Source organism: Helianthus annuus, chromosome 17 (assembly GCF_002127325.2).
Source record: "Helianthus annuus cultivar XRQ/B chromosome 17, HanXRQr2.0-SUNRISE, whole genome shotgun sequence".
NCBI lineage: Eukaryota > Viridiplantae > Streptophyta > Magnoliopsida > Asterales > Asteraceae > Helianthus > Helianthus annuus.
In genome coordinates, this window is record NC_035449.2 from 125414344 (window position 1) to 125486432 (window position 72089).

At 35.1% G+C, this 72089-nt stretch overlaps 1 protein-coding gene and 5 long non-coding RNA genes across 36 annotated transcripts; 5 read left to right on the forward strand and 1 right to left on the reverse strand.

The window, feature by feature from the left end:
- Window positions 1–584: 584 nt before the first annotated feature.
- On the reverse strand, window positions 585–27375 carry LOC110924656 (cardosin-F). Its single transcript, XM_022168648.2, has 14 exons — window positions 27307–27375; window positions 24431–24826; window positions 24162–24222; window positions 18222–18316; window positions 18014–18126; window positions 17713–17881; window positions 3432–3471; window positions 3283–3347; window positions 2994–3107; window positions 2839–2903; window positions 1921–2089; window positions 1727–1840; window positions 922–1010; window positions 585–817 (listed from the first exon to the last, which is right to left on the reverse strand). Exons 2-14 carry the CDS (start codon window positions 24803–24805, stop codon window positions 733–735), a joined length of 1554 nt encoding a protein of 517 aa, XP_022024340.1. The 5' UTR covers window positions 24806–24826; window positions 27307–27375; the 3' UTR covers window positions 585–732.
- On the forward strand, window positions 12534–15451 carry LOC110921575. Its single transcript, XR_002582465.2, has 5 exons — window positions 12534–12989; window positions 14190–14446; window positions 14538–14929; window positions 15001–15093; window positions 15254–15451. It is a non-coding gene; the product is annotated as an uncharacterized LOC110921575 (long non-coding RNA).
- Window positions 27376–28080: 705 nt separating the features above from the next.
- On the forward strand, window positions 28081–43191 carry LOC110921745. Of its 25 annotated transcripts, none has more exons than XR_004885914.1 (16): window positions 28081–28433; window positions 28563–28609; window positions 28829–28945; window positions 29078–29167; window positions 29481–29546; window positions 38409–38486; window positions 38570–38966; window positions 39053–39140; window positions 39292–39368; window positions 39485–39781; window positions 39876–39995; window positions 40208–40612; window positions 40991–41044; window positions 42214–42278; window positions 42476–42569; window positions 42920–43191. It is a non-coding gene; the product is annotated as an uncharacterized LOC110921745 (long non-coding RNA). The 25 variants fall into 25 exon arrangements; XR_004885916.1 differs by having other exon boundaries at window positions 39053–39092; XR_004885907.1 differs by having other exon boundaries at window positions 38570–38653; window positions 38847–38966; window positions 39053–39368.
- LOC110921825 lies at window positions 30426–32051 on the forward strand. The gene is made up of 3 exons (XR_002582675.2): window positions 30426–30560; window positions 31075–31128; window positions 31763–32051. It is a non-coding gene; the product is annotated as an uncharacterized LOC110921825 (long non-coding RNA).
- Window positions 36702–38328, forward strand: LOC110921824. The gene is made up of 3 exons (XR_002582674.2): window positions 36702–36836; window positions 37351–37404; window positions 38040–38328. It is a non-coding gene; the product is annotated as an uncharacterized LOC110921824 (long non-coding RNA).
- Window positions 43192–45098: 1907 nt separating the features above from the next.
- Window positions 45099–48387, forward strand: LOC110920916. Of its 7 annotated transcripts, XR_004885931.1 has the most exons (8): window positions 45099–45187; window positions 46201–46531; window positions 46596–46862; window positions 46942–47039; window positions 47203–47212; window positions 47380–47515; window positions 47607–47788; window positions 47865–48387. It is a non-coding gene; the product is annotated as an uncharacterized LOC110920916 (long non-coding RNA). The 7 variants fall into 7 exon arrangements; XR_004885930.1 differs by having other exon boundaries at window positions 46942–47212; XR_004885929.1 differs by having other exon boundaries at window positions 47203–47515.
- The last annotated feature ends 23702 nt before the right edge of the window (window positions 48388–72089 follow it).

Here is a 72089-nt window from a genome sequence, read left to right on the forward strand (position 1 = left end):
ATTTTTTAAAGGTGATGTTTCTCTCAAAGCTTTAACCCTTGAGCTTTAAAGGTAGCTACACTTTAACTTCAAAGATTTTGCTATTTGACCAAACGATATTTAGGTTCTGAATGATAATGATTGACCTAAACGAACCAATATTAAGGGGGAATGGTTTTAATTGACCAAGAATGACTAATGTTAGCCATGATTGACCAATGTTGACAAATCGTGATCAAGTATAGATGAGTAACAACCGACCAAGTATAGTTATGATTCCCAAAGTTTAGTTGCAACTAACCTACATTTTATAACCCGTTGACGATCCTTCCAAACCACTGACCATAGTTCGCCTACGGATTGCGGGTGGCAAAGTTAAATATCACTTGCAGTTCGTTGGTAATTATGGTCGGATTACGGATGAGCTTTAAAAATTTTACTTTTTCTTATAGGTCCATTTAACGAATCGGATCTACGAATCCACTACATGTACTATGTGCAGTGCTTGTATGTGCGGTGCTTGTATGTGCGGAATCCATACAAACACAAACGACGAATACACACATTATTGTACGTTTAACATGGAGGAGGCAGGGAGAAAGAGATAACGAAACCCACATTTAAACCCATAGTCTCGTTATTAATTCTTTTTAGCACAAAATATTAAACATATCAACTTGTTTTTTAAGTACGAACAAAGAAGCATGGTTCACACAATCTAATGCTCTTAAGGGTAAGATATAAACTTCTCATTTACGCAGCTTCTGCAAATCCAACTCTAAGATTGTCATAATCAAATACAGTGTGATAACGACGCATAAAAACATCACCCATTTTCCTGCATCAAGAAATAAATGTTAAACTTGAGTTCGAAAGGGTTTAGATTATCCAAAATTAGAAGTGGAATCCTCCATTTGGATGGATCACAAAATGCACACGTACCAAAGTGGGCCATCGGGTTGAGGAATATCCAAAGGAACGAAACCACTAAAACATTGTACATCAGCGCCCTTGCCAGTCTTAACTATGTACTGCAAAACAATTGCGAGCGTGTTTAAGAAGTTTAAATAATAGCCAAAGTAATACAAAAAAACTGTCTTCTACCGAGTTCCAGCAAGTGACAGATATATAGGGATATTCATGGTTCGGTGTGAAAGAATGAGATCATTCATCGGTTTGGTTTTCAAGTCAGTTGTTTAAAATATTTTACTAACGATTGCTTTATGGTTTATACTAATTCGGCCTTTATTTATGTTATGTTGAACTCTACACATGATTGAGTTTTGCTGAACAACACAAAGGGAGTTGCTCTTCTACGTTTTAACGGTTTTAGTATTTTGGCTTCTGTTTAATTATCGTATTTTATGAAACGTTTCTAGGGGCAAATTCATGATATACCCCTCTAAATCTTGAATAATTAAATATTTTCCAAATGAAGGTTGAAGAACAACTACGTTTTGAGAAAATGTGTAATTGTTCAACTTTAGAGGGCATTAGAAATTCTCCCATAGTCCCATTTTTTATTTTTGTAAAGTCAAAACAAACCCCACACTATGAAATCAACCCATAAGGACAAACCGTTGGTAAAAGTTTTGTATGGTTCGGTGTTTGGTTTTAGCGGTTTTGTTTTTGTTTATGATGGTGACAGACCATTGTTAATGGTTCAACTTACGGTTTAAACTAAAAACCGTCAAAACCAGATTGTGAGCACCCCTACTCAGAGATAACAAATAAAGGTAGAAATTACATCATCAGGAGAAAGCTTAAATTCTTTGCCACCAATAATGAACGAAATGGTAGGCATTGAAGGAAGTCTTGCGCAGTCGACCGCAGGCTCTTCCATTGGCAGCAAGGTACATATCTACAACATTGGACCCCTCATAAAATCAACAGAATGATTTAAGCCAAATTGTATTAAAAGTAATGAAAATAGAAACTCACGGTGGTTGCAAATTTTGTAACGATTTGTTTTGTCTGGTTTATCGGCACTGTGTCATGAAGAAACCCAAGAATCAACTTACAGATAGTACACGTTGGAGGGGTAAGTTGACTAATTTCTAATGCAGCTGATCCATCATCACTCCTATCTACAACACTTGCAATGCCAGTGCTGCATATCGCGTAATTAAGATCAACAGAATAACACATCAAGTTGTTAAAAGTGTACATGGTATGGAACTGTTGATGTACTATTCCAATAGTGATACCCTATTTAGATATAGATCTTATATAATAATACAACTTGGGTTTTTCAACAGACACCCAAGTTCAATCCTAACTTGTATGACTTTGGTGAATTAGGCAATGATGGATAGAGTCTAACCTCCTTACAAAGGTGCCAAACTCTATCCTGAGCCCACACGGGTTTCATCCCATCGTGTGTTACGCAGAACTGTGTTACGCCAGAGAGTTCTGCTCTTGTGGTGGCATAACGACTGTGAATGGCAGCCGGTGGTATGGTTTCCCGAGGGAAAACCCAGGCCAAACTTTGAAGCCATGGTGGGCCCAATTAAGACAACATAGCCGCATTCGTGGGCATTTGTGGGATTATGCATCGTGGGTGCACAGTCCGGAAGCTCAAGAACCCGGCCCTCTCTCTTCCTTATTTCTCAATTGCGGCTATCAAGAGCCTCCTCAAGTAAGAACTATCTCTCTCTCTCTCTCCCTCTCTAATGGCATTGGACAACCTAGGGTCAATGACGCACCCTAGACAAGTATAAGCAAGCCCGAGTTGTATGATTTTATGAAAAGTTAAGTATGTTAATCAGGCTCAAAATGAAGTAAATTAAGAAAGAGAAAAGGAAAAGATTGTCATCATGCATAAGTTAATCAAACAAAAGAAGGAGATACGAATCTAACCTAACTTGAAGATCTTCATTCCTAGGACAAAGTGCAATAATGGGGCATATCATCTTTGGATCAATCTATTTTCATGAAAAATAAGAGAGGATGTAAGTAGATCAACTAATAGAATCCCAACCTACTTAAATCCTAGTGTATAGAAAGTTGTTTACCCCAAATGCAAGCATATCAAATATCATGTTAGTAGTTGCTTCTACCACACTCTTGCAATACACATTGATAAGTCCAGTTGCCCCAATGGCACGATTTATTAGTGTGATCACACTCTGAAATTAAAGACAACCAGCACACTTAACCAAGTGTTATACGATCACCACCTACTTTCAAGAATTTTTGAATACTAACTAATGGATCATCAACATCATTCCAATCAACATTTGATAAACAATCAAATTTACTCTTTTAGTAAAATAGAATACAAAGAAAATGAATTGTACAAACCGTTGGGCCTGCTATGAATGAAGTTCCCGAATCTGCAATTGCCGAACATCCACTCTTACAAACCCCTACAAGAAAACATGGCAAATCATTCAAGTTTGAAGAACGAAGATTCAACTTATAGTTGATTCTAACACCTTACAATTGCATACCTGTAGGTTTTCCACCAATAAGTACTCCATCGATATCAAACTAGCAAGGAATGAAACAACAAAGAGAATTAGAATAGATATGTATATTTTTTATTGCTAATGTATGTAGTGTAAACCAATATCTAATATATATAATGTAATCCATATACACACATAGAGAGATATTTTATGATTTCATTTACATCTAACAATGGGTAGAGTAATATGTTTTTAACGTAGCACCACAATTACACATGTAATAAGTTAAAAGTTTAACTTATTACACATGTAATAAGTTAAATATAATAAGTTAAAAAATCCAAGTTATAGTTCTCAAATTTTATATGTAGTAATATATTTATATATTTCTAATTGCAATCTATGTTTATTTAACAATGCTAAAGAACATTTAATGAGCTTATTACATTTTGACGAATTAGCATTTTTCCAAAATAGAACTTTTTCAATTCATGATCTGCTCTACGAAGGGAAAAGTGAAGTCTCATTTGATTGCTATTTAAGATAGACACTTTCTAATTTTCATGTCCGTCTATCAATCAAGGAAACAGTTTAATTGTCATTTTTCAACTGTATGATACTTTCGAATTTGAATATTCTTCTTAGCCGATCGATTGGCTTGAATCTCTCTTTCTTTTGAATCGTAACCTACTATTAGTGCATGCCTAAAACTAAACTAAGGGACATCCTTGAGGACTAGGATGATCATATAGGTAAATCCCCGCTAACTTACAAATCTAACTACCTGAAAGGGTCTTAAATGTGATTCAGTAGAATTGGGTGGCTTATCTGAAAAACTCAACGACTTCCAGGCCTCCAAGATTTGCCGAAGGAGACATGATGACAATATAATGACTGATTTATGACTTTGCGATCTCAGAGCAGCATAAGACAATTATAGCTCTTTTTTCGCCTTCTCAATCTCATCTCAAGTCAGGGTTCAGTTGCACTAAGATAGAAAGATTTGTCTTTTTTTTCATGTCTTTATCCAGTCGAGCTTGTCTCAAGACTAAATCGAATCTAACTAACTAACATTCTTCATCAAGCTGTCAGTTTCCTTCCTCGCCTAAAGTAGCCTAAAGTATATGATGCGGTTGTAATGGGACTCAAGTTGTAAAACACACTTAGTCTTCTATGTTCGATAGATTGGTCAAGAAGTCAAGATGAATATAGCTTCTTACGGATTCATTTATATCCGTAAAGGTTATCTAAATTGAAAAGAAAAAAAAGAATAGTCTAACTTCACCTATGTCCTAAATATCAAAGTTGGATGATTAGTGACATTTATCAGTTTCTTGTCATTTCTAGCCTTCATCAAGATAGAAAGAAAGGATCCCTCCTTACTACCATCCATTTTTCTAAGACTACGATCGATAGACGAATGCGCCCCGTGATAAAGAGAAACTTCCTAGTCCTAGAGTCTTGTAACTCGCTTTGTCTTGAAACTCAGTGCTGAAAGCCAAATCAGCTAAGGAAGCTCAATCAGTTGAAAGATATAACAGTAGTTGCTCTCCTAGCTGCACATTCATCTTGCTCTCTTGCTCCACTTTCACTACCCTTGACTATAGCATCAAAGCTTGGAGATTCCTGAATAGCCTTCTACTTTCCTTCATTTTCATAAGAATGGTGATGCATTTGTTTCACCTTATCTATATTTTCTTGGCATGGCACTGCATTTGATTCTTTGGGAAGAATGACATCAAGTACGTATAGCTCTTCATTAGAAAGCATTTTCAATCTATTTACTATAGATTTTGCTGACCCAATAATGTGACTGGCATTTTTATATCATTTTAGATCTCTGTTTCAAACATGAAGGTCTCTGCACAACTTTCTGTTCAGTAGGTTGAGTAAGGGTTTGGCTATGATTCGGGCACTTGACAGTTGAATACCTCAATTCTTTGCCAGCTAAATCATTTCAAAGGTTTCCATTCCAAGGTTAATCCACCTTTCTAGCTAGAAAGTAGTCAAGAATAAAGTAAACCTCTACGCAATCTACCACCCTAACTAAACTACTAAGAGCGGATAAGGCTACAGGGTGTCAGCACCCACTCCTGGCCAAAAGCATGCTAAGAACGATGCTTACTCCTTCAATAGCAGATTCAATAGCAAATAAAAGAAGCGCTACCACGAAGACTAGTCGCACTGGTCGACAGGAAGAGCTCAAATTAGTAAACGGAAAAGAAGATGCAAAAGCTTGTACTTACTCGCAAAAACACTTTCTTTTCTGTTTTGGTACTTGTACTCTACGTAAGTCTCATTAGTTAATAGTAGAGCTCAGCTGGACTAAGCGAGGCAGTACTCTGAGTCATATCCAACACTAGTAGCATTAGTTCCCCTCTCACCAAACCTTTCGAACTTGTGCGGGTCAATTGTGACAACTTTTGGCAATTGATACCCAATTGAAACAAAAAAAAAACTTTTAAAAATTAATGTAACAGAATTTATATATGTCACGTTAAAGTTCATTTATAGGACATACCTTGACGACTGTATGTGTTAGTAGATTATAGTGTATTTTGTTCAACTAGTCTAATACGCGTGTCTATTCAAGTACATTAGATGAGTTTTTTTAAGAACACATTTTTTATTACTAAGTATATAACATTATATTTAGTTAGCTTCTCTATACACAGAATTCTAACATATTTTATGCAGAACACTATATATTGCGAAAAACTGCCGAACAAAATGGATCGCTCATTTTTATCAAAGCTAAGAACTAAAAAGGTGTTATAAAGTTAAGAACTAAAAATGTGTTATAAATGTAATGTTTGTTGTTTCTCACTTTGGAACTCAAAAAAGTGAGATGTTTTCGCTAATTATATAACCTATACACATACAGGTTAACTTATCTAGACAAATGTAAGCTATGTGTAAATAAATATACAAATGTAAAAACATATGAAAAAAATAGTTTGATAGTTTTTTATTTACATAATATACACATATTAATGCAAGACCAGTGAATTTGAAAATATATGAACAATTAATAAAATATAACTGATTTAAAGTTTCTTTTTGTTCTCTCAAAAGTTTAGTTTAGTGTAAAAGTTTAGTTTAGTGTTCTGTAATGATTTTCGTCAGGTGTGTGAGTGTGTGTGTATATATATATATATAGGGTAGAGATTCCTGTAAAAAATACCTTTTTCATGAGAAGTGTGACATGTATACATCATGTCCTTGGGCATGAATGTATGTATAAAGACTAGTCAATCAAACAGGGGCGGATGTATCATATGAGAAGGGGTAGCCTCCGCTACCCTTTGGCACTCCGGTGGTAGTGTAAATTTTGGAAAAATTTGACCTTTTTTTAACGTTTTTTCGATTTTGTTACCCCTTTCGTTTAAGACGTTACCCCGATGAAGGTTTTCTAGATCTGCCACTGCAATCAAACCTGCCAATAACCCTTTTGTGTGACTGGAACGTAACACTAGTACACAAGTAACCATTAGACGGGGTTCAATTTTGTTTTTAGACGCGGTAATGCACATAACCCCGTCTAAAAATCAGGATCCTAACAAAATATCCTTTAAACACTAATAAAATTGAGTCTTTTGATACGAACCCCGACTTAAAATATGCTTACATAGCTTTAGACGGTGTTTTACAAACCCTGACTTAAAATATAATTTAACACTAATAAAAATCACGTCTTTTGACACGAACCCCGACTTAAAATATGCTTACATAGCTTTAGACGGTGTTTACAAACCCCTGACTTAAAATATAATTAAAAAACCCATTAGAGATATATATTATTTGATTTTTTTAAGTATATGGATAGAGATAAAAAACCATGTTTCCTAGTTGTAGTAAGTTTGTAATTAATTAGGATAGTAGCTTAGGTTTATAAATATGCAAGGTTGAGTTTTGAATAAGAAAAAAAGTTTGTTTCCTTTTGGTGCTATAACGTTTATTCTCTTTGTTCAAAGGCTGTAAGCAAGAGTATAATTGGAGTTGTGCGTCACTTGTGTAAACGACCTCAGGTTTAACAATCATCTCCATCAAAATTCTACATTTTTTAACCCATCATTGATAACCATCAAGAGTTAAAAGGTTAGTAATTTTGTAATGATATTAATATCCTGTTTAATTGTAGAATCATAGTAATATATTTTTTCTTGCTTTTACAAAATTATTATACATGTGTTTTATGTGGTGGATGATGGATCTACATTGATGTGATATAACTGTTTTATTGACATCTGTTATGATTTTACTTCAATTCCTATTGTCAAATGCACAATAGCCATACGTAACAAAATATCAATAATATTGATAACAATAATACTTATTATTATTATTTTTACAGAAAGGCCTGATAATAAATAACTATAACACGTGATAAAATTTCTATTTGTCACAGCCGACATTTTCCCATTAAAAATACGACCTCATCTTTGTATTTAACTGTAGACCCTTATATGCTAGAGGACAAAAAAAAATACAACCTCAAAAGAATATTATAAATTATAAATAATCTTTTGTTCACACAGTTTGTAACCAATTTGACTTTGCTACCATATATGAATTGGGTACCCTCCTGGGTTTTCGTGATCCAACTGTCATTTTGTTATCTACCAACATCAGATGTCGGTGTCAATGTTAATCTATATTTATTTATTTATTTATTATTATTATTATTATTATTATTATTATTATTATTATTATTATTATTATTATTATTATTATTATTATTATTAGTATCATCATCATCAATGTAGATAAGCCCAAACTTTTATTTATTTTATCTAAAAACGACATTATCTTTTAGTGGTAGGATAAGACTTAGAGACCATTAGGTCTTGGATTCGATCAAATTTCATAGACAATTCATAAAATCGAAAAATATGCAAGTTATTTATTAGTTTTTGGTCGAAACATATATAAACTTTTGTTTCTACTAGTCGTTTATTTGTATGTATGTATGTGTTTGTTTTTATATTTTGGATGGACACATGTTTTAAAAAGTAGCAACAACTGAAATTTTAATTTCCGAACTAAAATCACTTAGTCACTGCTAATTTAATAAAAATTTAAAACTAAAAGTGGTTGAAACAAAAATTGGCCACTCGATTTATTTGTAAATTTTAATTTCAGATGGATCGTGACGATTGGATGTACAAACAAAGTCCTGTTAGTGCAAATTATATAATGGGTGTTCAAAGTTTTCTTAAGGCCGCCGAAGCTCATCGGGTTCGGGTGAATGCCGAAGATCAGCTCATTTTTTGTCCTTGTGCATCGTGTAAAAATTTTCAGAAACATGATATTAAAGAAATAAAGTTTCATTTGTTGAGAGATGGTTTTGTGCCTGGATATACTTGTTGGTCAAAGCATGGGGAATCGCTTTCAAATCGTGGCACGTCGTCGTTCAATGAAGACAACGATCAAACATATAACAACGAACAAGATACTGATCAAGAAAATGACACTTTAAATGAAGACAATGACAACTTCAATGAAATGTATGATGATTTAGAGACTAATGTTGGTGATAATGGGCAAGAAAAATTAAGGAAATTACTTGAAGATGAGTTAAAACCATTATATGTGGGTTGTAATAAATATTCCAAACTTCGTGCGGTTTTAAGGTTGTCTATCTTGAAGTCAACACATGGGTGGAGCGATAAGAGTTTCACAGATCTATTAGTGCTATTAAATGACATGCTTCCGGAAGGTAACGAGTTACCACTTTCGTCATACCAAGCAAAAAAAATGATGTGCCCAATGGGATTGGAAGTTGAAAGAATACATGCATGTCCAAATGACTGTATGTTATATAGAAATGAGTTCAAAAATCATCATAAATGTCTTAAGTGTAATGCATCTAGGTATAAGCGTAAAAGTGAAACAGATGAAGTTGACGATGATGTGACGAAAAATGGACCACCGGCTAAAATGTTGTGGTATCTCCCGATTATACCGAGACTGAAACGGTTATTTGCAAACGAAAAAGAAGCAAAATTGTTACGTTGGCATTCAGATGACCGTATAAATGATGGAAAATTAAGACATGTGGCAGATTCACCCCAATGGAGAACTATTAATAATAGGTATCCAGAATTTGGCAAAGAGATTAGAAACATACGATTTGGACTTAGCTCAGACGGGATCAACCCTTTCGGAAACATGAGCAGTCGCCACAGTACATGGCCGGTTCTTCTTTGCATCTACAACCTTCCACCGTGGTTATGCATGAAAAAAAAATACATAATGATGTCGTTGTTGATTCAGGGTCCGAAACAACCTGGTAATGACATTGATGTTTATTTGGCTCCATTGATAGATGACCTTAAAACCCTATGGAGTCCAGGTGTCAACGTGTATGATTCTTATAAGAAAGAATATTTTGATTTGCATGCCATGATTTTTTGCACCATAAGTGATTTTCCAGCATACGGTAATTTGTCAGGATATAGTACCAAAGGTAAACTTGCTTGTCCTGTTTGTGAAGATGACACGAGTTCAATGTGGTTAAATAACTGCAAAAAAACCGTATACATGGGCCATCGAAGATTCCTTCCAATCAATCACCTTTACCGGAACAAAGCTCTAGAGTTTGATGGAAAACCAGAGCACGGAAAAGTAAGGAAACAATTTGATGCGTTCTCAAAAGTCAGAAATTTAAACGTCGAGTTGGGGAAAAAATCTCGTTTGGAGCCAGGCATTTGGAAAAAAAAGTCTATCTTTTGGGATTTGCCTTACTGGAAGCATTTACAAGTTAGACATTGCTTAGATGTTATGCATATCGAGAAAAATGTATGTGAGAGTTTGCTTGGCTTGTTGTTAAACATTCCCGGGAAAACTAAAGACGGGATCAATATCCGTAAAGATATGCAAGAAATGGGAATACGTGAAGGGCTCCATCCTGTTGCGCAACCTAAGGGTTTTTTTCTGCCACCGGCATGCTATACAATGTCAACAAAGGAAAAAAAAATGTTTTGTGAATGTTTACACGGTATTAAAGTTCCATCCAACTATTCTGCAAACATAAAAAGGTTGGTGTCATTGAAAGACTATAAATTGCTTGGTATGAAGTCTCATGATTGTCATGTTTTGATGACACATATGATTCCTATTGCAATCCGTGGATCGTTACCGGAAAAGATCCGACATACAATCACAAAACTTTGTCTGTTCTTCAACACGATTCATTCGAAAATAATAAATCCTCAGTCACTAGAAAGTTTGCAAACAGAAATTATCGTCACACTCTGTGAACTTGAGATGTATTTTCCACCATCCTTTTTTGATGTGATGGTTCACCTGGTGATCCATATCGTAAGAGAAATTCAGTCTTGCGGTCCTGTGTTTCTACGCTACATGTACCCCTTTGAAAGATACATGGGTTTCTTAAAAGGTTATGTAAAAAATCGTAATCGGCCCGAGGGTAGTATTGTTGAAGGATATACTTCTGAAGAAGTGAATGAGTTTTGCACAGGTATGATATCATAACGTTTACAATATTTTAGTTTTGTTAAAATTAATTATAATGCAATGCTTAACTTATTCACAGGTTATTTGGATGGTGTCAAAAGTATTGGTGTTCCTCAATCTCGTCACTCAGGTAGACTTCAAGGGAAAGGGGTTATTGGTATGAAAACAATAACCCCAAGTTACGATTCTTTACAACTTGCGCATTTTGTTGTCTTACAACACATGACATGTATTGCTCCTTACGTTAATGAACACAAGGAAATATTACAATCGACATACCGGGGCAGGACAACATATTGGTATGATAAAAAGCATAATGAAGAGTTTGCTAGCTGGTTGAAGAGTAAGGTAACGGAAAATGGCCAAGATAATCTTGATATGACTGTGAAGAAGTTGGGCAAGGGTCCAAATTTTAAAGTAACATCTTATCAAGGGTACGACATTAACGGTTATACGTTTTATACCAAAGATCAAGATGAGAAAAGTACAATGCAGAATAGTGGAGTTACAGTAGTAGCCACATCGACCCAATACGAAAGGACGAATCGTGACATACTCATAAATATCGCTAAAGACTCTTATTACGGTGTCATACAAGAAATTTGGGAATTGGATTATGGTTTCACCGCTGAAACCATACCTCTGTTCAAATGTAAGTGGGTGAATAATCAAAGAGGCGTAACAGTGGACAAATATGGTTTTACACTTGTGGATCGTAACACAAATGGCTATGCATCTGAACCATTTGTTCTAGCAAAACTAGTAACACAAGTATTTTTTGTCAATGATCCGAGCAAACCAAAATGGGATATCGTACTGCAGGGTAAACGACGTATACTAGGTGTAGATAATGTCATCGACGAGGAAGAATACAACCAGTTTGACGACCTACCACCATTTTCTGTCGGTATTCAACCAGTGAATGATGCAGTTAATGATTCTGCTACATATAAAAGAACAGACCACTACGAAGGGATGTACGTTGACGAACCACTCTTAAACAAAAGAAAAAGGTTGATTTAAATTATTACATATTTTTTCTAATTTAAACTTATGATATATATCAACTTATTAATACTTTTATTTTTGCAGGACTTCCCGATCACGATAATTATTCGGTTGTGGAAACTATTTTCGTATTTCCTTTTTATTTAATATATTTATGTTTTGTTTGATTAAGTGACATGTAAATTTCTTTTAATTAAGCTATCTTTTAATATATTTATGTAGATAATTCAGGAGTCGGTCAAACTATTATAGCAATCTTTTAATATATTTAATATTTTATTTTTCTTAGTTATAATTTTGCTTTTTTTAAATAAAAAAGATGGTTATTTGTATCTTAAATCAAACAACTACTCATAATTATTAATATATTATACATAAAAAAATAAAATTTTGTATGGACTCGTTTAGGCTCACGAGCCTAAACAAGCTTTGTATTTCAGGCTCGAGCTTGGGCTCGATAAAAAACGAGCTCTATTTCAGGCTCGAGCTCGGGCTCGGGCTCGGGCGCGGGCTCGGGCGCGGGCTCGTTAAGGCTCGGCTCGTTCAAGCTTTTAACCGAGCCGTTCACGAGTAGCTCTCGAGCCTCTGGGCTTGTTTACACCCCTACTAATAATCATATGCATAAAAAAATAAAAAAAAATTAAACTTTTTTTAACGGAACATGTTCTACGTTTTAGTTGAAGAAAGACCTTTAACTTATAAACTTAATAATAACATAAAAAACTTTTATAATCATAAAAATAATTCAGATGTTCCTTCAACTTCTCCAACTTTTAGATAACAAAAAATCCAAAGCCCTTTCAAAAACCAAAACCCCTTTGCCTCCATTCAAAACCTAAATCCGCTTTGCAGAAGAAACCGTCGCTCATCTAACCGCCGTCGTCCCCAACGACTGTCGACGCCATCTAACCGCTGTCATCCCCATCGACTGTCGTCATCCCCATCGCTGCAATCCGTCATCCCCACCAAGCTACGCTCTAATCCGCTGTTGTGTCGGCATTCCTCTTTAGGTTGTCATCTCCACCAAGCTCCGCTCCAATCCGCCGTCCCCATCCCCTCCCTCAGTACCAACGCCGGCCCCCTTCCCCTCTCTCAGCACCAACGACTGATTAGGTAAGATTCTTTGTATTTTTGGTTGTATATTAGGGTATATATGATTGTTTGTGGTTCCAAATCATCTTTGATAGCTTGCGAATTGCTGTTTTTGTATGCATGTATATGTATGAATGCTTATATATAATTGATTTAAACAAGTTATTGCACGTGTATGGTTGTGGTCCCGGTGTTGTTTATTATTTTCAATTAATTTGGATATATTAGTCCAATATGGTTGTTTGAGAATCTATTGTTGCACGTTGGTATTATTGTGGGAATAAAACAAACAGAAATGGTATCCGGCTCGGAACCCGGATCCGGATCTGGGTACATGTTAGGTTGCGGGTCGGGTCGGGTAGTGACTTAAATGATGAATGAATTAAGGTGTTGAGGAGCCACTTAGATGATTCTGTTAATTTGTGATGTTTGTGAATTTGTGGTTCATGTGTTCCATACTTCCATTAATTCAGCTCTCACTTAGAGATAATGCTAACTGTCTATGCTTTTGTTTGTTTGATATTTATATTGTCATTTTATATATATAAGATACCAGTAACTAGCCCATCCCCCATCCTTACATTTTAATTTATGATATAAGTTATCTTTTGCAGCTTCTTAATTTTTTAACAATTTTGGTAATGCTTTTTTGATGGTGTTTTAAGGTGATGGAGGTGCACATGTTGTTGCAAGGATTTTAAATGGACAAATGGAAACCGATAATCCCATGTATTTGCTTTAAGTAGGTGTTATGTTTTAGGTTACTTATAAAAGAAAAAAATCTATGGAGTTGTCTAAATTTGTACATTTTTCCCAAGGATTAGTCGATTTTATTTCAAGTACTTTCATTACATTGGTTAAAAAATATAACTTTAATCTTTCCTTATTAACATCACCTTTTGGTTTTTTTATTACAATTTCCGTTTCCTACATTTAATGTAAAATTACGACTTCTCTAAACATTCTGTTGTGACATAAGGTATATAGAACATAGCCTACTATCATTTAACTATCTGTTGTACCCATCAAGCGTAGGTGCGTATATAATTTTTTATAGATTCATGCCCTATATATTGTTATCTTTATTTTTTTTGTTTGAATTATGTTCCTGCCCATATTGTAAGCTCCGCTGCAACGCGCGGGTTTCCCACTAGTATAATAAATCTAAATTCACTCAGATCTCTAACCACATTGGTATTATGGTGGGAATGAAACAAACAGGAATGGTATCCAGCTCGGAACCCGGATCCGGGTCTGCTAAGCGTGGTAGAGGTAAACGCGGTCCTGCTAAGTGCAAGAACCTAAAACCGGAGGACATGTACATTGAGGTGAATCAAAATAATCTACCGATAGGTAAAAAAGGAAGAAGTTTTGATTCTTGGCTTGGACTGGCAGCGAGATCAACTTTTCCAGAATATTGGATCTCGTCAAAGGACTTCGATAAGCAAAAATGGAAAGACTTTTGGTTGTATGTTCAGGTATTTCATTTAAAGTTATGTAAATCTTTTGAAATATAAAATACATGTTAGTTACTTTATATGTTTAACTTTTTTATTTGTACATATTTAGAAAGAGTGGCATCTTGATGACAGTCTCGAGGAAATTACCGTTACAAGAGCTAAAAATATGCGTACGGGTTATATCAGTAAGGATCTTTGGAGGAAATTCCAAAGGACAGGGGAAAATCCTTGTCTCGATAAAACTTTTTTTAATCCAAAGATGTGGGACACTTTCGTTGAAATGAAGAATACGGAGGAAGCTAAAGTATGTGTTACTTATTCTATGTTATTATTATTATTATTATTATTATTATTATTATTATTATTGTCGTAAAAGTACGACAGGTATATATTTTAGATTCACTATTCAAAAAGGGCAACAAGAATCCTAGCCGCTATCTTCTTACAAGTGTGATTGAAAGCGCCTTGCTGCCAATAAAGCCCACATTTGATATGGTTAATGTAAGTTTGTTTTCTATTTCTAGTTTGATTTTCAAAAATTTGAATAAATAATGATTGTTAATTTATTGTAGTGCAATCAACAAGCTGAGACATGGGAATGCGGCTATATACTTCTTCAATCTATGTTCGACTTTGTCAATGTGTATCAAAAGCAATTTCCCAGAGTAAGTCTATTTCTTAATTATTTTTTAGATGTGCATAAGTATATACAAGATAACATGCGCAAAAATGCTCACACACACATACGTGTAGTTATGTGTTGGTAACAATTTGTTCGTTGATGTTAACTAATTTCTAATAATTATAATATTTTCTATTTTTTAGATGTGGAACGACACTAAAGTGGCTACAGATGAAGATATAGAAAAGACGTTGAAGGAATTGATGCCAATTTTATTTGATGGGTTGAGCATTCCTTAGTTTAAATATAGTTTGTTCGGGTTGAATGTGTATTGGGTCACTTTTTACTTGTCCAGATTTGACTACGTTGAATATATAAAAGGATTGATTGGATTTGACGTCTATATTGGAGTGGAGATTATTTTTTTTTACTGCATATTATGTCATTTTTACCTCTCTTTTTTACTACAAATTTTTGTTTTGAAATTTGACAGCACTTACAACATTGGTTATAAGTCGCGGTTCATCCAACACCGACTAAAACCTTTCTTAAAATTGTAAAACGACTTTAAGTCGCGGTTCATCTAACACTGACTAAAAACTTTTCCTAAAATTGTAAAACGACTTTAAGTCGCGGTTCATCTAACACTGACTAAAAACTTTTCCTAAAATTGTAAAACGATTTTAAGTCGCGGTTCATAATGCTGACTAAAAATATATCTGTGAAAGTATGAACATCTTTTTAGTCGCGGTGGTTTATTTTAAGACGGGGTTCAGCAAACCGCGTCTTATAAACAATACATTTTTAGCCACGGCATTTTAAGTCAGGGTTAGAAACCGCGACTAAAAACTATTTTAACCGCGTCTAATGCTCACTTCTGTACTAGTGTAAGTGTGCTTCCCCTTGTAGTGCTTTGGATTTGAACCACCAAACACGATTTCACCACCTTCACTGTCTTCAGATTGTCGATTCAGCCAAAGTGAAAACACATGATGCTTAACTAGATGTAGACATTATGTTTTGGACTTAGGCATGATGTTTTGGTAAGAAAAACAGCAAACATAAAAATTTAAAACACAATACAATGTATTACGGGCATGTAATTTAAAACACAACAAAAATTCACTACTTAACATTCTTGGCATGGTGTTATAAGTTTTAAGCCTAAAATTCATTGCATTGTGTCTTTTATTGTTATGTTTGGTGTTTTTCTTGACAAAACAACCCAAACCATTATAACCAAGTCTAAAATACAATGCCTACATGTCAATCCTTATGCTTTCTCACACTTCTCCCGAAAAGTGTCATTTTTACAGGATCCTAAGACTATATATATAGAGTTTATGCGAGAACAAATTTTAAGAATAGAACTTGAAAACTAGTGTGAACAAAAACAAAATAAACTCAAAATAAATAAATAAGACATAAACAATGAACCCCCACCCCACCACCCGATAACCTAAACCCCTACCCCACCCCTATCCCCCACCCAAGTTAAAATTAAACTCTAAAGCTAAATTCTAAATTAAATGCTAAAAACAATTATTTTTTTAATTTTCATTAAAATTGAGAATTTTAATTAATAAAAAAATTCAAAAAAAAGATTTTTTATTTTAATAAAAGTCTCGATTTTATTGGAAATTAAAAAAAATTGTGTGCTTTTTAAGCTTTTTAAAGTAGTTTTTTTTTGTTCACACTATTTCTCAAAGTACTCAACCTCTAAATAGTGGTTTGTGAATTATCCTCAACATATATATAAGGATTATCAGAAAACTCATTTAAGTGACAAAACAAAAATATATAAAAAAAAACAAACTTATAAAATAAAAAAATAAAAAAACACTAGTATTACAAATGTGTAAAACTACAAAAACACCTAAACCCTCTAACCCCCCCCCCCCACCCCACAATTTAAACCCTCCAAAAACCAAAACCCCGATCCAAAAAAAATAAAAAATAAATAACCCCCACCTAAATACTAAAGCCTAAACCTAACCCCCCCCCCCCCGCCAAATAAATAAATAAATAAATAAAATACCTAACCATCAAATTAAAACCTAAACGTTAAGTCTAGAATGCATGTACAACATAACATATGTTGCACAATTGTAATACTAATTTGTTTTTTTTTTCAAATTTTTTTTATCTTAAAAATGATAGATTTATAGCAAAAAAATGTTAAAAAAAGTTTTATGTGTTTTTAATCTTTTTTTTTTGGATTTTTTTTTCTCACATTTAAGTAGTTTTCACATGATTCTCTCCAAATATACATAAGAAAACATGGTGCGAATATATAGAAAATAACAATACTACAGAAATTAAAAATAATAAAATTCTTGATTATTGTAGAAATTTATAAAATTATAATAAAGTATATAGCAGTCATTTGAATTAATAATGTTGTAACTAGAATTAAACAAAAAAAGACGACAATCAACAATGAGCGTTAAGTCACTCTATACTCTTTTTAAGCGGCCTTAAGTTCATTGTGATTTTGCCACACCATCATCACTGTTGAAATAGTCGTAACTATTGAAATAGTGTGATCAATTATTTTTATCACTTACCTAAACTTTGTATCCAAAGGCTCTCCATATATGTAAATGGGTATGTAAACATATGTGTATGTATGAATGTATGTATAAAGACTAGTCAGTCAAACCTGCCAATAACCCTTTTGTGTGACTGGAACGTAAGTGTGCTTCCCCTTGTAGTGCTTTGGATCAAAACCACCAAACACGATTTCACCACCTTCACTGTCTTCAGACTGGCGATTCAGCCAAAGTGAAAACACATGATGCTTAACTAGATGTTGACTGACAATATTGTCCCTAGAAAACATAAGTGTTTAATTTTTAAATGTCGCATGAGTGGCACCAACCACCAAAGTTGAAAAGTATATATGTTTCCCTTGTTCATATGCTTCAAGATATATAGTCACCAAATATACGCTAATAACATACCACACTGTGATAGCATTGCCAACTGAGTTTTCCTTAAATCCAAGCCCAAGAATACCATCAAACTTCCCCGCCAAAAACGTCACACTGGGATCTTTTGTTACCTCTATAAATTCCTGATTATTTTATGGATCTCGTTTATCATCAACTTCAACCTTTTAAAAAATTGACATCCAATTACAAAACTTGAGGGAAAAGTTTTTAAATTCACCTGATGTTTAACAACCAGATCACCAACTTCTACATTGTCTTTACTAAAGTACCCTGATAATGATCCATTTCCATAATTGATAGCAGCATGTCTCCCTATAAGAATGGAACCAATATGTGTAAGAAACACCATTTCCAAATAGTAAATGTTTGTAGACAACTTGAATACTTATTGGTTTAAGATTTCCATGCAACAATGTGGGTTAACAAAATAACCTAAGGCAATGTAGATTTCAGACATAAAGTCAATGGAACATTCAACAAACTTCAGGCTTATAAAAGAGAATGTTCGGTTGAGGTCTTAATTTAATTGTATGACCATCAGAAATTTAGAAATTTACTACGATTGTCTAATATGGATGAATATGATACTTGCATCGGAAACAAAGACTATGGATAGAAGATAAATGGTTGCAATAGGTGAAGAGGATATACACACAATAACCATACTTTATCACTACAACACCCAACAACAACAACAACAATTCTTGTTTACATATATACTAAATGAATGGGTCTCCAACCGGTGTACTCTTTCAGGTGGTGGTTGGAATAACTACATATAACCAACTTAGTAATATAACTTGGGATATATTTTGCTTAGGGTATAACTATAATTCTACTACTGCTGCTCCGACCACCACCAATACCACCATTAATAATAATAATAATAATAATAATAATAATAATAATAATAATAATAATAATAATAATAATAATAATAATAATAATAATAATAATAATAATAATAATAATAATAATAATAATAATAATAATAATAATAATAATAATAATAATAATAATAATAATAATAATAAATAATAATAATAATAATAATAATAATAATAATAATAATAATAATAATAATAATAATAATAATAATAATAATAATAATAATAATAATAATAATAATAATAATAATAATAATAATAATAATAATAATAATAATAATAATAATAATAATAATAATAATAATAATAATAATAATAATAATAATAATAATAATAATAATAATAATAATAATAATAATAATAATAATAATAATAATAATAATAATAATAATAATAATAATAATAATAATAATAATAATAATAATAATAATAATAATGAGGAGGAGGAGGAGGAAGATAAGTCTAGATTATATATTTTAACACACCCCCAACGTTAGAGTTATATTCTTTGTTGCAAACTTATTCTTTGATGACTTTACATTATAAACTTCGGAGATAATGCTTATTGTATTTTCATTCTTTTATGTGCTGTGAACTAAGGTTTAAATTCTAACCAGTTTTGCATATTGTTGTTGTCCATTGATGTGTTGTTGACTAATCTTCGACACCCAAATTGTTTTTGCAATTTTCTTGTTATCCTTTGGTGTTTTACGGATTAATCTTTGAGTCCCAACCCGGTTTTTAAATCTTTTTACAAACTTGTTTCTCATGTTCTTTCGAACTTGAGGTTGCATCCATTAACTTTTTTATTTTTTTCCATGTATTACCAATCTTGGAGGCTTTGCGTTTGTGTTCTTCAAACTTTGCCGCCATGTAGAATTCCATAACTATAAGTTTTACTCATATAATTGCTATCTTTTTATGGTTTTGTCCTCCATGAATAATGTGTTCTTTTCATCATATATATTTATGGACCTATTAGCTTAGTATCAAGAATAACTTCGCATCTTCATCAATATCATATTTGTTTGGACTAAAATTTAAAGTCCTCTTCTTCATTTATTTTTCTTTTTCTGGTGGAGTTCTAGAACTTCCAATATGCCAAAATAGTTCTTATCTAGTTGGTTTGGCGTTTGTATGTTTCAATGTATATCCTTTTTATTTGTTCCCTCTTTATTTTTGTAAGACTTATTCTTGTTTTAACAAAAAGAATTTTGATCGATTGGTAGATACTTCGCCTGAAAAATTTATTGTTCTTACATTGAGTGTTCAACATAAAATATGTTTCTCGGTTATTCTATTATTAATATGATGGGCAATGATTGTTTTATCCCAGGTGGTTCAAATTTGATTATTACTTGATTTGTTGATATTATTCTCTAAATTATTTTTTTTATTACATTCACTAGGTTGATTAACATAATACTTGATCTAACGACTTTTTTTTGGCTTTGGATTTCCTTGTAGAAAGATGTATATAGAAATTGTTTGTAGAAACATATTGCATAAATATTCTTTGGTTGCGGCCATTGATCTTCTTGGTTTGCTTCTATGTATCTATCGAATATGGATAAACTTACTACTTGTACCATATATCAAGATTATGGATAGAAGATAAACTAAATTGCAACTGGTCAAGAGTAAAAATACACAATAAACATATTTTATTATTATAGCATACAACAAAAATTATTTTTGTTTACATATAAATATAGCTCTATATACTATGAAAGGGTGTGTCTCTAATGATTGAACATTTTATAGTGGTATCTGCAATAATGTTCTATAACTAACATAACAATGGAACTTAGGATATACTTAGCATATAAGTACAATAAAACTAATACTAATAATAACAAGGATAAGTCTACATTATATACTTTAAGATTAATTACAAATTAATCAACTCGTTGGCTTTAGTGGTCATGAAAGGTTGTTAAGTGTTATTAAGGTTGATGATCACCAAAGTGTTGAGCTAAACCGATATTAAAGTATGTTGCTGATGCTGAAAGTCTAGGGGCGTTGAAGTTGACTGCAGAAGTATCATGCATACTGCTGATTTTCAATAGTACTATAGATCTATTCCACCTCAACAGTGTTAGGTAGTGCGCCGACTATTCTCCACTACTGACAATTGTCTTTGATATTGTTGTTGTCCGTGTTGTCGCATGATGTTGTTTTGTCTATTTGTGCTAGCCTATCACTTAACAGGATTATGTTAGTTATTTGTTTTGTTATGATCAATGGTTAGTTTTGTTATGATCAATTGTTAGTGTTGATCTTTCTAGAATAAGTGTTTATTTTAGTACTAGTAAACTACCAACTTTGTTCTGTTGATGAGTTATATAGATATAGCTCATTCTCAATTCTAAATATTGTAATATGAAAGTACTATACATTAGAGTTTGAAGTAATTTGTCTGTTTTTAGTGTTTTTACAAAATACTCAAATCATATAGTTTGATTCGGGCCACTAAAATGTTTGGAAAAAGATAATACGTTAAGATATTCAACAATGATTGGATTGTGTTTATTATATTGTACAAATAATTTTATGTTGGTGACTTAAGAGTTTAAGGGTTACGTTCTAGTTAGTTATATGGTGACTAAGATAATATAGATGAACATATGCATATTTCTTTTACAACTACCTAAGCTAAAAAACAATGACAATTGGTGTATTTGAAGGAAAGACTTTCTAGGATGATTCAGCAAAGTTGTGGAAAACGACTATGAGTAGCCATAAGATGTTAAGGGCATAACTCAAGAAGGAAAATGAATTAGTTCTTGTAAATAAGCAAAATGGTCACTTAAATCTAATCCAATGCGCATATGTTTTAATACGTTTGAAATTGAAAAGATATACGATGTAACATTGTTAAAAGACAGTCTCGAAAGGAATAAAAACATAACCACATATTATATAATATGTTTTATGGTTAAGTTACATGACAAGCTTAAGGAAAGGAAAATGATGGACTTACAAAAGGTTCTAGTAATAAATCAAATCATGTTGTGATTATCATACAAAGAACGGAGTTGTTGATGTATTAGGGATGAAAATTTAATTCATGAAGAACATGTGAAATATGATAACACAGTAATGTTTTGTATGAAGTTAGTCTTCCAAAGAAAGGTTAGGATTCAGTTGATCTATCATAATATGTTTTATATACAACAAGAAAAAGCCACCACAATTATCAACCTAACATCAACCATTTCAAACCAATATATAATAACAAAAAAATGAGTAATTTCTTTGCTTTCAATAGTTATAACTACAACAAGTCATGTTAGTCTTGATATCTAGTAATCGACACACACATTAGTGACTTTATAAACTAATCATTAAGGCATGTTAGTGTCGTTAACACACTACAAGGTCCATTAAGGACCATTGGTGTACTAATCATCAAACAAATTTCCTTAATACCAAAATGACTTGTCATAGCTCAACGTGGCTTTGTGGAATCTAAACTAAGTCATTAACACATGACTAGACCAATTAACATGCATCACTGTACATCCACGATCATAATAGACGTGTAATTTAACACAAAATGGCTTGTTATGACGTGACACGGGTCTGTATAACCTAAAACAAGTCAACAACACATCACATAGACCATTAAAGCCCATGACTATATTGATCGCCATATAGCAAAGATCATAAAAGCCCATTAGTTTTTTTTTATCATCATACTCATGTAATTTAAGTCAAAATAGCTTGTTATAACCTAATGTGACATCATATAACCTAAAAACTCACTAACAAGGCCCGTTAGTATATCGATTATCATAGACATGTCAATTAACACAAAATGGCTTGTTATGGCCTAATGTAAATCCGTATAACCTAAAACAACTCATTAGCAAATGACAAATCTCATTATGATCCATTAGTGTACCCAACATTAGACACATGTAATTAAAAATGGCGTTTTATGACTTAATATAACTCTATATAACCTAAAACAACTTATCAACACATGGCAATGCCTAGTGTCGCCATTAACTTGGGTCATTAGAGTTTCAGCCTAATCCTTAAGACCCTTAAGTATAAGACTTATTATAAGCATGTAATTCAATAGAAAATGTTTGTCATGACCCAATGTTGCTTTGTGTAACCAACACTAAGTCTCTAACAAACGACAAGGCTCATTAACTTCCAAAAAGACTTTTTAATCAGAAGGAATTATCTTTAATCTGTCGGTGATTACCGATAGGGTACAGAGGAAATACCATATGAAGATGATGTCCATAAACTTGTTGGTACTTCCTATATCAAAAGAGCCATCAATCTGCTCATTTTTTGTCACTCAACCCCTTCACTAGATTTCCCTTAATCACCATTGGCGAATCCAGCCCTCGTCGGACCTCCACAACCTAATCCAACTCTCACTTGATCTCTACCGCCTAATTTAGTTGTCGCATGACTGAATTTGTTTCCTTCTTTCACTCATTTACTTTGTGTATGTTTGTGCATTTATAAGTATGTGACTTTTATATGTATGTATATTGATTTTGGGGATTTTGTGATGGATTTTAGATGTAGTGTGAATTATGGTTTCTATCACTTATGACAATTTTATGTATTAGGAAGTTGTATACAGAACTCTATTTTCTTGTGTAGGAACTTGTATATGGAACTCTAATTTGTGTATAGGAACATGTATATGGAACTCTATATCTATATGGAACATGTAAATGGAACTCAAATTATATGTTGTTTTAGTTTTATGGTTGTTGGTACTTGTATGTTTGGTTAATTTGTATGTTTGGTAAATGTTGCATGTTTAATTAAATTGTTTTGTATATGGAAATCTAATTTTACAATTTGGCGCCCGTGTATGTATGTAAACAAGTATTGCATTGTCAAACTTGTGTTTGTATGCTTTGGGATTGTGAAACTTGTGTGTCTATGCTTTGGGATTGTGAAACTTTTATGTTTTAGAACTTGTCTGTGTTTAGACCTATTGTGAATATGATATAACTTATTATCAAGATGAAAATACATGGGAAGGGTATGAGCAGCAAAGGTCAACAACCCTGCTCGATGACGGATTTCTTCGGTACAAGGAGTTATATGGCTGTGCCATCAGTTTTCTTTTTTAGTAATTTCCATGTACAGTTAATAATAAAATAGTATCTTGTAACATTTATAATTATCATGGACTGATTTGACTATTACTCAATATCATGGACTGATCACAGAACTAATTGCAATGATACATTTTTCAAGTTATCATAGTGGGAAATTGGAACACTAACCGTTTGCTTTGTAGGTGCTTGACTGACTTGAGTCGTATTTTGAGTGCATTAAGCATGATACCTGCATGATTAGCACATTAAACTTGTGTTGATATCCTAGATGTAATAATTAGCATATGCATGAATATAGAAGGTCAAAACCAAAATCGCATACACATGTATATTCATTACCTTAACTTTGACAAAAAAAACCATTTCTCTTTGTCTCTACATAATGTTTTTAAAGTATTACGTACAAGTAATTATGTATATACGTATGACTAGCTTACAGAAGTTGTGCATTCGGACGACGGTATCCACAAGTTAGCACTACCAGTATCAAAGATGACTTTAAACTTCTGAGGTGGGGTGCCAATACCAATCTCACCGAAGTATTGGGCATCCATATAGTTGTTCAATGATATGATACTAGACTCTTGGTGATCACCAAGTTTGCTCACACTTTGTCTATACATCCTAATAGCGGTCTTTAAATAATCGCCCTCATGCAACCCGAGGTTGGAAGCAACACTATTTTTTTCATCAAATTTCTCTTTTTTCAGCTCGATTCTAATTAGCCCATCATTCGATGTTGAAAATATTGGAGCAGAAAGCAAGGTCGATAAGAGAAAGAAAGTTGATATTGTGTCCAATTTAGTTCCCATGTTATTGACCTACAAGTTAATCTGCGATTAAAATATCATTAGTCGAGTAATTAAGAAGCAAACAAAATGATAAATACCGTTGTTACAAAAACCATATCAAGGATATATATATAAGAAGGGTATGGACAATATATAAACCATTGTTAAAATATTGCTAATTGAAATTTATCGTTGTTACAAATACATATCAAGGATATATATATATATATATATATATATATATATATATATATATATATAGGGGAAGGTTCATTTGAGAAGAAATTTAATGTGAGAAGAAAAAGAAGAAAGGGCATAATGGTAAAACATTAAATAGTTTATAACTCCTCCCATTAATTATGTTATCTCTCATTAAAAAAAACAAAAAAAAAAACATTTTATCCTACACATTTCAAAATTTATCCTACGTATATCTTACACTTACCGAAATTTACCCTACGCATATATAAATTTATCATACACATTTAAGAATTTATCCTACACATACTAAAATTTATCCTTCACATACTAAAATTTATCCTACACATGTCGAAAATTGTCATTCACCCTAAATTATTTTATCTTGAAAGAGTATATTTAAAATGGGAGTTACAAGTTTAATAAATTAGCTAATTAATTACAATTAGAAATTTACCTATATGCCCTTATTAATAACATTAAATACACATATTAAATGAACTAAAATGGAGCATTTCTATTGGTTTAAAACTTATTCTTTTTATTCTTACAAAAATTTTCTTCTCATTTGAACCTTCCACTATATATATATATATATATATATATATATATATATATATATATATATATATATATATATAGGGTAAGGATAGTGTAAAAAGGGCCTAAAGTGTGAGAAGTGTAAGAAGTTTATTAAAACACTATATATAATACTATATAACACCATATAAACACCGTATAACAATATGTAATACCATATAATATCATATAACACTATGTAACACTATATATCATTATATAACAAATATAACACTATACATCTATCATAGACATGCTATCAGACAAACTATAGTGTTATATTTGTTATATAATGATATATAGTGTTACATAGTGTTATATGGTATTATATGGTGTTACATATTGTTATACGGTATTTATATGGTGTTATATAGTATTATATATAGTGTTATAATACACTTCTCACACTTCTTACACTTTGAGCACTTTTTACAGGATCCTCTACCTATATATATATATATATATATATATATATATATATATAGGAGATTGATCCGTTAGAAACCACCCTTTATTATGAGAACCGTGAGAATTAATGTGAACACAACCAAAAATAACTAAAAAAAATCTAAAAACACACAAAAAAAATTATTTTTTTAATATTGTTTTATAAAAAGTCGCTAATTTTCTTCAAAAAAAAATTATATATATATATAAAAGGGTATGGACAATAAATATAAACCATTGTTGGACTATTGTAAATTGACATTTAAAACGGTATACTTTAAATATGAGGTGTTCTGGTTTAACATGTATTTTTTCCCCCAAATTTCTGGCGTTTATTTTGTGCAATGTTAGAGGATATCCGATAAGAAGAACAAAAGGCAAAAAACAAATATGTCTAGTCATCACAGAAACACTCATCCTTAAAAAAGGGGTCACTAATTTTTTTTTTTTTTTTTTTGAACGGCAAATTTGGATCACTGACGGACCACTAGAGTATCATCGTGCCACCAGCGGAACCACCCGATCATATCCATCTCCACTAGGCATAAAGCCTATACACCAATTCAGGAGAAAACCCAATAAATATGCGAAAAACCCCCTTATGAGAATCGAACCCAGGACCTATTGGTCCAAAGTCTTATCTCACCCCCAAGATACCACTAGGCTAATGGCAAAATAATATTCATGATCAGCTCCTAATTAGTCACAAAATGAGATTTCCATTTAGATTTTTGTCACCACAATTTTGGTCGCAAAGGCTATTTGGAGCCGCATATACCTAGTTTTCTGATAGTAAATAATTACAATATTCCCCCAAACCCGTATCAAGGTTTTACACATTTCATGCTCGTTTTATTGCTTGACACGGACTGATTCCGAATGCGCTCAAGAAATTGAAGTAACTCGGCAAATTTTCGTTCACATGAAAGTTGAAAACTTGAACGTATTTTGGGTTCTTAGAAATTCGAAAGAATAAACAAAACTCAAACAGGTTGCATGCAACCTCTAGCAGTGGCGGACATAAGGCTTACTGGGGGGCAACCTCCGCTACGACTTGGCGTGGAAAAATTTGGAAAAATTAGTGTAAATTTTGGAAAAATTTGACGTTTTTTCGATTACGTTACGACTTATTTATAAAACGTTACGGCTTAGTTTCGTTTCTAGATCCGCCACTGACCTCTAGAACTTCTAATGGCAAGAAATATATATTGAACAATGAAAAAAATAAATCGTGAACAAATTTACTGGATTTAGTGGCTAAGTAACATGATACACTGCAAGAAATTTAGGGTTCATACCGGTGAGCTGCTGATCAATGCTGAAATATATACATTCAGATAAAAATATAGAGTGAATTTTATATATAGCGTGCAAGGTGTAACATCTTTCAATTCTAATGGTTACAGTTACTGGGTTACGTGACGTCTAATCTGGTGATTCCCTGAAACATACCTATGATGTGGTATAACCAACCTTGAAAATTGTATTTAAATACGATTAATTAAAAAAAAAAGTTTCAATTGAAAGGTGAGTCCCAAATGTCACCATACTTCATACCTTCATACCCATGTTACAAAAGATTATATTCTAGAAATATGATTATTAAGAATACCACCTAACTTGTATAAAGTTGTTCTTGTGATTATGATAATCTATATAGACAAGTTTTTTTAGTTGTAATTAAAATATAATATCGTTTGTAATTAAAATTGAGAAGAAAAAAAAGCAACAAGCATGATGGCTATTGTATTTTTGTAACTTTTATTCTAAACACCTAAAAGATATATATATTTTTTTTCAAAAGTGGGGCCATTTGATGTGGTTAAATCTAGCGGGTGTTAAACGGGTCGGGTTGGCAGGTTGGTGGTTCAACCCGACATGAACCCGAAAAAATTACACAAACCCGAACACGGGCCCGAAATTCTGCTAGGCATGTGAACCCAAACACGACTCGATTTTTCACGGCTGACTCGAAAACGACCCGCTTGACCCGAATATTTAATTTTCAGCTCTAAAGTTTGAAAACCATACTTAAAATAGAATCTACTACTTCTAATAAAGCAAAACAATCTTTGCGAGGTGTCGTTTGCTTAGACCACTTTTTTTTCTTTTTTCCGCCAAAATCATCTTCCGCTTCTTTTCTAAAGGCCGTGATTGAACAATTCCTTCTACAAACCCTGCTCAAACCCTAAAAAACTATATTGCCGCATTTTGCATCTTCTTCAATCCATCTCTTCAATCCTCTTATTTGATTTTCGGTTGTAAGTAATAAGCCCCTTAATCTTCCAAATAGCCATTGGCAACCACATAGCCAACATTGTCCATGAAATCAGGCCTAAGAAGATATGAAATCATAGCCAACATCTGATAACTTTTTGACGAGTTAGGGTTTTTTAATACCCCGTAAGTAGAGAAGAAGATCAAGGTTAGTATATGCTTTCGTATGTTTGATTCTAAGCGTGGCCCTTCCTGATTGTTGTATCTCATATGGATTTAAGGTATCTACAGGTCTCTAACTTTGGATTTAAATATCGATTTTCCTCTATTTTTTCAGCATCAATCTCTTCGCGGATTGGGTATCACCCGGATATCATGTTTCAGGTTAGGGTTTTTGAAAATCTTGATTAATACATGTTAAGTTGCTGTTGTGGTAGTAGTTTCCCCTTGGGGTAGTATATTTCATTATAACAGGGGATATATAATGTTTTCAACTTAGTTTGTAACCATTCGGTTACCTTAGATTACAGATACTGGTTGTTAGGGTTTAAATATCTTTTCAACTTATTATGAACAAATCTGATGATTTTGCTTCTGTTGTAGTTTTTGTTTATATTCGGTTTCCGGTGGTGCTTTTTTGGGCTCTAATGGAACAGAACGGATGAGATGAAAATAAGTTATGTGGAGTATGATTTAACTACCAATTTTGAATCCATCAAGGTTTCTTTTAAAATTAGGATTTTTATTCTATATTTCTAAATTCTAAGGTTACCTTTTTCTTGCTTCTGTCAAAGATTTATGGATATGGAACTATCTTTTACTCATACTCTTTTCTCCACTGTTGTTGAGAAGTTATAGACTGTTTCATCAAGAGCCCATCTCAACGGTGATTGTAGTAATCATGGGTATCATGTTTCTTGGTGATGTTCTTCGTGTAGGCAGGTAAATATTAAGTATATTTTTTCAAGATTACAAGTTGGTTTTTTCCAAAGATTATTACTAGATGCTTTAACTGAATGAAACGTTGACCAAGAATTGATCTTGACTTTCTTACAGAGCAATTATAATTATACAGTGTTATATGGGCAATCCAAATACAGTAATTTGACTATTAGTTATGTTTCAAGACTCGAATTAGCAACTGAAAACACCGATTTTCTCCAAAAATGAATGGGTCAATATTTTGTTCACACTACCTAACTCTGCACAGTTAGTACTTTCTTACCTAGATCCTGAAGATTTTGGTCCAATGTAGGGACAGGGAGAGACTTATGGAGCCATATTCATTATCTGTCCAAGACCAGCTCGAAACTTGACAGTGGTATTTTTCAGATTTTTATATTAATTTCACACCTCCCTCTCTCTCTTCTTTCCCCATTTTTATTTCATCCTCCTTGACATTCAAAAACCCTAATCTACGTCGTCCTCTATAGCCACTTCGTTCATATTATATTTATCACAAGAGATTTTGACCACTTTGTTTTGAGTATTCAATGTTTTCATTTGTGGGTCTTATTTCTAGTGTATTTCCTAAAACTTTACAGCGAAAAGGTGAGTATTCACATGTTTGTGGCATATGAAGGTGTTAACTTAAATAGAAAAATGAGTAGTAAAATACTTTGGATAGGTTAATTTTATATTTGGTATTTTGAACTTGATTACTTGATATTATACTTCCATGTTGATTTTATGTGGATGTTTTGTTCCATCATTATATTGACTTAGGCTATTCGACTTTGTGGGTTTGTAAATCACTAGGTTAGTGACGGCTTATTCCTATAAGAGAGTTATGTTGATGTTTGAATTTATCAGTTGATATTTAATAATTATTGCGTTAGATGATTAAAGCTGGTTGTTATAGGGTCTTTGTGTTCAATATTATTACAGGTTAAACAATCTAGAGGTAGGATTGATTATTATAGGCTTGAAATAGGAATTTTTGTTTAAGATTATGTTGAATTAGATATGATTTTTTTCGTGTTCTGTAACGCCCCAAAAACCGGTTACCAATTAAAATAAATGAAAATGAACAAAAAAAAAAAAAGTAACCTAGTTGATGGGTTATGATAAGAAATAAGTTAAAAATTTGAAATAATACTTGAATTAAATACTTAACAATTTATAAGGGGGGTAATGTGTAAAGTTCTAATAAATAAGGATTTATAGTGGGTAAACCCACAAACACACATCCTGTGCGTGGGGTTGGATCGATCAAGCAGAAGGAGAACAAGGTGAAACCCTTGTTCTCCAAATTCAGCAAATTGAAGAGGAAATTCAAGGATAATCCAATGCATGAACTTCGATTTACACTCATCTAAACTCGATTATTGAAGTGGTAAGCTTAATTTTCTGAAATCACGAATTATAGAATGAGGGGTTCAACCAATCTCGATTTCTTGTACCATATATGGGAAATTTGAGTTAGAATTGCCTCCTAGAACAAGAATCATGTGTGATTTTAGATTGCATGAAAGATTGTAGTGAAAACCCACTTTGTGAAATTGTGTTATGATTATGAAGATCATAATGATGGTGATTGTATGTTATCTTGATGTATATATGATCTAGTTTGTAATGCTTGAATGTTAGATAAATTGATGAAGGAGGAATTAGTTATGCAAAATTAGATTAAATATGAATGTTGGGTGATGATGAACTAGTAAAAATGTGCTTTAGAGACTTGTACCTCATACCTTAATTATGATGCCTACCAAGTGTTTGATGAAATGCTTAAGAGAATATTTATGTGAAATTCGGAAAATTATGATGATGTTGTTTCATGATAATACACGAAAATAATGAAATGATGTTCGGATGGATTAAATGATAGAATGAACATGTTAATGTAGGCGTGAAAGAAGAAAGTTCAAGCACTAAGAAAACGGAAGACACGCATGATCGAGGTATGTTCTTTGCATACGAGTCCTTGTTATCCTTTCTATTCATATAAATTTTGATGTAAACTTATCTTTGTATGACAAATACGACAAGTAGTAAGTAAGCGACAAATCCCTTGCGGATTTGGGAATGCTATTGAATGTGGTATTAAGCTATGCATTTGATCGATTGAGATTCAATCGTGTCAAGTAATGATGAATGCCATCCGTTCTAACGGATAGCTCGAATGCTATAATAAAGAATGTGTATGCTTAACTCTCTACGAGAGTGTTTATGCTAAACCCAATTAAACGGGTTGAATGTGTATGCTCAACTCTCTACGAGAGTGTTTATGCTAAACCCAATTAAACGGGTTGAATGTGTATGCTTAACTCTCTACGAGAGTGTTTATGCTAAACCCAATTAAACGGGTTGAATGTGTATGCTTAACTCTCTACGAGAGTGTTTATGCTAAACCCAATTGCACGGGTCGAATGTGTATGTCAAACTCTCTATGAGAGTGGTTATGCCTAACCCAATTATTGGGTTGTTGTATGCTTAAGAGTAGGAATGTTTTATATGGATAAAGCTAAAACGAAAGGTTATGATTTTCTATGGCGATAACTAACTTTTTTTTTTAATTTGTGGATGTTAATGTAGGTAAAGCACCTCTATAGGCGATTTGGAGGTATGGGACGAGCACATGTTCAAGCCTTATAATACCAAGCGCTTCCGCAACTTATATGCATGCTTTCGGGTCCATGTTTTGTTACTTGGTTAAACTTTGTTAAATTGTTTTAGATTTGAAAACTCGTTATTTTTGTTGGAATGATTTTATGTAAAACGGGTCGTATGTAAACGTTGTATGTTATGTCAAAACAGGGGGTATGTCCGTTTTACAAACGGGTCATGCCCAATTTTTGTAAAAAAAATTCTATTAAGTGTCAAAGTGGTATTTCAATGTTCGAAAAATCTTGTTTATGTAAGAAATCTATTATTTTGGGAAAAGCGGACCTAACAAGTTGGTATCAGAGCCAAGGTTTGAGGGATTCGGGCAAGAGTCTTAGCGCTCGAACTCAAACCATGGCTCGTGCAAATGTGCTCGCTCCGAGATCGCCAATGAGGTAAAATTTTAAACATTCGCTTGATATGAGTATGTATAGTGCGTTACGGTTTAAGATTTAAGATTACTTATGTTAAGAAATGTTAAGATGGGTAAAATGAGAAGTCCCTGGACCCGGGTGGCTGAAAACGGACCCGGGAAATGGTCGGAACTGTCAAAATAAGGTTCAGCAGCGTTTCAGCAAAAGAGGGGCCGTCGCCGACGGGCTGTAATGCCGTCGCCGACGCCCCATGTTTGTCGACGGCCTATCTTTCTGTCTACGGACATTGTGGGCGACGCCCCATTTATGAAGCCCGTCGCCGACGGGGTGTGAAGCTGTCGCCGACGGCTAGCGGAAATCAAATCCGCTAAGGATTTTTGTTTTGTTTTGGTTTTCGTATTTTGAGTTTCCAAAGTGTTTTAAGGCCTATTAAATGTTCGTGTAGGATCTATATAAGGCCCAATAAGATATATGTAACCACGATTAGTGGTTACGATGGAAAGAAAATTTTAAGGGTCGAAAGTAATGTGTCGAATGACACGAATGAATGCTAAAAAAAAAAAATATGAATGAAAAATGAGTAAAGTTTAAAATGTGAGGATGCGAATGAAGTAAATACGGACTAATGAACTATGATGTATTGAAAGCTTGTGAACTATAATTTAAGTTACCATACTTCTCAGAAATGCCCGTTTTATGCTCCTGGCAAGTTAATAGAAGATATAATAAGTTATGTAAGGTTATGTAGACCGTTGGCGATAAAGTAAAAATTTATGAAAATTCGGATGAATGTATGCTTTGATCAGAATTATGCATTAGAGGCGTGTACCTTGTACCAGAATGGTGTGATGCTTATGTGTAATTAATAATTTACCATATTATGATTAAGGGGCGAATATGTGCTAAACGCGAATCATATGAGCTTAATAGTAAAAGATACGTTGGAATTATGTTATATAGTTAACTTGAATGGTAATTACCATTTGTAGAATCATGAAGCATTAGTATGCGAAAATACGTGAAGGTGAATGTACATATGTGTATTGTTTGGGGGATTACGTAAATTATATGTATGAAATACGTAGAATATTAGTATTACGGTCTATCATGTTTTACATGTTCAAAAGTTTGAAGTATGTAAGCAAGACAGTTGACTATCTAAAAGTCAACAGTATAGGAATATTATGAAATGGTCATTAGACACAAAAGCTAAAGTGAAGAGTTGATGTGTTATGTATTAAGTGATTTACGTGTTATGCTTGACGATAGTTTAGTTGTATGGATTGGAAGTGAGATGATTAATAATAAATGCCTTGTTTTTACGAAATTTGACTAACGAAAGTCAATTAACTTATGAATAGAAAGAAAATGAATAGTTGTATGTATGCTCACATAAGCTAACAGTGTTATGAATGTAGTAATATATTAATATGTAAGGATGGAAGTCTTGTCAGTTAATTCAAGTATGGATGGCAAACGGAGTAAGAGGAAGCAATGAGGCAAGCATGAACATGAACGCTAAAGGTAAGTGATTTCGCAATCGCTTCGAATTCATCTACATGAAGGTGTATATATGTTTGAGTATTCGAAATCAAAGCGAAATGTATAAATAAATGAGAAAGGTTATGGTATGTTTTGTTGAGATTGTTGGCATAATGTTAAACCGATAAGACCTCATTATAAGGGTAAATCGGTCATAAATTTTAGTTGAGAAATTCTAAGGCGGAAATGAGGACTTGGTAATGTTGATGAAAGGTATGGGAAGAATATTAGTTGGGATGTTAGTTAAAGACATTTTTGTAAAGATGTTCGAATTGAGAGTAAGTGCAACATGTACTGAAATACTTATATACAAAAAGTATTGGGTGGTGATTGACCTTATAAGGTTATATTGTAGAAGACAGTAAATAATAACTACTTACAAACTTTGGAAATATTACGTAAGAAATGCAACGTGTAATGTAGGATACTCATTAGTAAGGGACATGCTAGAGAACGTAGGTGAATTAACACCAAATACGGTGAACGAACAAATGGAAATGATATATTAAGAAATGGTCATGAATTGACCGAAGCTCTAGAAAAACACGAGAATCATCTCACTTATGTCCAGTCAAGCTAGCAAAAAGGGGTCTAACGATTCTTAAAGGATTGGATCAATATAGGAAAGAAGGATAAGAATGAAAAGTTTAAGCTTACGATTGAATGTGAATAAAATTTAAGAAAGAATGGTGGGAACACCACTAGAAATAGGATGTAGAGTGTGGCGTAGAGACGCGCTACATGAATTAGGACATGGAATTAGTGCTAGAACCCAACACTTGAAGTTGAATGTAGAAGATTAATACGAAAATATATCATAAGAAATATCATGGTAATTGATACGACAGAAGAACGTAAGGTACAGATGAAAATATTAGAATATGAGAAATGGATTCAAACTAGTAAAAGTGAAAAGTAATAATTTAAAAGTTCGAATCCGTAAGTGAAGACGTATTAAAGAAGTGAGAATAAAAACGAAGTACCAAACTCAAATAAAGTTATACGGGTCAAAGGACGATCGCTATTTGAACCCGGTATTCAATGTTCGATTTGTCAAGTTTATTACTTATAGGTGAGCATAATGTATGGGCATGCTTTGTCACAGTTTGGAAAGCATTGTCGTCGCAAAGTATAAATAACGAGTCACGGGTTTTGACCCGCGCCAGGTACGTATAAAAGATTATATTTTTAATAGGATCTTAGGGTTCGACTAGAGAATGATGTGTCAAAATAAGATAACTGATACCCATATGTAAGAATGCATTTACAATTAGACTTCCGAAAAGTCGAACGAAATAAATGAAGCCCTTGCAATTATGTAAGTATAAGGTACGAACGTGTACCTCGATGCGACCACAATAGGTAAGGGGGTGTTAGTCTGACCTTGAAAGGTCAAACTGCGAAAGTTGGAGAAATAACCAATAAAAAGAAAGAATTGTATGTAAGAAATGGAATGTATGATATGTTTAGCATGTACGTAAGAAAATTTTGAAAGATACAATAGGCGAACAAACACCCTGTAGGACACAATTATGAAAGGCTATGTGCTAATTAATTATTTATAGATAAATATGATGGAACTCTTAGTGAAATAATAGTATTGAAGCTAGTGGGAGGATGCCCACGAGTGAGAGCATATTTCATGAATAAACGAGACAAATTCTAGCATGGAAGGTACATATAAAGAAGCGGATCGATCCGGCACACGGATAACCGACTTATACGTTGAAAGCGAGGTTAGTAAAATGTTTATTTCTTAGTTAATGATTAAGGATCCGTAGGTTTATTCGTAAATGTGAACAAAATGAATGGTAGAATGATTGTGGTATGCTATACAGCGATCGACCTGTACTGGTCAGCGTGAGAAAGTATGAATGACATTAAGAGGGAGAATTAAAGGCCTTAAACTAAAGTTTGAGTTGAATTGGTTAAACGCTAGTATGGTGCTCGTACACAACATACCTAGTTGTTATCGTAAGTAGTTCATGCAAGGAGCTGATAATAAAGTGTGCGAATGATTAAATTCAAGGCTAAAACTCAAACATGTAATTAGTTCAAGTGACGGTTGTAACCGTAGAATGACGCCTTATACTCGTATTAAGTATGAAAAAGTAATTAGGAAGTGGGAAGTTTTGTATTAGTACCATTAAGTCATTAAATGTCTATAGTATACGTATAAAGTTGTGCTAAGCCCTCATATGAGCAAGAAAGTAATTGGAAGAACGTTAGTAATGGAATGATGGGGTTGCTTATAATTACAATAATGAATTATGTCGTGCATGATTCGTGTGCGGAATAAAATAAATCGATTTATTTATATTAGTAAATGTATGAACATGTCACTTATTTAGAAAGATAGAAACAAACCGTAAGCATAAGCTTGTACGACCAATAGTATACATTGGAATAAATTCCAATGAACGAATCGCTAGTGATGATGTATGCTAGAAACTGGCATTATAAACTGAAAACGACACTAATAAAAGCCCTGGATCAGATTCTGACTTATAGGTGATTATGAAAGTAATTTACTTGATTTAAGAACGGAGGGACAATGCGTACAAATACGTTTATGCATGAATAAAAAAAAAAAAAAAACTTTTGCCAAGATCCCGAATGCGTCTATATTGTATTAAGCATCGTGAATGAATAGATGAAAAAGTAAGAGTAGAAGTGGTCTAGTTGGAATGAGAAAGGTTTCGGGGACGAAACCTCCTTTAAGGGGGGTAGACTTGTAACGCCCCAAAAACCGGTTACCAATTAAAATAAATGAAAATGAACAAAAAAAAAAAAAAAAAGTAACCTAGTTGATGGGTTATGATAAGAAATAAGTTAAAAATTTGAAATAATGCTTGAATTAAATACTTAACAATTTATAAGGGGGGTAATGTGTAAAGTTCTAATAAATAAGGATTTATAGTGGGTAAACCCACAAACACACATCCTGTGCGTGGGGTTGGATCGATCAAGCAGAAGGAGAACAAGGTGAAACCCTTGTTCTCCAAATTCAGCAAATTGAAGAGGAAATTCAAGGATAATCCAATGCATGAACTTCGATTTACACTCATCTAAACTCGATTATTGAAGTGGTAAGCTTAATTTTCTGAAATCACGAATTATAGAATGAGGGGTTCAACCAATCTCGATTTCTTGTACCATATATGGGAAATTTGAGTTAGAATTGCCTCCTAGAACAAGAATCATGTGTGATTTTAGATTGCATGAAAGATTGTAGTGAAAACCCACTTTGTGAAATTGTGTTATGATTATGAAGATCATAATGATGGTGATTGTATGTTATCTTGATGTATATATGATCTAGTTTGTAATGCTTGAATGTTAGATAAATTGATGAAGGAGGAATTAGTTATGCAAAATTAGATTAAATATGAATGTTGGGTGATGATGAACTAGTAAAAATGTGCTTTAGAGACTTGTACCTCATACCTTAATTATGATGCCTACCAAGTGTTTGATGAAATGCTTAAGAGAATATTTATGTGAAATTCGGAAAATTATGATGATGTTGTTTCATGATAATACACGAAAATAATGAAATGATGTTCGGATGGATTAAATGATAGAATGAACATGTTAATGTAGGCGTGAAAGAAGAAAGTTCAAGCACTAAGAAAACGGAAGACACGCATGATCGAGGTATGTTCTTTGCATACGAGTCCTTGTTATCCTTTCTATTCATATAAATTTTGATGTAAACTTATCTTTGTATGACAAATACGACAAGTAGTAAGTAAGCGACAAATCCCTTGCGGATTTGGGAATGCTATTGAATGTGGTATTAAGCTATGCATTTGATCGATTGAGATTCAATCGTGTCAAGTAATGATGAATGCCATCCGTTCTAACGGATAGCTCGAATGCTATAATAAAGAATGTGTATGCTTAACTCTCTACGAGAGTGTTTATGCTAAACCCAATTAAACGGGTTGAATGTGTATGCTCAACTCTCTACGAGAGTGTTTATGCTAAACCCAATTAAACGGGTTGAATGTGTATGCTTAACTCTCTACGAGAGTGTTTATGCTAAACCCAATTAAACGGGTTGAATGTGTATGCTTAACTCTCTACGAGAGTGTTTATGCTAAACCCAATTGCACGGGTCGAATGTGTATGTCAAACTCTCTATGAGAGTGGTTATGCCTAACCCAATTATTGGGTTGTTGTATGCTTAAGAGTAGGAATGTTTTATATGGATAAAGCTAAAACGAAAGGTTATGATTTTCTATGGCGATAACTAACTTTTTTTTTTTTATTTGTGGATGTTAATGTAGGTAAAGCACCTCTATAGGCGATTTGGAGGTATGGGACGAGCACATGTTCAAGCCTTATAATACCAAGCGCTTCCGCAACTTATATGCATGCTTTCGGGTCCATGTTTTGTTACTTGGTTAAACTTTGTTAAATTGTTTTAGATTTGAAAACTCGTTATTTTTGTTGGAATGATTTTATGTAAAACGGGTCGTATGTAAACGTTGTATGTTATGTCAAAACAGGGGGTATGTCCGTTTTACAAACGGGTCATGCCCAATTTTTGTAAAAAAAATTCTATTAAGTGTCAAAGTGGTATTTCAATGTTCGAAAAATCTTGTTTATGTAAGAAATCTATTATTTTGGGAAAAGCGGACCTAACATGTTCGTAGGTTGTTTTTGTCGCTGATTCTTGGCTCTCCATGGAATTGGTCCGATTTGATTGAACGTTTGAATTTGTTGTAATTTAGGTATGATATTGTATGTTTTTATTTATTCATTATAGTTTCTGTTTGAAATTGTACAACCGTAAAGAGTTGAATTGTGTGTACAGGGCCTCCAATCTTATGTGAGAAGCAGGTTCTTCCTATTCATGGACCACATACTGTTGTTCAACAAAATTAATTACTTTTACAAGGTAACACTTTACCCTTCAGTAGTTCGGTTCTCTTTATTACTGATTTATTTTATTAAATCATATGATTTGGGTGAATTCTGATTAGGTTGGATTTTGTTTTTCTATGCTAAGGTTTTCCAAAAGCCCTAAATCTGATTAATTTTCTAAGAGTCCTAGCTAAATTTTGTGATCATAAGGATTCAATTTATTTCAGATCTGCTCATTTGCATACATTATCTCCAATGACATTACTTATTAAAAATTTGACCATGATTGTCAAAATCTGAAATAAGCAGTGAAGCCATCAAAGTTATTTGGGATATCACTTAGAAAGGTATATCATCTTTTAAAATTTCTGATTTCTATTAAGAAAAAGTATTTGATGGTTAGTATTATGTTTTAGTCATGTTTACTTACCAGAATGTTGATCAGTGGAGATCATAGAGATGCTTTTTTAACGGTTAGTGGAATGTTAATGGAGCTCCATTTAATACACAGCTTTGGATATGTATGAATTTGACTGTATATACAAATTTAACATAATTACAGTTATTTTTATGTGTGTGGGTTACGGTATACAAGATTCAATACGTTTTGATGTGTATTAAATTTGGTGACTAGCATATTCCCTAATTACAATTGCTTTCCACTTTTCACAGTAGACAAACCCAAAATTGATTTATATGTCGCATGCTACTAGCAAACACCACAATCGTACAACTTAGCTCTCATCAAGGTAATTTACGTTTGTTCCGATTTGATTTTTGTCTTTGAAACATTACGATTAGCCACTGTTTTGTTCACTGATTAGGTTTTTTTCGTTTTTTTCTGTTTGTTTTTTACCTTGGTAAGATTACGATTGATGTTGGAAACAAAGGACAGTTTGGAGAGAACGGGATAGCCGCCCACCGCACCTGGCGGTGACTCGGCTGAGCTACACGGATGCTCAACAACTTTGTCGATGGTAACTTTGACTACAAAGGCCATCCAGTCCTCCGATCCAAATTCGGTTATTGTCGGTCCACATATTTCATTATATAGACTTATAGACTGACTAGATCAGCGCATATAGATTTTAATATGTTTAGAATTTATTTTGAAAGAATATGGTATCTTTCCCAAGGCATTTTACAACATGGTCCATTTGAGGTCAGTAACAGTAGTTATAGTATACAAGTTACAAACAGATTGTGGATATTTTGAGTAAATGTTATTGACACATATATCATATTATGGTTCATAGGTTCTTGACCAAAAAGCGGTGGGTCAATTGATCAAGACGGCTACTGAGAAGGGCTGTGCGGCCAATCCTAAGTTAAAGGGGAGCGCGAGTCACTATACGTTGTTGTGTTCCTGCTGTAAGGTTATGATATAGATGGGTTGAATAATACGTTAAAATAGATGTTTCTAAAATGGGCCAGCTTACACTTGTGAATATCATCAAGAACTTACATAAGTTGATTTTTTTAATAAAATGATTTTGAATATTTTAAGCATATAAACTTTTGATGACTAAATGTGGCTGGCCCTTTTTTGCCGCCATACGATGCTAATTATTTTTTTTTACGTATGTAGCTTTGTAAAATGATTCAAGAGGCCATACTTATTTCTAATACATTTTGGTTTACTTCTACCTGGCCCATTTGACCCGTTAAGGGTCAAAGTACATCTTGCCTTTTAATTATATGTCGTTATCGAATCTTGAAGCTTATGAAACAAAGAAGTTCGAGTGAGTGTTTGTCATTTGAACTAAATAATAATTGTATGCACCATATTGTAACTTTTTCATTAAATCTATAAACTCTTCTGACTAGCAACCAGCTCAAAACGGTGAAACCAAGACCATATTAACTAAGCACATCACCAACAGGAACATGTTGGAGCGGAAGATGACACTATATGATCATAATCGGACTGGACCAGGGCTCGATGTGGCCGAGCCATCTAAACATGAAGATACGTGATTTTGGTTACTGAAAGGTAAGCATTAATTTACTTTTCGTAATATTAATTTTGGTTTGATTTGTATATGATCTACTTCGGTCTTCATTCCTGCATTCACAACCAAAATCTATAGTTGGAACACCGGTGTAAATTGCCCCAAAAGTGTCACTAGCACAACATTTTGTGTTTATTTGTTCGAAATCTGAATTGGTTTTTGCTTTGTTATTTGTCTTGGGGTGAATTTTTTTTACTGTCACTTTCATATGACTCATTTTGTATCATGACTAGATTACATGTTTGTATAAGTTGATCCAATTGTAAGTTACTCGAGTCTTTGACATGATTATTGTGCAGTATTTCACTTTCTTTTTGGCTTCTTAATCTTGAAACTATTAATGACTTGGAAGCCTACAGATAAAACATCAAATGTGGGGTATAAAGAAGTCCATCTCTGAGCTTCATAAAAAGGTAACTTGTAACCTTTTCTATTGAGAATTACCTCTTGCATATTTGAGTCACATGTTTACATTTATTCATAGGTACTGATAAATGCTTTCAACAAAAAATTTCAATTGAAAATTACCTCCATTCATATTGAGTCGAAGATTCCAAATCTTTTAAAAATTATCATCCTTTAGAAACATATTTGAATGATGGCAACAAAGTCAAACAAGAGGTCAACTGGCTTACAAAACTGGAGGGACATTGATATTGTTAATGACATTTGCCGATGTGGATGAAACATATAAAAGAACGCGTTTTAAATCAATGTTAAAAGTTGCAGCTCCAAGGAGCATTAAGGATCATCATTAGTAAGTATAGGATTTAGATATGTTTATTTCTCTGTTGTTGCTAAATTAATGTTTAAAGCTTTCTAATGCTTGGTTATGTGGAAACTGTGTTTTAATTTGTGTACTTTTAAGGCCATCTTACAAATTAATTATGTGATTTTTAGGCGAATTATATTGTTAGTTGATCTTAATTACCGTTTTAATTGTTAGTACAAGGAAAAACATGATTTGTTTCCGAAAATGCATGCTCCAAGTTTTGTTAGAGAGTGAGCAGGTAAGTTGTTATGGAATTAATAACTTTAATTTTCCTAAATAAAGCGTTTATCAAGTTGTATGTGTTAAAAATACACATGAAAAATTTTGACTCCTTTGGCCCGTATCATTTTTAGCGAAATAGGTAACCTAATGCTCTTCTCAACTTTTTTATTGAATGTACTTTTTAAGAATTAAATTTGGTTGCTACGTCATCCAAATTTTAATAAAGATTAGAGGTGGCAAGATGGGCATTCTAGGCCAATTTTGTAGTACGGGTCAGGTTATGTTGAATCAACCCGAAAACACCTTTTAGTCTATCGTTTACAATAATTACTTTGTTTATCATTACAATAATAATCTAAACTTTTTACACAGTTCTTCTAGGAGGTTCTATGCTTAAGAATGTAGCCTTTGGTATACTTTCAAGTTTCAATCCATTTGTTACATTTTTACTTTTTAGCCATTTTTTAGTTTGACCCGTTTGAGATAAAATAAAACCCAAATCGACCCATTTATAAGTAAAAGGGTAGTAGTTGCCGCTTTTTATTACTAGAGATTAAACTTACAGCTTCGATGTTTGTGGGCACGCAGATAAGGAAGTGGCTGAAATCACAGGACAATGTACGAGTGGTGGATGGATCTTGGTTCGAAAATAGGTATCTTTTTAATATTCATTTGGTTTCGGGAGGTCAAATGATCTTATTATGTGATAATGCGCTTATAACCGATGCTTATGAAGTGATTATCAACTTTTTATTTCTATATTTCACAATTTAACTTTTGGTGTTGGTTATGGTTATAAATATATAACTTATTGTGTTTGTTTTTATTTTCATTCTTGGTCAATTATTAGATCGAGCCGTCTGAAGTCCAAATCGAAGCAACCTAGCAGATTCTGTAGTTTACGATTGTTACAATACAGTTCAAACGCCATTTGATCAACAATTGTAAGTTTTTATTTTATTACCATTAATGTTGTTCTGAATTTATATGACTTCTGAGTTATAATTAAAATAGTTTACCTGAACTTGAAATGAAGTAGAAAATTATTATTGTTGCTTTCATTGCATGTTCTGAAGCAACATTTGGGAATGTACACATCATTCATGTTTACATGCAATAGATGTTTTTAAGTTTGATTATGATTTTGCAGTAGCTTAGCTTCTCTATTATCAAAAGTTTTCATTACTCTTAAGAGTGTTGTATATAGGTTTTAAATCTTACATCGAGATACTTTACTTCTCATCCTCACTAAACCTCAATATTAATTGTAAGTCGTCTAAACTAAATGTTACAGGTTTTAACACCGTCACCGTATCTACGTTTTGCACGCATAATGGAGTTTGGTGCTGATCAGATCCCCACCGGATCTCCACGGCAACGTGTGAGTTTCGGAGTTTGCAACGTTATCATACCAAGAATGATTCGGTTAAGCGCAACGTGGCATTGTGTATAAAGGTGGTATTTGGTTTTGAATAGACAAATAAAAATAAATTACAATTGTGCTAATCTTTAGAAAAAGAAACTTATGGTTACATGTTCAATGAACAATTACTATTTGATGTTTAATTTTATTAGAATAATATAATATAATTTGGTCATTGTTTCAGATTATGAGCTCTATGAGATGTTTAAAGTGTTTTATTTTTCTAAAATTACACTTTCGTGATGACTTCAATTATGTAACATTTAGGTTTTCGCCCATATGAATTGTAGTGTTTATTGATAGATCAATGATGGGTCTACATGTTATTTCTTGAATTTGCTTAAATAGAAGTACTAATTCCAAAAAAGGTTCGGATTCTGATCCATTCTTTTTCCAATTTCTCAAAAAAATTCAAAGTTAGTCACTAGACCCTTAGACGTGAAGCCTAAGTTTGGAAAGGCCTAGAACAAAAATGATGATCTACATGGGCTTTAATGCCAGTAGATATTATATGTTTATGTTAACCAACCCGCGAAACTCGCAGGATCTTAGGCTAGTATAATATAAAAAGTGTCAAAAACAAAAGAAGCAGCTTCAACAAAACATAACATGTGCTCGTTTTCAATCTTGATAGTCCATTACATCTTCAACATCCATAATGTGTTCAGATTTAAGTCAATAACATCTTCAATAATAAATTCCATTTCTTCTTTTATTGGAAATCTTATGACGAGAAAATAAACACAAAGAATCATTGCTACATAGAGAATCATTGCAACTGATGTATTTAATACAAATCCTGTATTCAAAAGTTTTGAATCAAAACAAGCCACATTATTCTAATCACATATATTTGCCACTGTGTATTCACGTATCTTTACATTAAATTGGAACATATTTAATTGCTACATAAAGAATCATGTATACTATATATAAAACTAAGCAAATGTTGAACGATACCTTAGTGGCTTGGTTTTTTGAGTTTTTCTTTGTTGTCTATTGAAGATCAGATGCTGCAACCAAAATTAAGCATAAATCAGACCTTACCTCTCAAATCTGACTATTGTAAAATTGAAATTTTGATTATAAAATAACCAACCATCAGATATTTATATATACTCTAATTTGCAACAACTTGCTGCAATGAGGTTGGTACATTCTGCTTAGAATTATATTATATATACTCTAATTTGCAACAACTTGCTGCAATGCGGTTGGTACATTCTGCTTAGAATGTTGTACTAGGTTTATGGGATTTGGTTAGACACTATAAATTCCAGATGAAAGAAACAGAGTGATACAAAGGAAGAGGGGGAGAGCGAAGAGAAAGAAAGAGTGAGAACGAAGAGAAGAAAGAGCGAGAAAGAGGGATTCGGAAGAAACAGACAGATCCGGCGGTGGCGGTGACTTCAAAAACAAACTCAAGTCGGCGGTGACGGTGACTTCACAAACAAACTCCAGTGACCCGACTAGGGTTTCAGCGAGATTCCGGTTACCCCTTTTTACACAGTAAATTTGATTTTGTTGAAGGTTCAAGGACCAAAAATGATGGTATCGGCCATGAAAGTGATTCTGATAAGCCTCTTATCGGGCGTGAGATACACAAATTAGTGTGTAAAAGCTTGATTTCTCTCTATATAGACGGATGAACAATTCAATTTCATCTATTCAATCATCCAGTTATTAACCCTAATTTCACTTGTAACAGGTTTCTTATTCTGTAAAACCTACCTTGGATGGACTTACTCTTCTCAGGGTCATTTAATCTCCAATTTCATAGCTTTTTTTTATTGTTAGTTGTCTTTCTGATGGATTTAATGTTAATTGCAATATTTAAAGAATCAAATCATCTTCAAATCGGTTATGATATTGTTGAGAGGCATGAGAATGGACATACGGAAGAGCCTGAAGTTGTAGAGTAAAAGAGCAGGGATGAGTAATGGCAAGTTGTTTTACTATTTTCCCATGTTTTTTGTTACAAGTTTAGATGAGTTGAATGATTTTTGTAGGATTAAATGCATACTTATGTTAATTATTTGTTACGTTGTAGCCCAGCCACCTAAAGCATCTTGCTTGAGAGAGTTTGGGTGTTGGTGATGTTTCTGCCTTCGTAGCCTCCTGCGGCGTAACGCGCGCAGGGTAAATATCTAGCTATATTATAATTTTCAACATATATAGGTTGTTTGCGTTTGTACCTGCTGCATAAACGGTGCTGTACGCTTTTGCTGTTGTATGGTATGTTTTGAGGTTTGTATGTCTTTGTATTGTGGACGTTTGTATACCTGGCTGGCTTCCTACTGCCTACGCACAAATAACACTTCATCCATCCCTACAAAGTTTTAACTGACATCCACGTGTTGAGAGAGAGACGAAAGACAATACGGAGATGGGTTTCGAAGTGATGGATTGGTGTGCGGCGATGGTGGTTCCAGGCGTGTGGCGGTTTGTATTGGTGGTAGTCAAAGGCCGGCATTGTCGATTAGGGTTCCGGCCACCCCTTTGGGATTCTTCCCTTTTTATCTTCTAGCATCTTTTATTCTTTTTACCCCCTCTATGGACCATGGTGAATTGATTGACGGCCAGAATCAGTTGTTTAAATCGCTCGACTTTTTATCAGAATGATTTTCTTAAATCGGTGGGCTTAGGGTTCTTGATTGCCTTTTCTTCTTATTCTTCTTCTCGAGTAAGGGTTTCTTATAAAAAGTAATATGATGTTTTGTTCAGTTGCGGTACAATAGCTTATTGAGTTAGGGTTTAAGTAATCAGTTGAATAATAAATATGTATCCTGATTGATGTAGATGTATATTTTTGATGATATGGAAAAGTTTATAGGTTTCTGACATGGGTTTTATTTTCTTTTGTTACATGATCATGTAGTTTCAAGATATATTGGGTGTTGTTTTAGTGGAGCATGCAGTTAATGATTTACACATTTACATCGTCTGCTTATTGAAATAGGTTAATTTGTTATGAAATGGTTACATGTGGCTGAACACTTCAATTAAGAACATGATCTTTTTAGGTAGAGCAATGCAATGTCAATTAACTTAAGACAAAAGCTTGGTTTTCCAAAGTAAAGTGTAAATTTCATCGAAACGGCCATAAATTTTATTTCATGTTAACTAATATATTTTTTATGCTGATTTTGTAGGTCACATAAACTCTGTAAACTTTCAGTGCCAAGTCGTCCTCAGGCCGTACGGAAAAGGTATGTAAGGGGCTGCTTGGCAACATCTGAATGGTTAGGTGCTGAACCAGTAAGAGGTCTGAACCACTAAGAGCTAGTATAATGCTTAATCGTTCAGAGGCAAATGTCATACCAATTCAGATTAGATGTCTTAACCATTCAGACTCTGTATAATTCTTTACCATTCAGAGGCAAATGTCTGAACCATTCAGACATCTGCTCATGAAACAAATAGTCTAGACCAGTAAATGCTGAACCAGTAAGAGGTCTGAACCATTAAGAGCCTCTTTAAGAGGTAAACAAACAGCCCCTAAATCATATCCTAACTGAATGCAAACCCTAATATTTGCTTGCATCAGTTTTTGTTGTCAGGATGAATGCGGTAGGTTGTCAGGTGCACAAAGGTGGTTGAGTGGTGCGAGTGATTTGTTTGTTGACCCGTTGACGCCGCCACAAGAAGAAGTATGGTGGTAGTGGTGGTGATTAGACCGATGCTTCAGTCCTGGCCTGTTTCAAGACGTTGGTGAGGAACCTGGGGTGACTTCATCGAATATTCTTTGCATGTGTTATGCTATGTTTTCATGGTAGATTTCAGTTTTTATATCGTCATATGCAAGTGAATATGCGTAAGTTACTTTTTTTTTGCCTTGAATATTGTGTTGTGTATGCTTTTATTACGTCTATGTTGCTCTGTTGTGTATCCAGATTGTCCTGAAGAATGCGACTGTACATATTATTGAAGGACTGGAATGTGTGGCAATGGCGATAATCGTAACTTTTATCTTTCAACCTACAATTGGCAGGTAATTACAAGTTTATATAGAACAACAGAGCCTACGTGTCTGAAATGGATTGTTTATTATGGGTTTTTTTTTTTTTAATTCTTAGTTGTCAGCAAATTTATAGGATAATAGATTCGAAGGTCATCTTCTGCCATGGAATCTGATCATTCTATTGTTGTTGCAGGCTACAAAATGTAAATATATTTTTTTTCAACTAAAAAGCTTACATATCTATGAGTTGTTATGAATTTAAGTTGCGGTGGAGGAGAATCAAGTATAAGGCGGACACAAATCAATCTTTTTAAATTACATCCCTTGCATTTATATCTTTGTTAATTGACGATTGAAACTACTCAAACAGAGGGTCTGCGGACTGCGTAGGAAAAGCAGTGTTCAGGTTGTGCGTAGGATAAGCGGTGTGAATCTTGAACTCTTGAAGAAACAATAAAGCAAATGTTATGATCTGTAGGGTGTGCGTAGGAAAAGTAGTTTTCAAGGTGTGTGTAGGATAAGCAGTGTGTATATTGCTTATGTGTTTTTTTTTTTTTTTTTTTTTTTTTTTCTGTTTATGGCTTTTGAAAATGGCAGTGGCGTATGTTAGCAGAAGTCAGAAGAAAATATTGCATAAGGTTGTTTTGTTGCCAATTTTCATCATTTGGGATGTCATCTCTCTATCTTGCGCCGCTAGACAGCCACCAGCTTCTAGACAGAAACTTCAGGTTCAGAAGCACCTTAAACGCCTCAATAAACCCCATGTTAAGCCTATTCAGGTTTGCAAAATTTAAATTATCTGTTTAATGTTTAATATATATTTATCTTACACTTTTAGCAATACAACTAATTCAGGCAGTGAAGATGTAGAAGCCGAAATACAAGCAGGTTTTTCTCTATTATTGTGTTGAAGCCGAAGAACTTGCTCGCAAAATCACCAATCAACCAGATCACAGTCAGTTACAATCCGTCAACTGAGAATTTCTTTCACACCTTTTATCCAAAGTTGTCTTTTTTTTTTTTTTTAAAATTTTTGTTGCTTTACCTTTATCTCTCAAGCTCTCCTTGTCTTATACATTCCACGCAATCGGTCTTCTACGTTCCAGGTAATCTCAGGATTCAACAATGGAGATGTTATGATCAGTGTTGTTTAAACATGAAGAAATAAGATAATTTCGTAGGTAGATTAATTAGCTTTTCACTTCAATCTAATATCCTTTTGTATTGTTTAGACCAAGATTTCCTTAAATTATCTTCTACGTGTTTAGATACAACATTTAGTGGTTGTAAGGGCGATTAGAAATGTGATATTTATTTATAGTGTGCGTCTATTATTACTTGTAAGTGAAATAAACGATTACAAAGTTGTTTATTTGAATTGCAAGCAGCCTTCATTATGAGTGGATTGGTGGGGTGTTAACTGATATTTTCATTTGTGCTTTTCTTTTTGTTTGTTCTTCCCACTTTTTCATTATATGTTATGATATTCATATCATAGGTATGTGGGTGCTTTTTTATTTGATAAATTGTTATATGTTTTAATATTCACTTCAAGTACGTGGGTGTTTTTTTCTTTGATAAACAGAAAAATATAATATTGGTTGTGTTGAAGAGGTGAGTGCGAAAACGAAACATGAAGGGCGTATTGGGATTAAACTATCAGGTGGTCATGGTGGATACGCAGCGCATCGCGCGCGAGAGCTAAATCTAGTTAATATAAAGTAGGATGATTGGATAGGATGACTATGTTAGATATATTAATGCCAATTAAACAATATGAATATTATATTAGGTATGTTGTTAAATAACAACAGTCAACAAATTAAATAATTGTGGACAATATCTGAGAGGAAATTGATCTAGGTACCTGAATAGAGACAACACTAATCCATTGAAAGAGACAGGTCGTATGGTCATCTTCACCAAAACCCCAAATAAATATTAAGAGGGTGTCTTGGATTGCTTATTTAACTTTAATTTTTTTTTTTTTTTTGTTAAAGGTGCTTAATTACCTATTACTTTTTGAAAATGTGTTTTTAAAAAATTGTTTGAATTAACTTTTATGTGGAAAATAGTGAAAGGGTGTTGCTAAATGCACTCCCATCTTTTTAAATTTTACTGGTTGCACTCCCCCTAAAGTTTGTAAATAAATACAATCAATCCTTGTATTTTCTATTTTTTGAAAATTTGTATTAGAAAACATCCCTATTTTTTTCTCTTTATTGAAATATTCTATGCAATTTTCATCTGATATATATGCTCAACAATGGCGTTTTGATCACGAGGCACTTCCAGCTGATCTAATTAGCAGGTAATACTAGATTTTTACCACATCTTTTAAACATTAAAAGAAAACATATAAAATAAGAAATCCACATCATCATCAGCAAATATTTAAAGGGTTAAACCAATAATTTTTTTAATAACCTACAGGTTGTTTGGGGAAATTAGATAATAAAAACGTCCCCATCAGTTTGGTCATTGGTGAATGGTTTTGTAATACTAGATAGTAAGAAAAAACTCGAGTTACAGTAACCAAATTTCTTCAATTGTTTTAATAAAGTCATTTAAATTCTTTTTTCTTTTAAATTTACTCAACTATTTTTAGGTGTTCCAATCTTATATGAATTGGGTGTTGCTAAATGCCCTCCCATCTTTTTTAATTTTACTAGTTGCACTCACCCCCTGAAGTTTGTAAATAAATACAATCAACCCTTGTATTTTCTATTTTTTGAATATTTAGGAAAAATAGGGATATTAGTCGGAAAGCTTGAATAGAAAAGCTTGAATATTAGTCGGAGTTTTGAGAGCAGCAATTCCTTTAAATAATTATAAGTCGGAATTTTTTTTAATCTTATTTTCAAAAAACAGAAAATTCAAGGGTGGAATTTAAAAAATTATAAAATGATATTTTTAGAAAGGATGGTATAAACAGTAAAAATGGAGGTGCATTTAGCCACACCCATAGTAAAATGACTGAAAAAAGATACGGTAAGTTTTCATGTTTGGTTGCAATTTTAAAAGGTAGGGTTAGATATGTAATTTTATATTCAAAAAGTCAAAAGTTATTCAAAACAACTTTTGACTCCTTCTCAAAAAGGTAAAATAAAAAGTAATTTTGTTAATGCCAAAAAATTTTTAACTTATTGAGTTTTTGAAAAATTAATGTCAATGCCAAAATTTTTTTAACTTATTGACTTTTTGAAAAATTAATAAGTCTTTTTTAAACTCAATCCCGAACACCCTCTAAATCTGCCATAAACAACGATTGTGTTTTCTATTTGCGAACTGCCAGACATTATATATTGGACTTTTGCGTAGGGTTTAGGCGATTTGAGAATTGAGATTGGCGCGGGAATCATTTCATCTTTTAGCTAAGAATGAAGCAAATCTGCCATTATGTCGCCCTAAATGCCCAATCAAATATGTGATCGTATATTTTCAATAAAGTTTAATTATATATTGGACTTTCACATACATTGGTTTTTGAAACATCTGAACAGTGTTTTACTATTTGCTTCCGCTGAATATGTTAAACTTGGATTATGTTTATGAACGTTTTATCATTATTAATGGAAACTTTGTTTTATAACTTGATGTTAGTTCAATGTGATTGGTGGCTAGATCCTGGTACGTCACACGCCTGGCGGGGTCACCGCATGTGGTATTTTTAGGGTGTGACAGTTTGGTATCAGAGCCACTGGTTATAGTGACCTAGGTTTTAAAACGTTTTTATAAAACCAGACTATAACCGAACAGTTCAGAAAGCGACCATGACACTCAGTTCCAGATTGCAAGGTTCGTCTCTCGTTTACTTATTGCACATCATATTTAGTGAACACTTGAGTATGACACTATATGTGAATGCACACCCAGTATTAAAGTATAAGTTCTTGTGTTACTAGCCTATGTTACATGATTGATAAACCTTCCTGATCTATGTGGTGGTGTTTTGTCTTGCTACTCGAATTTGAGGAACCTTTTAAGCATGAGTTGGGAGGAGCTGAGATAAACATGCAAATCGCATTGTTATTATGGGTGCACACATAATAATAATGTGGGGTGCATGTGAGTCCCAGTGAGGCCTAACAAGTGTGACAGGGGTTCCGCTCTATTGTCTGATGTAAACTTAGTAGTCTGTAGAAGTTATCGTGAGGTTTGACTCCTACCTTATCTCGAGTCTTAACCTTTTCCCTTTTCTTATATATAATCATGAGCGGACGAGGCCATGGACGTGGTCACATTGCGATGACTCGGGCCGAGTTAACAAACTTGATTAACACACGTGTGGCTGAGGCTTTGGCAGCCTATCATATCAAGCTGGTGCGAAATGTGCCAAATACTCTTTATTCTTATCTCGCGTACTCAACTCTTACTCGTGTGCTGTATTTTCTTTAGTCCTTAGGTCAATAAGCGAATTAGAATCAAAACAATCTGCCTGCTTATACGTTTAAGACGTTCATGGATTGTAAGCCACAGACGTTCAGTGGGACTGAAGGAGCTGTGGGACTACTACGTTGGGTTGAGAAGGCAGAATCAGTGTTCGCTATGTGTAACTGTCCTGCTGGGGACAGAGTGAAGTATGCTACGGGCACCCTGGAGGATGGTGCCTTGACTTGGTGGAATGCCCAAGTCCAGATGCTGGACATTAAGATGGCGAATGCCACTACTTGGGAGGATTTCAAAGAGTTGATGAGAGAGGAGTACTGTCCTCGTGATGAAGTACAGAAACTGGAGAACGAGTATTATGATCTGAAAATGGTGGGGTCTGAAATTGAGGCATACACGAAACGATCCTCATGAGTTAGCTAATATGTGCCTAAACTTATCACGACCTCCACACCGAAGAATTGGATTGTACATCAAAGGATTAGCCCCGCAGGTTAAGGGCTTGGTTTTTGCAGCAAACCTCAACAACTTACCCCAGATCATCCGCTTAGCTCACAAGATCACAAATCAGGAGGTGGAGTGTGGCTCGCTACCACCGCGTGTTTCTACTACTGCCACTACTGCTGCAGCTACTACTCCTACTACTGACAGCAAACGCAAATGGAATGATGTGGACAAGGTGTCTAACTCGAACCAGTCACAGAAGAACCAGAATCAGAGCAACAACTCGAATCAAGGCTCATACGTAGGGAAGCAGCCAAAGTGTAACAAGTGCAACTTCCACCACCGCGGGTCGTGCACCCGAGTCTGTCACAGGTGCAACAAGGTGGGCCATATGGCTAGAGACTGCAGGGTCTCACTTCCAACGCAGCAACAACAGCAGCAACCCCCACAGCAACAGGAGAGGCAGCAGCCTCAACAGAATCAGGGAAATCGTAAGGGGTGTTTTTAGTGTGGTGACGAGGGTCATTTCAGGCGGGATTGCCCTCAACTAAATCAAAATGCTGGTAATAACAATAACAACACTGGGAACAACAATGGGAAAAATGGTGGGAACGGTGCGCGTGGGAGAGTGTTTACCATTGGTGCTGGGGAAGCTCGCAATGATGGCAACGTGGTGACCGGTACGTTTTCTGTGAACAATCTATTTGCTTCTGTTTTATTCGACTATGGTGCCGATTGGAGTTATGTGTCGTTGGAGTTAAGTCGTCAGTTAGGATTGAGTCCTGCACCTCTTGTAAACAAACACGTTGTAGAGTTAGCCGATGGCAAAACGATTGAAGCTTCAAATGTTCTTTTTGGCTGTAAACTCGATCTTATGGGTCAAGTGTTCGACATTGACCTACTCCTCATTACCCTTGGAAGTTTTGATGTGGTCGTTGGCATGGATTGGTTGTCTAAGCACCAAGCGGAAATTCTTTGTAAAGAGAAAATCGTGCGTATCCCTTTTCCCGGTGGAGAATCTTTGTCAGTTCAAGGTCATCGTAGTGGTGCAATGGTTGGCATCATCTCAGCCATGAAAGCCCAGAAGTGTCTACGAAAGGGTTACCCTGCTATTTTAGCTCTTGTTACTAATACTCAACCTAGAGAAAGAAAGATCGAAGACCTTCCTGTTGTCCGCGAGTTTTCTGATGTGTTTCCTGAAGAGCTTCCTGGTTTACCTCCACACTGTCAGATGGAATTTCAGATCGATCTCACACCAGGAGCAGCCCCGATTGCTCGTGTACCTTATCGTCTTGCACCAGGAGAGTTGCAAGAGTTTTCAAATCAACTTCAAGAACTGTTGGATAGAGGTTTTATCCGACCCAGCTCTTCGCCTTGGGGAGCCCTAGTTTTGTTTGTGAAGAAGAAAGACAGGTCTTTCCGTATGTGTATTGATTATCGGGAACTCAACAAGGTGACAGTCAAGAACCGTTATCCCTTGCCACGTATCGATGACCTGTTTGACCAGTTGCAAGGGTCAAGTTTCTACTCGAAGATCAACTTAAGATCGGGTTACCATCAGGTGAGAGTCCGAGAGGAGGATGTTCCAAAAACAGCTTTTCGAACGTGGTATGGCCATTATGAGTTCTTGGTTATGCCATTCAGGTTGACAATCGCACCGGCGGTTTTCAGGGACCTCATGAATCGTGTTTGCAAGCCGTATCTCAATGATTTCGTCATTTTGTTTATCGATGACATCTTGATCAAATATAAGAGCAAGGAGGATCACGAGCGATACTTGCATCTTATCTTGGAGCTCCTAAGGAAGGAGCAGCTCTACACGAAATTCTCTAAGTGTGACTTCTTGATTCGAGAGGTACACTTCCTCGGCCACATTGTTAACGAAAAGGGGATACACGTGGATCCTACTAAGATTGATGCTATCATGAATTGGGCCGTACCAAAGAATCCTTCGGAGGTGCGACAATTTGTTGGTCTCGCTGGGTATTATCGCAGGTTTATTAAAGACTTCTCGAAGATCGCTCAACCTCTTACCTCGTTGACACAGAAAGGCGTGGTATATTCTTGGGGAACGAAGCAGGAAGATGCTTTCCAACTCTTAAAGCAAAAACTCTGCAGTGCACCAATCTTCTCTTTACCTGAGGGAACCGAAGATTTCGTAGTGTACAATGATGCTTCTATTCAGGGTCTCGGTTATGTGCTAATGCAACACGAGAAGGTAATAGCTTACGCTTCTCGGCAGTTGAAGGTTCATGAGAAGAATTACACGACTCACGACTTGGAATTGGGAGCCGTGGTTTTCGCCCTAAAGATTTGGAGGCATTATCTATACGGTACCAAATGCACTATTCATACCAATAACAGGAGCCTCCAGCATATTTTCGATAAGAAAGAGTTGAACATGTGACAGCATCGGTGGGTAGAACTCTTAAAGGACTACGACTGTGCAATCAAGTATCACCCAGGTAAAGCTAACGTTGTAGCTGACGCCCTTAGTCGAAAGGAAACGAAACGAAACCCAAACGTGTACGAGCCCTACAGCTCACTATTCACTCAAATCTTCCTGATCAGATCCGTTCTGCTCAGACCGAAGCATTGAAGGAAGAAAACCTGGAAGCTGAGCATTCGCTGGGCATGGAGAAACAACTCGTGGAGAGGTCAGATGGCATTTATTATTTTATGGAACGGATATGGGTTCCTTTGTTTGGAAATCTTAGGGAGCTTGTGATGGACGAAGCGCACAAGTCCCGATACTCTGTTCACCCATGTCACACCCCTAATTTCCACGTATCACCGGTGGGCCCGGTGGGGGTTCCGTGACGTAGTTGATATCGTCATAGTCAAACATACATTAATTAAATGCACAGCGGAAGCAAAAGAAAGATTTATTTCAACATAGATTATTCTAATATTCAAGTATCACAAAATGTCGAAATAGAATCCACAGGCAGAATCAAATAAAGAGGAAACTTCATTTCAACAGACTTCGTACATCCTAAGCTTGCGAGACTTCTATGGATGCTTACGGAGTGACCAGCCTATTACGCGTAGTACCTGCACTTAGCCTTTTTGGAAAATACGTCAGTTTACACTGGTAAATACAATTTAACTGACTCATTTTGAAAAATGTTTAAAATTGATTTAAATGCCCGTGGCATAAAACTTTTTATAACTTGGGATAATTATTTGCTTAATAATCTTGTAAAAGAATTACATGTTTATCCTGCGTTCGGTAGCCCGGGTCGTGCCGGGTTAAAGATTAATAGACACACCACTTAATATAATTCCGCCGCGAGACTTCTCTCGTACCGACGATTATACATGTTGTACTGCACTACGGGTGTACGCCTACACCCGAGTGCTAAGGTCGTGGCCATTCTTTGAATGATGCCAAGGATATCCGGGACATGGTCATTAAACTCCCAAAGGCATTAAACAAACAAAACAACATTTTTAAACGGGTCACTTGACTGCACATAACCACAGACCGGTTAAGGTCAATTACACGACCAAGCGGTATTTTATATACCATACCCCAAGCCCGTATAGGGAAAATAAGTTAAACGTATTTACCTGAGCAAAGTATAAATCAAAAACAGCGAGTGCACGTAGCTTTTACTGGGCTCCTAGATCTGGAAATTAAGGTTTTAATAACCTATTAGAATTCTAACGGGTCTTAAACTTAGACCAGTTAGTTAAAAAGGAAGATTACGGTTTTAAACGCACAATAAGGCGAAGACCGTTTTAGAATGTGGTTTTGACCCAACAAGCTTGCACACTTGTTTAATATGGGTAATATAATCACATTCTGGATTTTGAGACCAAAAAGATATGGTTTGACCCGTTTCGGCTAAAATGGCCAAACTAGTCACATAAGCCGATCCGAAACGCGTATAGTGCGTAACGAGTAACCATAAGAGTCAAATACAATTTTCTGAAGTCAATATGCTTAAAATATGTTGTGATATCAGAATGATACCTTCCATTATGCCCCAAATGGTTTTAAACCAAAACTATGCCTCATAAGGGCGTTTTGGTCATTTTATAAGGTGTAAAAGGGTTAAAAATAATAACCTGAGTTACAGGTCTGAATAAATTAGTAAATATACTTAATTTACTAAGTTATAACAGTAGGGTATCAAATCTATGTGAAATTTATTATCTTTAACCTTGCTATGCACCGTAGGGGCATTTTGGTAATTTCACATGTGCCTAAAAGGTCAATTCTGGAATTCTGAGTTCAAACATTTGCCTACTGTTTAAAATATAAAAATTCACTAATTACATCAGTAGGTTCAATCCCTTAAGCTTAGTAAGGTTCTAGAGTACACTTATGCACTAAAAATGCCTAAAAAGGCGATTTGGAGCCATTTCCGGGTTTTCTGTAAAAAGCTGATAATTTTTATATTCCAGAAGGCTCAAAATAATTTATTTATCATAACAAATCAGTAGAAATTGGTTTGAGATCAAAACGATTTGTAAAACTCATTTTATGGCTAAAAAGGGTAAAACCGGCATAAACCGAATTAATCTTAGAACACTAAGTTATGCTCAGCCTAAAAATAAATAAAAATCACCAAAAATCCCAAAATATTACTTTATAACAGTGGGTAAAGAGTTTGGTATAAAAATTTGGGTTTTGGTAGGTTATACGTAATTTACGCCATTTAATTAATAAAGAAGCTCATAATTACGCTATTGAGCATAACTCCTAATCTAGACCTCAAACTGACTTCAAATTTTGGGTGCAAGTTTATAAATCAGTAGCTAAGGTGCCTACCCTTTTACATTTTCAAAAATCACGTTTTAAGGTCAAATGGACATAATGGTCAACATATAAGCGATTAACGGAAACATGCATGTGAATAGGATATCTAATGAACCAAGTTGTATAATCTCAGAGAGTTATACTAACATGTAAATAGGTTCAAAAGAAGCTCTAAGGTAATCCTAATCTTGGCTTAAACGGGTCAGAACTGATAGTCAAAGCAATAGTCAAACTTTGCGACTTTCGGTTCCAAACCGAGCCTAAACTGAAAATTGTCGAGTTGAACATGTTGGAACATGTTCTTACTTTAATTACCAAGATATTTTAATGATTAAACAGGTTGCATGTACCCTACATTGCTAATTATGCATTAATTTGCAAATATCCTTTCTGTTGACTTTTTATAATAAACTTTGACTCGACAATTAGCATAGCTAGATTGGGAACCTGGAAATACCCTTTTAAGGGTTTGTTACCCACATAATTACCTACTTAAAGGTACTTTTAATTCGTGATTTGACAGAGCACAATTTAATTAAACACGAAGTCAAACCTTAATTACGACGGTTTGACTTTTAGCTAATTAACTAAGTTAAAACGAATTAAGGGAAGTTAAGGACACTTACAAGAGTCCTAAGAAGGATTAGAGGCTTAAGGGAATCTTAGTTGATGTCCAGAGAAGCTCCAAGAGTGCCTTGAGTGAAATGTAAATGAGCAAGTCCAAATAGTCACCACTCAAGTCCCTTTTATAGTGAACCAAGAGGCTTAAGATCATGCCAAGGTAGTCTAGGGTAGTTACAAGATCATCCCAGATGTCCCTAGAGGGCTAAATACTGCTTAGCAAGGCCATTGTTTCGAAAACCACCTTCCTAAGTCGGTGTAACAGGCTGAACAGGCAGCTGTCCAAATCCTGCTGCCAGCGACAGGCTTACGGACCGTAAGCGTAAACTCTTGCGGTCCGTATGCAGCCTTTGCGGACCGTATGCTCAGATTGTTGCGGTCCGTAACCGACCTTTGCTGAACACGCCCAGGTACCCTCCTTACGGACCGTAAGCCTAGGGCCTTGCGGTCCGTAACCGATGGTCAGAGGACAAAAATTTGTAAACTTTCCAAGTCTTGACCATGCAATCAACAAACCCGAATTCAAGCCATCTTTTTCAGTTGTGGGACCATCTGTTCAGCCATTGCATGCTTGCATGGTTCTTACATGTCCCCTTTTTAAATTGGATTCTTGTGGGACTTGCAAATTGACGGAAGTTACAAGGAAAGCTTGAATTCTCATCAACTCCCATTTCTCACTAGATTAGGATTTAAAATCAGAAATTATTGTAGTAACACTTATTAATAATCCAACTTCCTTACAAAGGATGGAGTTTTATTTATTTAGAATTAGCCGGTAAAATATACAAGATGTTTATCAAATAGTTTATGGATCTTGGGATTTATAAATTCGGGTCGCTCAGAGGTATTTTAATAACATGTCGCCCTTGGGTCGTTCAGAGGTGATTTAATAACATGACGCCCTCTTAAAATCCTACCACACATCTTTGTATTTGACCCGGTTTCTGACACATTTGTCCCACATGACACGTGTCTTTATTTCGTTGGACAGGAATTTTCAAGGTGTTACAACCCAGGTTCGGATAAGATGTATCAGGACCTCAAAGTCTTGTATTGGTGGCTGAAGATGAAAGCTAACATCGCGACGTATGTGAGTAAATGTTTGACTTGTGCGAAAGTCAAGGTAGAGTACCAAAAACTCTCAGGCCTGCTTCAACAACCAGAAATACCCTTGTGGAAATGGGAACAAATTGCTATGGATTTTTTCACAGATTTGCCAAGAACTCAAAACGGAAATGATACCATCTGGGTGATTATTGACCGTCTCACAAAATCAGCACACTTTCTAGCAATCAAGGAAACGGATAAGTTCTCACAACTTGCTGCTGTTTACCTAAAGGAAGTGGTTTCTAGGCACGGGGTGCCAACCTCTATTATCTCGGATCGTGGCCTACGTTTCATATCGGATTTGTGGCAATCAATGCATAAATCATTCGGCTCACGTCTCAACATGAGCACTGCTTACCACCAACAGACGGATGGTCAAAGCGAACGAACCATCCAGACGCTTGAAGACATGCTGCGAGCATATGTGATCGATTTTGGTAAAGGCTGGGAGAAACACTTGCCATTGATCGAGTTCTCCTTCAACAACAGTTACCATACTAGCATCCAGGCAGCTCCGTTTGAAGTGTTGTATGGCCGGAAATGTCGTTCCCCTCTTCGTTGGGCTGAGGTGGGTGACAGCCAGATTACAGGTCCGGAACTTGTTCTTGAAACTTCGGAAAAGATTGTCCAAATCAGAAATCGTATGGCGGCGGGCGCGCGACCGTCAGAAAAGCTACGCTGACAAGCGTAGGAAACCCTTGGAGTTCGCTGTAGGCGATCGTGTTATGCTGAAAGTCTCACCCTGGAAGGGTGTGGTGCGTTTTGGGAAGCGCGGAAAGCTTAATCCACGCTATGTTGGGCCATTCAAATTCCTAGAGCGAATAGGTAAGATGGCCTACAAGCTCGAGTTACATGTTGAGTTGGGTAATGTTCATGATGTCTTCCATGTTTCGCAACTAAAGAAGTGTTTGTCTGATGAAACACTGGTGGTACCACTTCAAGAGCTGAGAATTGACGACAAATTGCAGTTTGTCGAAGAACTAATAGAAATTATGGATCGGGAAGTCAAGGTTCGTAAGCATAGTCTAATTCCAATCGTGAGAGTTTGCTGGAATTCAAGACGTGGACCGGAGTTCACGTGGGAATGCGAGGATCAGATGAAGCTCAAGTACCCACATGTATTCCCAACCGACCAATCTAAATCTGATGCAACTTGGGAATTTCGGGGCGAAATTCCCTTTCAAGTTGGGGATGATGTGGCACCTACGGAAAATCCACAGTCATCCTGATTTAACATCTTGCCGTTTTGGATTACTTGTCAAATTTCGGGACGAAATTTCTTTCAAGTTGGGGATGATGTGACAACCCGAGATTTCAAGGTCTTTCCTATACACATCACTGACTTCACAATCCTGTTTTTACAATTTGATTTACGTGGTGTCTGTGTAGTTTATCTGAATGATTAATGTCTTATGTGTAATTCTTGGTTGTTAAATGTGTAGTGTTAAATATAGTTTATTTAAGGTTTAATAATAAGGTTCTTCCTCACAAGTCTTCCTCGACGAAGAATGAGTTCTTCGCCACCTTTTGTCTCGACGAAGAATGGGATTCTTCGCCACCCTCATCTCGACGAAGAAAGGATCTTCATTGAGCAGGGTCCATCGCCGAATAAGGGCTTCAGCCCAGTTTGTTTAAGGCCCAGGATGGCCTGGTTGTTATTGTTATACGTTTAATCATTCACAACTAGTAACCGCAAATATCAAACCCTAACACGTCCTCCCTTTCCTCTTCTTCCTGTGTGACAGCTTTAGTGGGTCTCGAAGTCTTTTCATCTCGAGCAAATCAATTATTCCGGTGTCACGGTTAGTGTTCATTATTTCTAGTTGTTTGCTATATTGATGTGTGATCATATGTGAGACTAGGGTTCCACTATAGGGTTGATATTGATGATTTGTATGCGGTTATGTTCGTGTTGTGATTCGATCATGTGTTTGTTGAACTGGTGTCATACTAAACTAATAAATCTAATTGGGTGCAATCGTTGTATGGTTAGGGTTAATGATGGTTAAGCATGATTTGTATGATGAACCTTGTTATGTTTTGGTTGGCTAATGATTATTCATGAGTAGATCACACAATCATGGTGTAAAAATTGTCATTTGATCTGATTGAGAAACTATCAAAGTGTTAGCGTATGTTGCGGCTGAGTTTAAGGACAAACTGTAACTGACTTTGGAAAGCAGCGACGAATCCTGTCTCGACGAAGAACACAGATTCGACGAAGGATGGTTCTTCGTTAGAGGATTCTTCGTTGAACCCTTGGACGACGAAGGTTGATTCTTCGTCAACATGATCTCGAGGAACCATATAGATTCTTCGTCATGACCATCCTTGACGAAGTTTAGTCCTTCGCCGAGGGATTCTTCGCCAGGGGAGCACTCCACGAAGAATGGATTCTTCGTGGAGCTGCTGTAAGTGTGTAAGCCAACAGAAAAATTAATGATGTGTTCTATAATGGATGTTTTGTACTTATGAAAGCTATTGTGGTATGTTAATAAGAATAAAAGATCTAGTGTGACTTGCGTGAATAGCAAACACTTCTGTTATGTGTGTTACGAGATAAACACATAGGATATGGACTTGTATGAGGATTGGGTGCTTGCTACATGTGTACAAATATCTTTGTGATATATGCAAACTATGTAAAATATGTGACTTGATTGTTTATGAGACTGATTGTGATTGATAACCACAGTAGGGTTTGGGTTGACCAACTTGGACGGGTAACTTAACATACCGAGCAAATCAAAGGTGAGTTCATTTCTCTTGAGCATGTGTCCCGGTGGGTGGGACAGTCAAATGGGTATTCCTGAGAGGAATAAGTCTTTGGGTAAATCATTGGGTATTCCTGAGAGGAATAAGTCTTTTGGGTAAAAACTGGGATGTTGGATAATATACTCAATTCCTATCACCATTAAGTCCCATCTTGTTTGTTACCTGAGAGGTAGCGGGGTATTAGTTGATAGCGCTATTTAGGTTTGGCACCCTCACCCCGTACTTGAGAGGACGGGTGTGAACTAATGACCCAGTCATGACCAATGCTTAGATAGGGGCATTGGGGAAGGGCAAAAATAATCTGGAGCCATCTTGTACGGTACTCGAGTTATTATCAACATTATTATCAATGAACTGAACTAAACACTTGGTAACTAACGTTTTCGTAAAACTATGAACTCACTAGCGTTGTCTGATACACTTGTTGCATGCTCGCAGGTCGATAGGTACTTTGGATAAGGAGCTTGCTATCTGGATGGCTGGAGTGGTCATGGGTCGTACTGCGTAGATGTACAAGACTTGTTTACTGATTTCACATACATTGGTTTTTGAAACATCTGAACAGTGTTTTACTATTTGCTTCCGCTGAATATGTTAAACTCGGATTATGTTTATGAACGTTTTATCATTATAAATGGAAACTTTGTTTTATAACTTGATGTTAGTTCAATGTGCTTGGTGGCTAGATCCTGGTACGTCACATGCCTGGCTGGGTCACCGCATGTGGTACTTTTGGGGTGTGACACATCAAATCCTTTGTTTAACACTTTTTGATCATAACCAACTTTATAAATATTTTGCCATAGTTTCCTTTAAACTATGGACTTTTCCCAAGTTTAAACAACCTTGTGTTCAAATCATTTCAACTCAAAATATCATCAAGTATCAACAATCATCCTATTTTGACAACAAAAGTGTTATGAACATGTTGTAGTCTCCATCTTTCCCAAAAAGGAAACTTTATTCATGATTTTTGCCAAAATTTGTAGAACATAATTTTATTTAAAAACTCATAGTTTAGGTGATATATGTAGTCATTTTGAGTATAAACATGTGTTCAATACACTTTTATTAACAAGTTTCATGTTCATGATTCTTTCCAGAAATAGAAATTTTATTCATTCATTTTAACAAAAAATTAAGTTCTTGGATTTTAAATAATTACTCATGTTTTCTAACATGCATGTAACTATTTTAAGAATAAAAACCCATGTTCATAACTTTTGTTGATGAATCTTGTTAGATATAACATGCATGTGTTTAGATCATATTTCTGTACAAGAATAAACAAGATTCATAATCACTAACTTAAACTTCCTCGAGTTCATCCAAAATCACCAAGAGATTTAAGATCAAAATAATAGTTTTAGTTTTTCTTATTGTTTTTCAAGTGGGTTTTTGTTATGTTTGATTCAAGATGAACTTGTATTTTTAAGAAAAATAAAAAAAATAATGAAGATGTAGAAGCTAGTGATGATTCTTACAAGTTTGCTAGTAAAAACAAAGATGAAGATATGAAGATATGATGATCAAAGAACTCCTAGTGCTACCAAGGTGCTTCTAGTGTATCTTCAAGTCTTGTAAACGTCTTGAATCATCCATGCACCTCCATGTTAATATGATTTTCTTGAGTTTGAAGCTTGAAGAAGATGAAGTTGGGAGTGTTTGGTTTGGCCGATTTTTAGAGAGAGAGAAGGAGGAGATGAAAGGTTTTGATGGTTTTGTTGGAAAGTGGAAAATGATGGAGTGTTTAGAGGATTTGCCTGATCTTGTTCTTCCACTAATCATCTTCTTATTTTTCCAACACATCAAGTTAGAGGTGAGTGGGCATGGGGGGACCCACCGTTGCCGTGAATCACCAAGGGGGGGGGGAGTTATTTTGCATTTTTTATAAAATCTTGATTAAATATATAAACTTCAAGAACTTTGGTAATTTATATAAAAATTTCTACAACGTTTTAAGGTTCAAAATTTTAAAGTAATGTGAAACTAGGTAAAACTAACCCACTAAAATTATTAGTTCGTTGATCGGGTGAAAAATTTGGTTCAGGTCTTGTACCAAATGCTGACACTGCGTTTTACTTATATAAATCCATGACAAAAATTGTTTTTGCACATGTTTTATCATGCAAATTATTAATCCATCTTTCCGGACTAAAATTTTTTATTATTTCTGACACAGTTCCTTCCTGTACCGGCTTTGTTGTCAGGCAATTTATTGAACTAGCTGTGCAGCTTATCACAATAAGATTTAAGTGTGGATTTGGTTTCGTTTTTAATACCAGTTATATTATTTATGACAAATAATATTTATTTTTGGGGGTTTTTGGACAGTTACTGTTTCATTCTGCGGAATGTTGTACACTTCCGCAGGATTAATGTACTTTTCTGCGAACTTGGACAATTTGATTTTTAAATGGATTTTTCTAAAAATATAAGGCACATGTTATTTTTAGACGAAGTTTTAATAAAATATTTGTGGAGACATATCTTCATGTCTTGTTTTTGTCGTGTTAGACTCTAACGCGACTGGTACCGACAAGTTTTGTCTGTTCGCATTTCTTCTGTAAATCTAGGATGTAGTTTCTTCGCAATGGATTTGTCATCATAATAAGCTATGATTTTATAATTCCTAGACTTATAAAACTTAATCAAATAAAAATCATGTCAAATATGTGAAAAAATAATGTAATAGTTGTTCGGGTTGTATGGAATTACCGGAATTTTGCCGAATGTCACATTCTCCCCCGTTAAAGAAAATTTCGTCCCGAAATTTTAAGTTGCGTTATTCTTTGCTAGGAATTTCTTAAACAGGTGAGGGTACTTTCTTTTGATTTTGTCTTCTCGTTCCCATGTGAACTCGGGTCCGCGTTTCGAGTTCCATCGGACTTTATTAGTTTGATACGACTTATCCTCGTTTTCTGAATCTTTGAATCCAAAATATCAACAGGTTCTTCGATGAAATGGAGTTTTTCGTCTATACGGATTTCGTCCGGGGGAATAATAAGTGATTCATCCGAAAGACACTTTTTAAGATTTGACACATGAAAATTGTCGTGGATGCTACTAAATGCTTCGGGCAATTTCAACTTGTAAGCGACGGTTCCAATTTTCTCAAAGATTTCGTACGGTCCTAAGTGTCTCGAGCTAAGCTTTTCTTGCTTCCCAATTCTAGCAGGATAGTTGTTCGACCCAGATTCAGCATACAGTAAGTATTTTCATGGGTAGTTAAAGTTTAGAATTTTGCATCTGTTACTTAATGTTTTGCATGGGTTATTGTTGATTATGGTCTAAAACAAATAAAAAGACTCACCAAATTCTATATTTTTATTGACTATTAATTAGGGGGTCAACCAGGAATGTTCTCTGTGAAGTTCAATCATAGAGGTGTTTTTTTTTGCAAAACCATCCTTTAAAATACTATGTGATGAGGAAAATGACCCACCTTTAAAATACTATTATCAAAAGTTTAAAAAGATATGGGATTAAGGCACACGTCAAGAAGCTTGCAGTTAATAGTAGAAGGCAGCTACAAATTGTTAAAAATGGAAAAGCCAGGTTTTCGTGTAGTTTGTGGTGGATTAGATTGTTACACCCCAACCTGTGATGAATTATCAGTCGGGAAGAGATGATTGTCCAAAGCTTATGACACTATTAAATATTTCATAATTATTCAAGTCACTTTATTAAAATGTTACATCAAAACATAACAACTTGCATATAATTATCTAAACATAATCCAAAATGAAAATACATAGAAATTCCGTACATTTAGTTCTAAGGTATTTCCTAACTGACTTCAATCCTTGCATCCTCAAACTTCATTTCCTATACCACATGTAAAATATTTGGGTCAACTACGAGAGCTGGTGATTAAATCTTAGTTCAATAAAAATGATATAATTTGAAAACAAACATGCAACTTATGTGTTAACCGAATATAACAAATAATGGACAGGAAATAAAATAAACCAATGTGTGAGTCTCAAGCCCGCCCTGAAGAGCGAGACTGTATCAAGCCCCGAAGAGCAAGACTGAATGAAAACATTCCATAACCATGGGGAAAGGACAACTAGTGGATCCATAATATGCTCGCTTGAGTTGAATAAAACAAATACTAACCAAATAAACACATAAACAAATAGCACCTAATCTATATAATGAATTTGCATGCTTAATAAGTAAAAAAAAATGAATATGTAATTTGTGTTACACGTTGATACACCCCCAAAATCTTTAAAGTAAAAAAGGGGAATGATTTACTCACTGTTGCGAAGCATAATCCCATGAATGATAACGCACAAAAAATAAATATCCAAATGAAGTTATCCTAAAATATATAAATAACACAAACTAAAAAAAAACGGAATGATATAAACAAAACTAAGGATTGGTATTCTTTTATTTGCGGACTTTTGTGTAAAACAACACTATTTGATATATATAAATTCCTATATATATTGAATTAGATGATTATATAAATAAATGTGATCTTGATAATTTTACAAGTCTTAAATGTTGATACAAAATTTCCATCAAAATTAATAAACAGATACATGAATTCCTAACCCGATATATACTTAAACATTTCTATGAGTCTATACATGAATAAATATAAATTTTTAACTGAACATATTAACAAACAATAATAAAATAATTTATATATGTTACTATATTTCTGTGTTTATTAATTTTAGACAATTCTAAATAATTCATCAAATAAATTCTATCAACTAGGAAATTACAACTCAAATGGAATATCATTTTTTATTCCCAATGATTATTTTTTTGTAAAAATAAAATTGGTCATTGATATAGAAAGAATATAACTAGTTTTACACATTATTGAATCAACATATTATTAAAAATTACAAAATTAAATATAAAATTTGTTATAAAAATTCCACAACTAAACTAACCACTAGAAAATCAGATTACAAGATTTGTGATGAAATATTTTGATTATTTGTATTTTATCATAATTTTCTAAACTAATATAACAAGTTTAGTTATCCAATAAAACCATAGAATATCCTAAAATAATATGTTTGAAGATCAATTTGGTATGTTCAATTTCATGAAAACACAAAATTAGATTAAAAAGTCCCAAATTTCAAGTTCAAGAACCCTAGAATCATAATAATTTAAATTCGAATTCATTGACTCTCTATCACAAAAATGGATAGAGGATTTTTCAGAGCATGAAAAGCTACGAGAATGGACTCAAGAATCAACTGATTTCGTTGAGAATTGAGGGTGAAATTACGAGATGACGTTACGAGCCTAGATTGTTCTTGCCTTGAATTCGTGAATTATGATGATTGTGAAAGAGATTTGAGAGTGGGAATGATAGGAAAAGCTTCAAGGATTAGTTTGCTATCAATATTACCAGCTATAGTTCATGAATTCGTCATAAACTTATTTTGTATTGTTAAATTCGATTTTTTGCTTGTAATGTATTAGATTAGCCTTATTTTGGATGTGTTCTTTTAAACTATTGAAAAATATTTTAGACTACTGAATTTTAAGGGTATGTATTAGTTTTTCCTTTTGCAATCGAGTCAAACCAAGCTGAGCCAGAGCTTAGATTTCAGCTCGGTTTCAAATCCAAGTCAAGCCGAGCCAGTTCGGTTTATAATCGAGCCGAGCTCGAGCTTGATCTAGCTCGACTCGACTCATGAACAACCCTACATAACCATACCATTCGCCAGTACATCCCTCACTTGGTTCTTGCGATGGCATTCAGAAAAGTGGTAGCAAAGTACCACGGTGGACGCTCCTCGGTTATCCCAGTAGCATTCGGACCCTTGTCAACATCATTACAAGTTCTTGATTTTCCATTGTTTCTATTGGAATTCACAATATGAAGGACAACAGTGAACCCAAGTTCCTTTCTTAAAAGTGTACCCATTAAAGCAAATTATTCCCTCCATCGTAAGAAAACTCTCTTCCACCATGCCCAGATATATCAATCATTTTCCAACCATCTTCATTTTAGTGGAAAAAGAGCCCATCAATTGGCCTGTAAATGAACCGAACGAACACGAGCATAGACATGTTCGTGTTCGTTCATTTAACTTTAACCGAACACGAACATATAATCGAACACATTTTTTTGTTCCTGTTCGTTCATTAAGAAATCGGGCATGTTCGTGTTCGTTCGTTTAAAGCCTATACGAATAGTTCACGAACTGTGAGGCCTCCTAATCCAAGATCTCACTCAGCTAAAGCAACCAACAGGTGTGCGAAATCCACCTGATGATCAACCACTGCAGATGAAACACTAGTATTCAAGGATTTGAGAGAGAAATCAAGAATACACTAAGTATTCTTGATGAAGCAGATGAAGATGAATGACGTCACTCACACAAAGCAGCCGCCAGACAAAACATACACAATGATTAGGGTTAGGTGCACAGAAATTCACACAGAATCGTTACCTTGTCTATTCCACATAAAGGTATATATACAAGGCAAAGCCCGGACTTTCAAGACTAACTAGAAAGCCCGGACAAAACATATAGCACAAAGCTCAGACCTTTTGCCTAGACAAAACTCAGACAAAGGCTACACACACAAACTCTGACCTTAGTCCATACGAAAACTCTGACTAATGAAAACATCTAAAACTTGGACAAAATGTCCCTAGGATAAACTTGGGACTAATTTTCAACATATGTACAATAAAGACCCTATAACTTGGGAGACATGCACTTATCACCTAAAGTGCATTAACAAACTCCCCCTTGATCAGTGCATGGTCTTCATTGCTCTTGAGATCTTCATACTCTCTTCGAGAAGCGGCTTCCTGCCCAGACCTTGTTCTTCACACAGAACTGAACCACCTTGATGAACTGGTCTGCTAGAACACGATCTTCTTCATTGTACTTTAGAGGCAGGCGCCGAAGCTTCTTCAGATGAGCTTCTCTAAGGTTGGCAAGCCAAATCAGATCCAACACTTTAGCAATCTCAACCGTCACTTTCTTTTCAGAAATCAATGCTTCCCCAGTCTTGATGTCACACCCCCAAAATCCCACACGCGGAGTACCACCGCTTGGAGGCGTGACTGACCAGGATCAAAGTATCAATTATATCAAACATAGCATTTTATAGTAATCATAAGTATAATTGATGTTCAAAACCAAACGTTATATATGTAGCGGAAGCATTAAATGTAAAACCCAAATCGTAAGTATCAATGTGTGAATGTAAAAGTGTTTAATATGCATTCATATGTCCTTGTCCACAACGACCCGCTTCTCCTCTGGTGCAAGCTCCAAAAATACCTAAGGTCCTGCAAGGCATGCAGCAAATAATCAACAACTAGTTGAGCGAGTTCACAGAAAGTAAATGCGTAATAGTAAGTTCGTTTGTAATAAGTGGCTCTTCTGGGCCGATTGTATGTTCTATTGGTGGTGGTGTTCCACGTTACTTGTGGTGGTGTTCCACATTTCCTGTGGTGGTGTTCCACGTTTCCTGTGGTGGTGTTCCACGTTTCCTGTGGTGGTGTTCCACGTTTCCTGTGGTGGTGTTCCACGTTTCCTGTGGTGGTGTTCCACGTTTCCTGACCACTAGACTACTCGTAACTATAGGTATCCTTCACAACCGAGGATAGTGATGTGGTAGTCTAGTCATAGTGTCAATAGAGTATCTAATCAACCTTTCAATCCCATTCCCAACACCCCGGGAACCCCATGCCTTGGTAAGAGTGTGAACTCACCTTGGTTTGCTCGGCAGATACACAAGTGAACAGGTAGCAAGTAATGGTCAATCACGTCCTATCATGCATTTATTCAAGTCAGGTTCGATTCACGTATAGCACGTAGGGTTACACAGAGTAAACAAGTTGCAAGCATACAAATCATGGCCCAAACAAAACTAATCAATCGTGCGAGTGGTAACCCATCCGTCCGGATGGGCATTCCGTGCGGGTGGCACTTCGTGCGGGTGGCCACTGGTCCATCCGGATGGAGATCCGTGCGAGTGGTCTATCATTCCGGGTGACCGTTCGTGCGGTTTTAGCAGCCCGTCCGGATGTGGTTTAACAATTCGTGCGGATAGTCGGATCGTGCGGATTGACCATCCGTGCGGGTAGTCAGTTGGTCCGGATTGGCAGTTCGTGCGGATTGTCAATCCGTGCTGACTGTTGGTTCGTGCGGATGTCAGTCCGGGTGATAGTTCGGTTCGTGCGAGTGAGCAGTTCCGCTCGTGCGGACAGTGAGTATGGACAGTCCGTGTTACTCGGTCCATTCTATCACTCGTGTGATCCAGTTCATGCTTACCCTTGTGCGATCGGTTGAATATCCGGATATTAAGCATTCGGTTACAATCACATAACAGTTTCCAATTTACCAATCAATTAATCATCTTAACAGTCATCAATTAACATCGATCCACAAATCAATTAACCCAAATATCGGCTAAACATGGCATTTTATCAAGAACCCTTACGAACCCTAACAACATTCTTATCGATTCACATGAGCAGGACATTTAGACAAAATCATCCAATTCAGCATAACAACATAATCGATTAACAAATTAACATCATACAACAATCCGGCCGGTTTAACAACTACGTCCGGCCGATCAAACAAATATGTCCGGCCGATCAGTAAACAAGTCCGGCCGATTCAGCAAATTATTCGATTATCATTCAACAATATCCGATTCAATCACATACATACTCGGTTAATCACATACAATTATGCACACAACATCCGGCCGGTTAATCAAACATGTTCGGCCGATCGACTAAATCAACATCTCAAATTGTTCATGCGATCATGTAATCAATCAATAACTAAAACACAATTAAACACTAACCGATTACAAGAGGTGATCCGATTCTTGCTTGTGCCGTCCGGTTGTGCGTGAGAGAGAGAGATTAGCTAGGGTTTAGTGTGTGTTAAGATATTTTGTAACAAATGAGAAAACTAACCAAGTCCCTAAGGTTATTTGCGCATAGAGGGAGTGGGCCGGCCCATTCGATCGGGCTGCCCTTGGGCCGAGTGTGTTGTGCGATCCAATTTTTATTAACAACAACCACATTTAATACACAATACACGTAGCACATAATGACATATCATTTATTTAAATCAAATCTCGTAATCATAACATGTACGAAGTAGGTCTAAAATCCGAGTTGTCACATTATCCCCAACTAATTGGAAATTTCGTCCCGAAATTTGGTATGCACTTACTGAGGAAGCTAGATAAACTGTATTGTTCACTGATTTTCCTGGGGTGTCACATCCTCCCCCCGTTGATCTGGAATTTCGTCCCGAAATTCCGAAGTAGTAGCTTCAGCCTCAGTAGTGGTTGCCTGGTTCCCGAATAACTGGGGGTACTTTTCTGTCATCCTGTCTTCGCGTTCCCAGGTGTACTCTGGGCCACGTTTGGAGTTCCAACGAACTCGGACAAGAGGGATTCTCTTGTGTTTGAGGACCTTCACATCCCGGTCCGTGATTTCCACTGGTTCCTCAACGAACTGCAACCGCTCGTCGATAGTGAGTTCCTTAAAAGGAATGATGAGGGTTTCATCTGATAGACACTTCTTTAGGTTCGATACATGAAAGACATTGTGAACTGCCCCGAGTTCAGCTGGTAGGTTCAACTTGTAAGCTACTTTGCCAACCGTTTCTATGATTTCAAAGGGTCCGACATACCGCGGATTTAGTTTGCCCCGTTTGCCAAAACGTACCACACCCTTCCAGGGTGAGACTTTCAATAAAACCCGGTCCCCGACCTCAAATTCCAATGGCTTTCTACGCTTGTCCGCGTAGGCTTTCTGACGGTCGCGTGCTGCCGCCATGCGTTGTCGTATCTGTGCTATCTTTTCTGTGGCGTCCACAACAATCTCTGGACCCGTGATCTGACTATCTCCCACCTCTGCCCAGCAGAGTGGTGACCGGCATTTACGCCCGTACAATGCCTCGAATGGAGCGGCTTGAATGCTGGTGTGATAACTATTATTATACGAGAACTCCACCAAAGGGAGATGCTTTTCCCAGCCGTTGCCGAAATCGATAACGCATGCTCTTAGCATGTCTTCAAGCGTTTGGATCGTTCGCTCAGACTGCCCATCCGTCTGAGGGTGGTATGCTGTGCTCATGTCTAATCGTGAGCCAAAGGATTTATGCATTGCTTGCCAAAGTTCTGACGTGAATCGTGCATCGCGATCCGAAATGATAGATGTGGGCACCCCGTGCCTCGAGACAACTTCTTTGAGGTATACGTCTGCGAGTGTGGAGAACTTATCCGTTTCCTTTATAGGTAGGAAGTGTGCAGACTTGGTGAGTCGATCCACGATCACCCATATGGTATCATTTCCCCGCTGGGATCTAGGTAGGCCCGTAACAAAATCCATGGAAATTTCTTCCCATTTCCACTGTGGTATCTTAGGCTGCTGAAGTAGGCCAGCTGGTTTCTGGTATTCGACCTTAACTCTTGCACAGGTCAAGCATTTTCCAACATACGTAGCAATGTGGGCCTTCATACTAGGCCACCAATAGGTAGTGCTGATGTCGTGGTACATTTTATCCGACCCTGGATGTACCGAATAGCGAGACTTGTGAGCCTCATCCATTACAAGTTCGCGGAGACCGCCATAAAGAGGGACCCAAATCCGGCCCGTTACATAGTAGGCTCCGTCTGCCTTCTGTTCCATTTGTTGTCGTGAGCCGCGTAAGGCTTCAGCCTTGACGTTTTCGGGCTTCAATGCTTCTACCTGAGCATCTCGTATCTGTGCTGGAAGGCTAGACTGAATCGTAAGCTGTAGCGCTCGTACGCGCCGTGGTAAAGTGTCCTTTCGACTAAGGGCATCAGCCACAACATTGGCTTTGCCTGGATAATACTTGATAGCGCATTCGTAGTCATTAAGTAGCTCGACCCATCTTCGTTGACGCATGTTCAAATCCTTCTGCTTAAGAATATGCTCGAGACTCCTGTGATCGGTGTAAATCGTGCACCTGGTA

Coding starts and splice junctions, on each gene's coding strand:
- LOC110924656 (XM_022168648.2), bottom strand. CDS start 24,805: ATGGGAACTAAATTGGACACAATATCAACTTTCTTTCTCTTATCGACC. Junction 18,317..24,161: donor AAGCACCTACAAAGCAAACG/GTTAGTGTTCCA, acceptor CCATTCTTATAG/GGAGACATGCTGCTATCAAT. Junction 3,108..3,282: donor CATTCATAGCAGGCCCAACG/GTTTGTACAATT, acceptor CTTTAATTTCAG/AGTGTGATCACACTAATAAA.